At 32.7% G+C, this 58,922-nt stretch overlaps 2 protein-coding genes and 1 long non-coding RNA gene across 4 annotated transcripts; 1 reads left to right on the forward strand and 2 right to left on the reverse strand.

The window, feature by feature from the left end:
• The first annotated feature begins 13,833 nt into the window (after nucleotides 1-13,833).
• LOC122600069 (disease resistance protein RPV1-like) lies at nucleotides 13,834-21,543 on the forward strand. Of its 2 annotated transcripts, XM_043772728.1 has the most exons (7): nucleotides 13,834-14,455; nucleotides 17,671-18,772; nucleotides 18,860-19,213; nucleotides 19,319-20,050; nucleotides 20,128-20,713; nucleotides 20,801-20,861; nucleotides 21,227-21,543. In XM_043772728.1, exons 1-7 carry the CDS (start codon nucleotides 13,950-13,952, stop codon nucleotides 21,258-21,260), a joined length of 3,375 nt encoding a protein of 1,124 aa, XP_043628663.1. In that variant the 5' UTR covers nucleotides 13,834-13,949; the 3' UTR covers nucleotides 21,261-21,543. The 2 variants fall into 2 exon arrangements, with proteins under 2 accessions (XP_043628663.1, XP_043628671.1); XM_043772736.1 differs by lacking the exon at nucleotides 19,319-20,050 and having other exon boundaries at nucleotides 13,836-14,455.
• A 1,230-nt stretch (nucleotides 21,544-22,773) lies between these two features.
• Nucleotides 22,774-26,925, reverse strand: LOC122593246. The gene is made up of 3 exons (XR_006322808.1): nucleotides 26,889-26,925; nucleotides 26,686-26,788; nucleotides 22,774-22,911 (listed from the first exon to the last, which is right to left on the reverse strand). It is a non-coding gene; the product is annotated as an uncharacterized LOC122593246 (long non-coding RNA).
• Nucleotides 26,926-28,410: 1,485 nt separating this feature from the next.
• On the reverse strand, nucleotides 28,411-31,212 carry LOC122585298 (very-long-chain enoyl-CoA reductase-like). Its single transcript, XM_043757426.1, has 2 exons — nucleotides 30,866-31,212; nucleotides 28,411-29,059 (listed from the first exon to the last, which is right to left on the reverse strand). The coding sequence occupies exons 1-2, from the start codon at nucleotides 31,205-31,207 to the stop codon at nucleotides 28,586-28,588; spliced, it is 816 nt and encodes a 271-aa protein (XP_043613361.1). The 5' UTR covers nucleotides 31,208-31,212; the 3' UTR covers nucleotides 28,411-28,585.
• Between the last annotated feature and the right edge of the window lie 27,710 nt (nucleotides 31,213-58,922).

A 58,922-nucleotide genomic window follows, 5' to 3' on the forward strand; every position in this document is an offset into this window, starting at 1 on the left:
CATGGTCAAGTTGAAAAGTCCATATACCTCGCAATGAAAATATCAATTAAAAACCATCAGGACAGGCTCGAGTTTTATGATCAAGTAATTGCAATTAATAACCAGCTAACATTGCGCGAAATTCATATTGTGGCCTAATTGACATGCCATACAAAGAAGATAAAAAATCTGCAGGTGTCTTAAATAATATGAAATTATCCATTTCCAGTCTAAGTATCTATTAATACCAAATCCATATCCATATTAATATGGCAAAACAATCACTTACTCGTATTATATTTTTAAGATTCAGTGTAGTTTTAAAATTAAATCTAGAAGCTATCGAACAGTCCATTTTTGTCTATCTATGAAAACCTGATCCTATGTTCATGTGTATACCACAAAATATAAACTTGCCTTATTTTAAGTTTGAGTTAACATTCTTTTAAGACCAGATCTAGATAGTATCGAGTTGTAAATCTCTAATCTAAATGTGAATGACACTTGACTGACTACATACATAATTCTAGTAGGGGATTTAAAAACCAATTGAAAATTTAGTAGGATATGATTATAAAACTGTCAAAATCACATAAAGCAGGGGAATTCAAAAGCAAATGCCATGCCCGCTACTAGATCAGCCTACATACACATGATTACAAGCCTCAAAGTACAAGAGAAGTTTAACACGTGTTCGGGTATTCTACTACAGGAATACAAAAGCAATTGAAAATTTTAAAAACGTATGTACCCCAATATTGAAAATGTCAAAAACGCATAAATTAAAGAACTAAAAGCTAAAGCAGTCATTTCTGCAACCACCACCTAAATACAATCAATCAACCCTCAAACACAAGCCTCACAGTACAAGAGAAGAAACAGGTGATTAGATGTTATAGTTCAGAGATACAAAAGCAATTGAAAATTTTAAAAATTACATATAACCCCATCATTAAAAACGTCAAAACACATAAAGTTAAGGAAGTCAGAAGCTTAAGCAATCCTCGCTACAACCACCATCAGAATACACACGGTCAAACCCTCAAGTACAAGCCTCAAAGTACAAGAGAAGCTAAAACAAGTGGGTAGGTGTTATCGTAGAGTTGATAATTCAAAAGCAGCTGAAAATTTTGAAGCATATGTAAACCCATCATTAAAAACATCAAAAACACAGAAAGTTGGGGAAGTTAACAGCTAAAGCAATCCTCGCTACTACAACAACCTGAACACACACGATCAAACCCTCAAGTACAAGCCTCAAAGTACAGGAGAACATGAAACATGTGATTAGGAGTTATAGTAGAGTTGATAACACAAAAGCAGTAGAAATTTTTTAAAACATATGTAACCCCATCATTAAAAACATCAAAAACACAAAAAGTTGGGGGAGTCAACAGCTAAAGCAATCCACGCTACTACAACAACCTGAATATGCACGATCAAACCCTCAGAAGATGAAACATGTGAGTAGGTGTTATGGTGAAGTTGATAATACAAAAGCAGTTGAAGTTTTTTAAAACATATGTAACCCCATCATTTAAAACATCAAAAACACAGAAAGTTAGGGAAGTCAACAGCTAAAGCAATCCTCTCTACAACAACCACCTGAATACACACGATCAAGCCTTCAAGTACAAGCCTCAAAGTACAAGAAAAGATGAAACGTGTGATTAGGTGTTATAGTAGAGTTGATAATACAAAAGCAATTGAAAATTGTTGAAACATATGTAACCCCATCATTAAAAAAAGTCAAAATAACAGAAAGTTGGGGAAGTCAACAGCTGAAGCAATCCTCGCTACCACAACCACTTGAATACACTCGATCAAGCCCTCAAGCACAAGCCTCAAAGTACAAGAGAAATTAAAAAAACTGATTATGTGTGATCGTAGTTAGGAAATACAATAGCAATTCAAAATTTTAAGAACATGTAACCGTGTTATTAAAAACGTCAAAAACAAAAAAAATTAAGGGGCTTCAAAAGCTAAAGCAATCCCCGCTAAAACAACAACCTATATACACACAATCAAACACCCAAAGTACAAGAGCATTTGAAATGGGTGATTAGGTGTTATAATAGTTGGAAAATACAAAAGCAGTTGAAGCTTAGCATACGTAACCCCAATACTTAAGATGTAAAACCAATGATAGTAGAGGAGTTATAAAGCGAAAGCAATACTGTTTAGGTGTTCTTGTAATTAGGGGAAACAAAAGCAATCGAAAAGGTTAAAACATATGTCACCCCATTAAGTAAAATGTCGTCAAAGAAATATATGAGTAGTCATAAGAAAAATAATTTGTACATACTACATACCATGAGTTATACTAAAAACATAGTATACCTATACTACTATATATAGCAAATGCAAAAACTATACAAATAAACAGAAAGCCTCGTATCAAGAATGCATTTGTTGCTACAACCTAGATACAATAAGATCAACCTCAAAGTACTAATTTTCCAAACGAGAGATTAATAATCAAAACATTATCTGACCAAATCCTAGAAACAATAAGACAAGCATTTTAATAGCAAGTACCATGGGACCAGGAAACTAAACAAAGACTTTATTAAACCACAAAGTAGCAACAAAAACTTCTAGTAAAATAATATATTCCAAGTTTACGAGAATTATAACTGTGATTAATCGGTTATCAAAAATTAGTTAGACACGGGCAAAAAGAAAAAAACTTCCTAATCAAGATCCAACAAAATAGCTTGCAAATCAATATATTCCTAGATATAAAAGATAACCCATCATAATAGACACAAGATTCAGATATAAAAGATTTCCTAATCAAGATCCAACAAAATAGCATGCAAAATGATATTCCGAAATATAGAAGATAACCTACTTGACCTAGAAAAAAAAAAATTTAAGATCAGAATAATTACCTGTTAATATCAATTGCATCCAAAGTACAGTAACTAAGACAAGTAGGAGAAAGGGGATCAGACACAATCATCCAATTGCAAGGTAATTGCAACGAATTGATTGCCATGGAGAACTTTCTAACCCAGCACAACCCTCCAAACTCTGACATTGATACAAGATTATAAATTTGAATAACTAAAAGACATAAATAAATAACGAAATCATAAATACGGAATAGATTGACTTACGGCTAAAATTGAGAATCAGAATCAACAGGAAGGGAATCCCAACCCTATACAAACTGCAAGAAAGAACAATATGGGCATATGAATATCATATATAATATATAAATAACAATAATAAAAGTGCAGAGAAAGATAAACAGAGTACCCATATGAAGAAGAAGAAAAAAGGCAGAATCTTGATGAAAGAATGCAATGTATTATGTTGATAAAATCCCCTAATTCCTTCTTTTGAGCCCTAAACCAGTAATACCCTGACAAAAAATTCAAATGATTACAAAAGTTATTACACAGTAAGAAGAAAAAAGAAATAAAAAAGATGTAATCTTTGATGGAAGAAAAATAATGAAAAAACCTGTTTTAATTTGCTGCATTTCGGCAGGAAAGAAAGAAACCCTAAAATCTTGAATACATACAAAACCGATTGCCCATCAGAAAGAAAGAAAAGATTAGATTTGTTTGGAGGGAAGTCAGGGGCAGTGATGACAATTGAATGATAAATTATTATTTACTGGACAACTACTATATATATACAAAGTCGGTATATATCGCGTTGATTAAACGCGGGGGAAAAACACTCAATATTTCCATAATTTTATTTACTCGTATTTTTTCAACAAATTAAACCTATTTAGTATTGTTTGTTTTCTTGTTTAAACATTCTCTAATCGATACGAGCATAGTACCTGCGCGTTGCGGCGGAATTTTATAACTAATAGGAAACTAAACAAAGACTTCATTAAACCACAAATTAGTTACAAAAACTTCAAGTAAAATAATATATTCCAAGTTTACCAGAATTATAACTATGTTTAATCGGTTATCAAATATTAGTTAGAAACGGGCAAAAAGAAAAAAACTTCCTAATCAAGATCCAACAAAATAGCTTGCAAATCAATATATTCCTAGATATAAAAGATAACCCATCATAATAGACACAAGATTCAGTTATAAAAAGATGCGAGAATTAAAAAAGAACCTGCAAGAACCAATCCATCGATCTGCAACTGCAAATAGCGTCACGGTGTCCAGAAACTGCAAGAAAGAACAATATGCGGATATAAATATATTATATAACTATATATTATTATATAATAAAAGTGCAGACAAAGAATAACAGACTACCCATATGAAAAAGAAGAAAAAAAGGCAGAATCTTGATGAAAGAATGCAATGTATGATGTTGATAAATCCCCTAATTCTTCCCTTTGAGCCCTAAACCAGCAATACAAAAAAATCGAATGATTACAAAAGTTATTACACAGTAAAAAAAATAAAAAGATGTAATCTTTGATGGAAGAAGAATAATGGAAAAATCTGTTTTAATTTGCTGCATTCGGCAGGAAAGAAAGAAACCCTAGAATCTTTAATGCATACAAAACCGATTGCCCATTAGAAAGAAAGAAAAGATTAGATTTGTTTGGAGGGAAGTCAGGGGCAGTGATGACAATTGAATGATAAATTATTATTTACTGGACAACTACTATATATATACAAAGTCGGTATATATCGCGTTGATTAAACGCGGGGGAAAAACACTCAATATTTCCATAATTTTATTTACTCGTATTTTTTCAACAAATTAAACCTATTTAGTATTGTTTGTTTTCTTGTTTAAGCATTCTCTAATCGATACGAGCATAGTACCCGCGCATTGCGGCGGAATTTTATAACTAATTTTGTTGATGAACATATTGGTTATATAATGTGTCAAAAATATAGATTATGAGATTCTGTCGATTGGTTTAAAACCATATAGAAAGAAATTTGAATCAAAGATCAGTTTATTTTTGTGGAATTAATTTATTTGTAAGAGTAATTTCGGTAGTTAGGAAGAGAATGAGTAATATATAAAGTAAATGTGAAGGGTATTATGGGAATGAAAAAAATGTTTAATCTTAATTTTAATACCCTTTATAAGGGTTTATAGATTTGTCCGTATAAACAAAATATTTGTATAAATTAAGCAATGTTTGTTTATTTTGAAATATGTATAGTGCATTACAAAATCTATTAATTTTTATATTTAAAAGTGTAACTTACTTTAAATATTAGGGGATTTAGCATATATTATCTTAACTAAATAAATCAATTTATTATCAATAGCTTCTTTAGTAAATCAGCATATTAAAAATTTGCAATCGAATTTATCAAAGTATTACTTCAAGACTTTTTGATCTTCAATCTTTTGAATGCAGTTTGAAGAATACCCGATCTAGCCTAAGTTATACATGTTGTTGTCAGCTACAAAGGTGTATTATTCGGTATAAGGTATTAATTATAAATACTTATTCATTAGTGAAAATACTTTTTGCTTGTTTATATATCTATATATAGTAAAAAGATAGAAATGGTCTAACCATGCTCTAATTATCATAAGTGCTAGGGGGTTGATTTGTGTTTTAATTTTGTAATCAAGATCGGAATAAATATTAAAATGGAAAACTTCTCCTACTACCCCTTATATTGATAATGTAAAAAATTTATACTCGTGACAACATGTAAAGAATTTATATCATCTATAGCACCTGTTACTTTATGTTATACCAACAACGAATTTGTCTAATGGTAAGGGAAGCACTTGGTGATTTTAAGATCTCATGTTCGATCCCTGCTGGGGACAAAAAAATAATTCTTTAAGGTACCCGTTACTAATGAAGCCTAAACTCATATGTGAATTTTAAATACGCGGGTTCGAAAGTAATTCCTTTAAGGTACCCGTTACCAATGAAGCCTGAATCCATATGTATAATTTAAATACGCGGGTTCGATCCTTCGAGATGCCCAGATCATGTAGGGATTAGGATGGAGGTATTTTACCGGCATCATATGTCTCATACGGGGTGGGTCGATGGGTATCCAATTATGGTATCAGGGTTAGGATTCCCCCATTACCTTTTTTACATGTATCTAAAAGTGACTGGCAAAAGAAATAATTAAATATTTAAAAGTTAATAACTTTATGTCAAATCAACACTTATTTTTTTTAACACCAATGTTTGTTACATACTTACATGTAATAATGATTTAAAAGTTAAACCACACACAGATCCTCATTATATACACCAAATATTTTCATTAGGGTACCAACATAAAAAAATTAATCATTGTGTCTAGCTTTTATAATAACTTATAACATATATTTAGCTATGATTACTTAATCATTGGTAAATTTCTCAAATAAAAGATAATGTTTAATTTTATTTTTTATAAGAAGTTATGTTTTTATTTTTAAATATTAACTATTCTATTACATTATTATTATTATTTTATTACTATTATTAAATATTTCTATTTGTAACACTCTGCCTTACCATAACATAATATTGTCCGTTTTGCCCGCAGACTCACGGTTTTGTTTCTGGTTGCTCCTAAGCAACCAGAAACAAAGCTGTGAGCCTGCGGGCAAAGCTAGACAATATTGTGTTATGGTAAGACGAGTGGTTAAAAGTGGTATCAAAGCAACCATTGGGATTGTCAAAAGTGTATGACGCACTTGCATAACTCAACGAGAACGTTGAGTTGTGTTGAGGGGTGTGAAATCATACATCGCTGGAATACAAGGGGGATCCTGACTATAAGTGACATCAATGGTCTTACATAACACAACGCGTTTTGGGCGTATTGGCTGTGGATGAGTTGGAGAACTCCACAGTTAAGCGTGCTCGAGCGGCAGCAATGCCATATGAGTAACCCTTCTGGGAAGTTTGCCTGAGCAACCAGAAACAATGCGTGAGCCTATGGACAAAGCAGACAATATTGTTTTGTGGTAAGATTAGGTGTTACACTATTTTCATTATACATACCGAAAATGGCACAAAAACTCTTCATTTCCGCCTTTCACAATTAACACTTCCCATCCCAACCCCCAATTTCGTCATTGTCACACACACATTTCCAACTTCATACGCTTGTTTTCATCGCACCACATATAGGTCATTAGTTGTCACACATACACACATATTTAAACATACAATATATAATCCAAACACCTAAAAACACAACAATATATATAGTTTCTGACTTCTATATATAAAATCTTTCTATACAACACCTTAATATACCACTAATCTATTTTTAAACTTTCGAAAATAAAATTTTTAACATAACTTTAAAAATTTAAAATAAAATATTATTTAAAATAGTATTCATTTATAAATACAATATTACGTTACTTTAAAACTAAAAATCATGACATTAATAAAATAAATTATTATATTAATAAATGAATTAAATAACATGTCATTGTTTTCATCACGTATATACTCACGACATGTCTTTGCAATACCATATATGTTGTTTGCATAAGTATGAAATGTCTTCCCTCCAAGCATATCATCATTTATATCCCATATTATCGTAACATGTCTGTTTTTTGAACTCATAATCTTTTCACAATAATTCTCATACCTCACCCCACACGGCAAATCCGACATTAACCTCTAATGATTCATCTTTGAATACGAAATGCCGGTAGGATATTTTGTTCCATTAACAAGAAAACACACATTTTTCAAGGCTACGTTAATATAACTTTTAAAAAAGTCAACTGACATAGGTTGTCAATCAACAAAAACACATTACTTTGTTGATGTAAAATAATATATAATCAAGAATAAATACAATATCCTGAAGACTTTTACATGGTGTATAATTGGTAAATCATCACCAACAATAGAACATTTTTCAATTCTTAAACCGTTATTTATGATAGCGCTAACCTCTTTCCCCGTAATGAACTAAAACATCAAACGGAAAAAAACCCAAACATCGGACAAATAAAAAACCAAGAAACCTTTAAGCTAAGCAAACTTTTCATCAACAACCATTAGTAAGTGATAGGTCTCAATGGAGATAACAAGATGGCTTAAGATGCCTCAAAGAGTTGTATAGCCCGAGGGGGGGGGGGTGAGTACAACTTTTAAACTTAATACAACTTTAAAATACTTTTAATACGGAATATAAATTATCTTAATGAATTTGTCCACAATCAACTTGAGATAATATTTTAATGAAACAGTAAAGGTAAACAACAGAATATAAAGACAACAAAATAAAGTGCAGTACAAGAACAAAGTCCAAGCTGATTTCAACTCATTCTTTTATTGGGGAATAAAAAGAATTACAAGTAATTGTGGAACAGATTAGCCTACAAATCTAACTATTTGGTTGAATAACAAGTTACAACTTTGTATATTAATTCTACTAGCCTAAGCTGAGTACAACATGGATCCAAGTTGATAACTTTAATCATCGTGAAAGTTAATATAATGGATGCATACATTCTTGATACTCTAAGGTTGGTTTATATAGGCATCAACCATGGCTTAGATGTCGTCCATTATCTTCCACGCCCTTGATCTAATGGCCTCTGCTTAATGAGTACCCGGTGATAGTGACATTGTCCTTTTTTTTCCCCATCTACTCACCAAAAATGATCACGCAACAACAATACAATGAAATCAACAACTAGCACTCTAGAATGTCCTTTCTGATGCTTATCTAGTTGTTTGATGATTATACAAAGTTAAATAACAACACTGGAGGACTTGCAATACCCCAGGCTGAACTTGTACCTTCTAAGCTGACTGCAATAACCAAACTGATTTCCACCCAATAGCTTGGCCTTCTATCCTTGTTCTTTATCTTTGACTCAGACCAAGTGTTTATCCTTTATTTTATGCAGCTTGTATGAGCAACTTGACTCCAACGGTAACAATCATAGTTGTGATTGACACTTAAACACTTCATGTCTCTATTTATTTTAAACAACCTGGATCGAGACTAATTGTGATTAAATCACTACCATGCATGATTTCATATCTATAAACAAGTTCAACTATCTATACACAAGTTTCCTATATTCCTATAAAACAATAACAATACATCTATACACAAGTTGCCTATTTTCTATACACAAGTTGCCTTTTTTCATATACACAACCAGGCCTGGATCAAGTAACATTGTGATCAAGTAACAATATTTCTATACACAAGTAGCCTATTTTCATATAAAACAATAACCTTTCATACAAATTAAACTCCAAGTTTTTATATAAAACACATTGGTGCAATCACACTTTTACAATTAAGCAAATATTAATAATAATCAAACATAGAAACTAAAACTAAAATACCAACCTGGTACATGAAAAGTCATTGAGAAAGTTTGATCTTTGAGAACAAAAAACTACACCAAGAATATATGGAATAGTGTGTGCCTAAACAAAATAATATGTGTATATATATATATATGATTTTAAAAAAGATTTTGTTGAGTCAAGGATTCATTGATCAGACTTAGTCATTGATGTGGGTTCATCATCGAGTCCAGTGACTCTTTGCCAACAATGCATTCTTATCCAAATTGTTAGTCAATGCGAGAAGAATTCAAAGAAGAAGAAGACAAGAGTCATATGGTGGTTGTTCCAACGGTAATATACCTTATATGGCAAAGGAACAGTTGGAAAGAAAAGATGAGTTTCTCTCTCATACCCGATTTGGTAAAGAAGACAAGAGGTGTCCGTCGCAAGTACTTTTAGCCAATAAGAAATTGAACGCTTAATGTAAAACTATGAGCTACCCATGTAGAAGTTTTTGATTGGTCAACGTAAAAATTTTACATTAAGTGTTCAATTTAACGAGATACTTACATACAATGTACAAAAATTTTGATACTTCTGTACAATAAGAAAAATTGCAAAGTTGCTTACTGATGTGCGAAATCTAGTTTTAAAGTTTATAAACAAGAAATATCGATTAACTGATTACTACACACTCTCGAGTAGTGTACCCCTTCGCTTGCGATATAGTTTAAGAGTGAGTCTAGGTCGAACCACAAGGAATGTATAAGAAATAAGCGAGTTTTAAGTAGTTCAAAATGCTTGTAGGTTTTATGACCTTCATCAGTTGATTTTTAAAATGAAAACTAAATAAACTTTAAAAGATTTATCAGAAACAATAATATTAAAAGGTCATATACTTCGACTCCATGATATACCAAATTCAGGTTGCACTTTAATTGAAAGACCTATTCAAATGTGACGACTTCTAATCGAGAATTAAACAAAGACTCACTCCGTACTCATCAAATTCGTTACTTTATCTAATCCCCTTAATCAACTAGATCCATTACTTCAGACCGATACCCCAAGACACCTCTTATAACTTCACTACTTAACTAATTTTGATTATAAGATAACAATTATGCCTATTGATTGTACCCAACCATTAACTCGTTAATTCTTATTACCGATTGATTTTTTTTACCGTACCTGTCATAAAAGCAATTACTTATACCTAAGCAATCAAAATATCTCTTACCCAACCCAAGTTACCGCTGAGATTTAGCAAGATCTACCCGAAATCAAAAGATAAACGATAAAGAATTAATAAGCTAAGATCACGACATAACGTTAAATCAAATCGTCTTGAATACTATAAGTCATGCAACCATCATTCAATAATATCACTTTATCTCGGTAGATGATAAATACTGAGATGAAGTATTTAGCTACTCATAGTCAAAAACAGAACACAAAGAGTAATTGAAAAGAGAAACATAGTGTACCAATGTGTTTAATCTAACTAGAAAGCAAAGAAAACATAATCGATAGTCTTGGATCTCACGAACAAATCCTTAGCTTTTGAGGACGTGAAAGATGCTGCAAAACCCTCTAAAATAACCCTAATTTCGTAAATAAGTGATAAGATCTCGAATGGTAGGGTTTTGGTATTCTATTTATAGGGTTTAGGAAAGTTCCAATTCTACCAACCTAATCTATGTGCCGCATAGAAATTCAATGTGCCGCATGGATTGAGTTTTCAGAATTTTGGGTGCCCGCTATGCACCGCATGGTTCTCCCATGCGCTGCATAAACTGATCCAATAGCTTCTGCCTTGAAATCCTTCTTTTTGTGCGCCACATACAACTCCCATGCGTCACATAAGTCTCCAGAAATCACCAAAGTGGTATTTCTCACTCATTTTTTATGCGAACTCATCCTCGAACCTTCTATATGCATCCAGAAGTCGTCTAAAAGCCATTTCTAATCAATTTGCACTCCTGGAACCTGAAATCACACAAACACTATGAAAGTATTGAATATTCATGCATTTATCTCATAAATAACTCTAAAAACGGCTTAATTACCATGTGGAAATACGTATAATTATGGACACATCACTTACACTCCGATATACTAAACCCTATGCGTATATGTGAACATATCATCTACATACAAACACTAATGTATTAATGTATATATATACATACTTTTTTTCCGTATATATATATATATATGCGTATTTAAGATGAAACTTCATGATCATGACAATTTTAGTCCATATTTACAAAATTTGTTGTCAATCCGGTTCTACACAACATGAAATTGAGTTGTTCGGTATTCTTCTTTTCAAGGCAATTAATTTTAGGTAAAGATATAAAAAGATTTATATAAAATAGTTTTTGATTTTTAGGTATATTTCCTTTTTAACAATGATTATTAGGCATATTAACTATCAAAACTCCTTTTTAATTTTATAAATAATGGTGGAGTGAATATAAAGATGGAGTGAATCTGTGATTATAAAGTAAAAAATAAAATTGAATAAAATTTGGTTTATTATATATATAAAACAAGGGTTTTTTACCGTACGATGTGTGGCTATTTAAAAATATAGCTAAATTAAGTTGGCTAAAAGGTTATAATGTATAAGTTAATAATTTGTAACCGGTAAAAATTCATCTAAACTTTAAGTAGTGACATCATGTATTCATACGTTTGAGTTGTAAAAAGTTTAGACATATTGTCAAATAATTATGTTCTGCTACGAAAATTATATTTAAATAATTCGCCACAAAAGATCCATCTTTTACGATTCTCAAACACATGTAATTATCAACGTAAACGGAATCAATTCTTTGACAAATAACAAAGCTTTTTTTTTTTAAACTACATGATAAAAAAAAAAGTACATCAATATCAAAGATATATTATCATATTTTTGTATTAATGTCTCCAAAAATACTCTAAAACAAAAAAGGACATTAATTTAAAAAAGAACATATGAATAAACAAAAAGTAAAACATAAAAAACAAAGAGTAAAAAATATTGTACATGTTTCGTAGTTATAGAGTTTTTATGTGTTAAAAACGATTTTGCTTTATATAAATAGATATATATATATATATATCTATATCTATATATCTATTAAAAGAGTAGTTATCCTAATATTTTAAAACCTCTTTTATCACATGTGTCATTTGTATAAATTTTTATAATAATTATCTTATTTAAACATATTTAATGAATTCCAAAAATTGGCAAAGATATTTTAATAAATTCTCATCAAATATAAATATTAATAAACTATTGTGGGGTTTATGGAATTTGTGTCAAAATTATTTTCAAAAAATAAATTTAATAACTGTACATCGTGCAGGTAAAACACACACATATATATATATATACTACCTATATAAACAAACTACTCCCTTCCCTATTTAACTCTCTACCTTTAAATTACCTAATATACCATCTACATTTAAACTACCTCCACACACCTTATCTCTGAAATTCCGAAATTACCCTTAATAAAAAACCCCTCACAATTACCTAAAACTCATGTTGTTATAAAATCCCCATTAATTATAAAATTATTGCTGAAAGTATTGCTACGGATAAAAAAAAACATCTTAATTGTCATAAATTATATTACAAAACGTTTAAACAATAATTACCTTTTTATAACTCACGAAATTACGAACCAATTATGTTCTTTGTATATTCGTATTAAATTTTAATCTTTGACTATTTATTTTTTTAATTGCCTTGGTCTCCTCCCCTACAATTGTAAGTGGTTATTTTTCATGGTTAATGTTTGTACTTCATTATTTTTTGCACCTAATACAAGACTTATTTTTTAGAATGATATATATGGTTAGATCTTGCATTGACGCATCTCATGAAAATAAACTGAACGCTATAAACCATTACGGTGCCTAAAGCGTTATAAACCATCGCCGCTGCAACGCGAGGGCACCACACTAGTCTATGAATAAAAAGAACACCAAATCTTTTATAACACAAAGGAGATCTAAAATTTTAAATTTTCAAAAGATATTATATATCTAGATATCCTTACTTTTAAAAATAATACTGTAATAATTAAAAGATTATGGAACCATATTTTAAATTATTCTTTTATAAAATGCTTATAACTTATATAACTTTTGTATATAAAATAAGATAATTATTGTAAAAAATATGGAGAAGTCACATAGGATAAATCTTATGTGACAATTTTCTAAGATAGCTTTAGATTTAAAACGTGTTTTAGAAAACTAGGATTTCCACTCTTTTAATACGAGTATATTATATAGACATGTTTTAACCTGCGATAGATGGTAACAAGTCAACATTTGGTTAACCATTTACGCAATTAATAAGGTTCCAACATTGAATACAAATGTTGGTACCTTATTAACCCCCGCATATAATGTAAACAAAGAAAATACTTTTTCTCATTATGGTTTACTTTTTCTTCTCTTAGTTTTTTATAAATTAATATGTTTTTTTTTGTTTCCCAGCTTGCTTTTTATACGTATATAGTTGACTATTTTATATGGTTTTGCCCATTTCAAGTGGGTTATAATCTAGTTTATTTATAAGGGTATATTTATGAGTCCCTAATATAAATTTACAGTCCGTCTGTTGAATGTGGAGCATACGAATCAAAAAATTGAGTGGACGTGGTTTTACTTCTTTCCACAATAATATCTTCTCCTACAATACTACTTAAAATGGGTAGAGTTTTTCTATAGATCGAACACTTTACTTTGCTTAATAGCCATGACTACTGGTCACCCTAGTTTCAGTTATGATGTTTTCTTAAGTTTTCGAGGTGAAGATACCCGTACAACTTTCACCGATCACCTCTATGCAGCCCTAACGCAGGCAGGAATCCGCACTTTCAGGGACGATGATGCAATGGACCGAGGAAGACTGCTAGGGCCAGAGCTGAACAAAGCGATCCGTGAGTCTGCAATTTCGATCATCGTCTTCTCTAGAAACTATGCCTCTTCCAAGTGGTGTCTGGATGAGGTCTTAACCATCATCGGAGAACAGGAGAGGATTTCCTCTAAGCATGAAGTGGTACCTGTGTTCTACAAGGTGGAGCCATCGGATGTCAGGAATCAAACAGGAAGCTTTGCAGAGGCATTTGGTGGGTATGATGATATGATTGAGGCAGAAACAGATCTCCAGAAGAAGAATGAATTGCTGGAAAAGGTCAAGGCGTGGAGGGATTCACTTAGAAAAGCAGGAAGCTTGACTGGAATGGTATTAACTGCTAACGGGTATGCATGCTTGTTCCCTACTTGTCATCATCTAATATAAACTTACAATAAAAGGTGGAGTATTAGATTATATTTTAGGCATTTGTATGCTTTTATGATTCCTTGTATTTATGTGTAGATATCATCTCTAACTAAGACATAATAAAAACCAATTCAAACCATCCCTCGATGTGAAGGTTAAAATGCAAACAACTTTAGAGGGGAGGGAGTGGTCGCGGGGTGGGTGTTATTAGCTAGTGGGGCCGCATGGGTACACCGTCGCCGGTCATTCCCCGGATGAGAGAGGGGGTGTTTTGCGTTGAAGAACCCCGATGGGGGGAAGAAGGAAAGAGAAAGGGGGAAAGAGAGAGAGGTTGTGATTGGCTGGTCAAACGGGTGGGGCCCCCACTAACGGGTCTCTTGAAAAAAAATATTTTTTATTTTATTTTAATTTTATTTAACCTTTTACTCTAAAAGCAACACCATTTCACCATTTTTAAACAACAAAACACCATTCTTTTCCATTTCTCCTCTTTCTTTCGGATTATATACCAAATCTCTATCATTTTTATGTATAAAAAAAAACATGTCATCCGATTCTTAATGAGTAGTTTGTTATTTTAGTATGTCGTAATGTTTTTATTTTTAAGTATGTTGTAATGTTATTTTTAGCAAGTCGTAATTTTTTTTTAGTATGTTGTAATGTTTTTTTAAATTTTTTTAATAAAATGTGATGTTTTAATAATTTTAATGTGTTATTTTATATAGTTTTTAAAATTATATAGTATTAAAAATAAATGAAATAGTATTAAAAATATATGAAAAAGAAATGATGAGGTGGAGATTGGGGGAAGATGGGGGGAAGTGGCGCCAGTGATTTGAGGAAGATGAGGAAAGGTTGGGGAAAATTGAGGTGTAAAGTTTCGATTGGTTAGTGTTGGGGGAGAATGGGTAACCACTCCCTCCCCCCTTACCGCTATATAAACAAAGGAGGGCAATGCACAAAACACTATTGCATATAGCCTATGGCACCGTCGTGCCACATTTATATACTTACATTTGTACCAATGCATTACATGGATCCATATAAGCCAATGATTACAATCTCGTTCAAATATAAACAATAACAATGCCCCACATGGGCTATGGCCACTACTTAGGCCCGTAATCAAAGACAGCCCTACTTAAGCTCAACGCCAAATCGATTACCACACACAGAATCCACCATCGTATGGTAATCGACCCGACGAATATACAAGGGTATGCAAGTATACACACCTCCTTCGCGACACAACAATCAAATCAAAACAACCGCAAAGCACATCAAGCTTTCAAACTATTCAAATCGTCATAAAATGCATATAAGACAATATTTACCATTTTGGCTACTCAACCTAGCCTTACAACATTTCACTAGCATTCCTAACCCAAATTATCTTATTTTGCCATTGAGTTTCATTTTATTCAAAAATTCATTTGGTGAGTACAATTGATCAATTCCATTATCATCATATTCAACTAGTGAAAATCACCATTCGTTTAATACTTAGGTTTTCATGCCAACATACATTCTTAGTTAAATTCATCATGTAACTCAATAACAAATTAGATCATACGAAGAATTTGGGGAAAATTATATAAAACTCAATTTCTAGTAAAATCTTCAAATTTTGGGTATTTCAAGAACCCTAATTTTCAATATAAATCAAAACTAGCTTAAGGGTTCATTACCTTAAGGGTTCAAGAACAAATTTCAAGACTTAGAGTGGAAATTTTTCTTCCTCCCCTTTCTTCTTGTAATTTTCGGCCACACCAAACATACACTAAACCCTCACTTCCAATGTTTATTTAAATATTATTATTGTTAGTTGATAGTTAAAGAATTCTTGAAAGGGATTGAAAGCTAGATTCGATTGAGATGAAGCAATAGAAGAAGATTTGAGAAGAAGTGAAGAATTGAAAGTGGAAACATGAGTCATAAGGAGGAGATAGCTCGCACTTTTTCTAGTATCGCACCTCTTCTTCAAAATTAAGTGGGTATTTTACCCGTTATCTGCTAAAGTTCAAACTAAATTAACCCCATATCCGAAAATAAAATACTAGGAAATTAGTTTAACGTTAAAACTACATATTACATTTAAATTTTGGGGTGTTACATTTCGATTGGTGGGCTGTGGGTTGTTAGGCCAGATGAGTTGTTGGGTCGACCTACAAATAATGACCACTGCCACCTTGGTGTACTGTAACAACGTCAACACTATCTATCTTTTCTGGAAATCCAATTAAACATCAACCGACGAAACACATTCAACTTGATATTCATTTTGTTCCTGGAAAAGATCCAATTAAACATCAACCGACGAAACACATTCAACTTGATATTCATTTTGTTCCTGGAAAAGGTTCCGTGGGGGTCAATTTCGAATTCTATACGTTCCATCACATTACCAGATAACGGATATATATCTTTACTAAAGATCAATAAACAACTTTGTTTAATGATTTTTTGGTCTAAACTCTGGGGGTGTAATAGATTAATTAGAATACTTATATTTTAGGTTTTGTATGCTTTTATAATTCATTATATTTATTATACTTCTCTATAAAGCAAACTAACCTTCCTCTTTAAGTAGTTAAAATTTTGAAATGACCATATTACCCCTCTTCTTTATTTTCTAATTTAAACATCTTCACCTATTTACTAGTAATATCCTTAATGAAATACTCCGTAAATTACAACATAGATCATCCAACCCTTTAAAAACCATATTAACCCCTCTTACATTAATTGATTTACAATCACCACCACGCCACCACCACCGTCACCACAGCCACACTGTCGTCGTCATTACCACTATCACCGCCGCATTGTGCGGCATCCCTCTAGTTACCTAAAGTACGTAGATATTATCTCTAAATAAGAGATAATCACTGAAATTTTCTCTCTCTCTCTCTATATATATGTATTGTATGAGATCGCAGCGGGGACATTTTAGATGCTCTTGCTCCCCCTGCTCGTTTTGTTGTTGTTGGTCGGAAAATACGTGATCCATGTTTGTTTTATTTTTTTAAAAATATTTGGTGTTGAATTAAAGATAGAAAACAATACAAAATTCTGTTACTACAACAACTACAATCTGTCTCAGCCACGTCACTTCAACAAAATCATTCTAAAAATATTCTCCAATCATTGAGTAATAAGAATAGACGTTGACGGTTCAAATTGATCTTTGCAGACATGAGGCCGAATTCATAGGTAAGGTTGTCAGTGTCATAAGAACGAAACTCAACTGCAAGCTCTTGTACATTGAAGAAAAACTAGTGGGAATAGAGAAGAATGTTGCTGAGATCGAATCATGGTTGCAAGATCCATCACCTAACGCAGTTTTCCTTTTTATTCATGGAATGGGAGGCATCGGAAAAACAACCATATCCAAATGCATTTATAACTCGAATTACCATGAGTATGGTGGTAGTTGCTTTCTCGCAGACATTCACCAGACCTCAAAGCAACCCAATGGACTATTGCGATTGCAAACTCAGCTTCTCTCAACACTATTAAAAAGTAACAAGGAAGAACTTATATGGAATCTTGATGAGGGAGTCATTAAGGTTACAAATGCATTACACAATAAAAAAGTACTTCTCATCCTGGATGACATCTCAACAAGGCAACAACTAGCAACACTACTAGGGCCTCAACAGTTTCATCATGGAAGTAAAGTGATCGTTACAACCAGGCACAAAGGGTTGTTTAAGTTTTTTGAAGTAAATCCAAAGGTCCTTGCTATTCAAGAGTTGGACCCCTATGATGCTTTAAAACTATTTAGTTTGTATGCCTTTCATAGAGATCATCCTATTGAACCCTACATCCTCCAATCAAACCTCGTAGTTCATCACTGTAGAGGTCTTCCTTTGGCTCTTAAAGTATTGGGTTCTTTTCTATACGGAATGACCCTCGATGTGTGGGAAGATGCAATGCGTAAACTGGAAGCAGTTCCTAATCAAGAGATTCAAAAAGTTCTACAGCTGAGCTTTGACACTCTAGATGATACCAAAGATAAAGATTTATTCCTACATATTGCTTGTTTTTTTGTGGGCGAGGATAAAGATTTTATTGTAAAATTGTTAGCTGAATGCGATCTTTACCCTGTAGTTGGGATCAAGAATCTAATCGATAGATGTCTACTCTACATTGAAGATGGGAGAGTGATGATGCATCAATTAATCAAGGAGATGGGCCAAGAAGTTGTTCGCCAAGAATCACCAAAGCATCCGGGGAGACGAAGTAGATTGTGGCACCATCAAGATTCGTTTAATGTGTTGAATGAAAATGAAGTAAGCAATGCATATCCAACTTCTACATCTCTACTAAATTCATTGTATACATTCAGCCAAAGCTTACCTTTTAATAATCTTAACTAGGGTACAAAGAAAGTAGAGGGACTTGCTCTTGATATGCAAAAGATCAAGGAATTTAATTCAACTTCAATTGTAAAGATGAACAGTGGAAGAAAGCGTAGTTATGAAGATTTTAGTGGTTATACAAATAAAGAAAATTTTAAGGTTGGAGCAATAGAAAAGATGAAGAACCTGATGCTACTTCAACTCGACTATGCAACTTTTTCTGGGAGCTACAAGAAATTGCCCAAAAAGTTACGATTGCTGCGTTGGCATGGGTTTCCTTTAAAATCCATACCAGGTGATGTACCTTTGCAGAAGTTGGTAGTTCTTGACTTACGTTATAGCAAATTAAAAGAACTCTGGGATGGGTACAAGGTATATTTAGTGTCATCTTTAGTTTCCCACTTGATCACTAATTATGAATGTTATTTTGTCACATGAGTCCATAATAAAATTACTAATTATATATATCTTGTATAGGTGGTTGGATCCCTAAAAATCCTTAATCTCAGTTATTCCATGGAGCTAATTAAAACCCCAGATTTTGATGGACTCCCTAGATTAGAGAGTTTGCACCTAGAAGGATGCTTAAGTTTGACTCAGATTTGTGAATCCATAGGCTACCTTGAAAGACTGGTCTTATTAGACATAAGTGGTTGCAGAAGCTTGAAAGTCATTCCATGCTTACCAAGATCTTTGGTATCACTTAAAATGTATGGTTGCTCAAACCTTGGAGTTCTTGAGCAAGTTAAATGCTTGGATCCTGGTTCACTATCTTCTCTTTTGGTAGATATTGATGTCTCAGGATGCAATCTCTTTGATACTTCTTTCCCAGAGGACTGGAGTAACCTCATCTCATTGAAGTTTTTAAATATAAGCCAAAATAATATAACTTCATTACCAGAGTGTGTCAAAAGTTTACCAAGTCTTATACAACTCGGTGCTTATGCGTGTTCGCATCTTGAGTCAATTCGAGATCTCCCAAAATCTGTAACACGCCTAAATACCTTTGGAAATACGTCCCTGGAAATAGTGCAACCAACACCAAATCCCTTAACCTTCATGTCCACTAATCGATGTGAAAAACTGTTTGCAGTGGAGGGTTGTTTTAAGCTTCAATCAATCAAAAAAGTTGACAGAAAAATTATAAGATATCTGGGCTTAGATTTAATTTCAGAAATTGGAATGGGGTTCGAAAATGCATATACAAAGGTCCACTTTTGTACTATGTTGTTTCTTTTTCTCATTAATATTAAGAAAACCAAACTAACAAATGGTTTGTACTACAGGTATCATTTGAGTTTGGTATATTCACTACCTATGTTTCAGGGAAAACACTTCCATGTTTTAGATATAAAGAAACTGGATCAACAGTATCATTTAGAGTTCCTTCACATCCTAATGGTTCAAGAACAAGCGGTCTGAATGTGTGCTTCATGTCCACTTCAAACTCCGATAGACCAATAATTTCTGACGTTGAAGTCAATAACAAGACAAAGGTCTTGGTATGGAAATACAATCCTACAGTACAAGTACGTAAGAGAAAGTGTATGTCTAATTACGTTTGGTTAAGCCTTTGGCGGATTGGCAATCTACTGGATGATGGGGACGAAATTGTTGTAACCATCAGGCTGCTTGGAAGTGATATAGTAGGGGGATGTAGTGTAGAACTTGTGTATGACGATGATAATGAAGTTGGGGAGGATAACCAAGAGGAAATTAATGAAGAAAGAAAGGACACTCATGGCATGTCCAATCACATTTCATGGACTGACAGACTGCAAGTAGAGATATCAGATTATGTTCATAGTGGGAAAACATATTGTTTTAAGATTGGTGGTCCAATGGACGTTCCTTATATAGATGGTATCTCTGGTAAGCTCCTAAATTTTTCAAAAGGGTTGCTAAGAGACACTACTTATCCTCTGCATATGACAAATGTTAATTTGTTGTTATGATTAGATTTACATGTCGATTGGTGGGGTCTACGGGCAGACTGGAGGTGCAGAAGAGTTTTAGCAGAGTACGTTTTTGTTAAGATCTCCCTTGCATAAATTGTAGTTTATAAGTTGATGTTCGATTACCTGACACTGTAGCTTTCCAAGTGCTATTTGACCAAACAAAGCATAGGCCACTAGTATCCGTTTGAATACTTATCAACCTAGATACCATTTGATTCACATTCAATTACTGATCAATATGATATAACTGTACCAATACTTACATTGTTTATGCAATTAAGGTATTATTTTGAATAAACAAAATGTTGGGTTTATTAAGGCTGATGTTCGCTAAAACCTTTCGCAAGTCTAGTCTAATACAGTACTTTTTGTTGAACGGCAAATTTGAAGTTTACTTTAATACTAATGTGCAAAGTTGGTGACGCAGTTCTAGTTTGCTGCTACAAGTTCCCTACTCATGAAGATACTCAAAACTAATGCACTAGCAGTACCAAAGACCAAAGATGTGCTGAGTAATGCTGCGACCATCACCCTGTAACTGTAACAAACAAAAGTTGCAAACTGCATCTGGCAGATCAGAAGATAGTGTTTGATTGTTCTTTTGTTGTCATTCAAATCATATTGTGATTTCATGGTATAGCGTGTTTTATAAAGTTCCATGGTTTATGTTGTAGAATTGGGAGATTCAGGGTTTTGTATAGGAATAAGGTTTATTGATGAAATCGGATGGGAAAATTAGATAAAGAAGACATGATTTCATTAACATTCAAATATAGCTTTTACATAGTATCTCTAAATATCTTAATCTTAATCTTATCTTAACTAACGTAAAAAGCATTTAGCTCTCATTTTTTTTTCTCAAAAAAGAACTTGATCTACCTAAATTACCCATTTTTTTATTTACTAATTTAACTATCTCTACATAATGTACCTATAATACCCTTAATAAAGTTATTACAACATACACCCCTTAACCCTAAATTAACTACAATACATCCTTTTATATCAATTAATTTTATATTAATAACGCCACTACCGACACCGCCGGCGCCGCCACCACCACCCGTCGCCGTATTGCGCGGGCATATGACTAGTACATATAAAAGAGAAACCTTAATTTTAGAATGGAGAAGTTTGGACCCTTAGATAAAGTTTAAGTTTTAATTAGAATTATTAGATCAAAATGTTGATGTCATATATGTACCTTTTTTAACTTTTATATAAATATGGTCATTAATTATGGAAAGTAAATTTCTACATTTTATAATTATAGAAAGTAATTATTTTAATGATATGATTATGGAAATAATTCTTAAATTTTTATATTATACTTTTTTCAAATTAGGAGTGATATCGGATTTTTATCCTATAACCTAATAAATATCTTATAGGTATTTAGTTTTACATTGTTAGTGTCTTGTGATATATTTAGATAAAAGATATCTACACCAGCACATCGTGACAGTAATAATATAGTGATGCATAAAAAAGCAGCCACCAATCGAACTGATATACATTCGACATACGACATCACGATTACCTGAACTGATGAACCTACAACTCCCTGGCCCAGATATGCTACAACCATTCAGATAAAAGGAAGTCACGGGAACTGATGGTCATGTATCCTCAACCAACAAGCCCCTACAAAATGACAGCAGAAAAAATGTCCATATAAAACACAACTTGTAGACTTAAAATATGAAAAATATTATTTTTAATCTATGCCATACACAGTATACCTAGAAGGAACTTCGGATTGAAGTTTTTCAACTGTCATTTTAGAACCTCGTGGAATTTGAACCACATTTTCATTGACCTTGAATGTAGTAGATACTACTACACTGCTGGGTATTAAAACTTGTTGGGTCAATGCATATTAAAACAATGAACACATCATATGATCTAAATTTCTTATTCCGAATGTTTCAAGCAAAGTCTTAATTTTAAATGAAAATAAATTTTTTTGGAGTTCAATGAGAGCAACTTATCTGCTAAACTATGTAGATCTAATATGACCACAATAACCGGCTAGGAAAGTTCCTGGACACATCCTTGACATCCAATACGCCGGTCACATATCTTCAATAAAGACAGCACATGAACCTTCTACTAATTACAGAATGATAACGTTATCTAATGAAAATAAAGTTATCTAATGAAAATGATGCTTGATTATGAAAAAGAGAAAGAAAGACAAGTACTCCAAAAATTCCTGCAATAACTCCTAACATTCAAAAACATACATTAACAGTTGCAGGCAAAAGTTCATTAAGCCCATTATACTCTAAAGCTGATTTTCTTTAAAACTTCTTTTCAAATATAAATATGTAGATAAACAATCAGATTTCACAAAAAGATACTTGAGTGATCCACAATACCTCCATGTCCAATCATCAAGTTTTGTTTCAAATTTGTTGCTTTCAACTGTTACCATTCAAGGGACTCTACACAGTTTATATCCCTCATATGAAACAGCAAACACAGAGGCTTCACATTCGAACACCGCCATCCCATCCATAGTTACCCATGGTACAAGTTGAAAAGTCCATATACTTCGCATTAAAAAAATCAATCAAAAAAATGTAGACCAGCTGGAGCTTTATGATCAAGTAATTGCAAGTTATAACTGGTTAGCATTGCGCAAAATGCATATTGTGGCCTAATTGACATGCCATACTAAGAAGATAAAAACTCTACAGGTGTCTTATATAATATGAAGTTATCCATTTCTGGTCTATCTATTGAAAATTTGAAACCAATTCCATACCCATGTTAATATAGCAAAACAAGCACTTGGTTTATTATATTTTTAGGATTTGGTGTAGTATTCAAATTAAATCTAAAAGATATTGAACAGTCCCTTTTAGTCTCTATTAAAACCTGATCCCATGTTGATGTGTATACCACAAAAGATAAACTTGCCTTATTTTAGGTTCCACTTAATCTTCTTTAGAAACCAGATTTAGATGATATCGAGTTGTAAATCTCTAGTCTAAATGTTGCATGACATTTGACTGACTACATACGTACTATTAGTAGGGGATTCTAAAAGATATCAAAAATGTTAGTAGCATATCGAACCCTAACAATAAAACTGTTAGAATAAAATAAAGGAGGGGAATCCAAAAACAAATGCAATACCTGCGACAAGAACAGCCTACATATACATGATCGACCCTAAAGTACAATATGGGATTAAAAAAGCAATTGAAAACTTTAAAGACATATGTAACCCCACTATTGAAAATGTTAAAAACAAGTAAGTGGAGAAGTAAAAGCTAAAGCAATCATTGCTACAACAACCACCTAGATATCAAGTATAAGCCTCAAAGTACAAGAGAAGTTGAAAAGGGTGATTAGGTGTTAAAGTTGAGAGATACAAAAGCAATTGAAATTTTTTAAAATATATGTAACCCATCATTAAAAACGCTAAAAACACGGAAAGGTGGAGAAGTCAAAAGCTAAAGTAATTCTCGCTACAACAATCACCTGAATACACAAGATCAAACCCTCAAGTACAAGCCTCAAAGTACAAGAGAAGCTGAAACATATGAATGGTGTTATCGTAGAGTTAATAATACAAAAGCAGTTAAAAACTTTTGAAAAACATAAAACCCCATCATTAAAAACATCAAAAACACAGAAAGTTGGGGAAGTCAAACGCTAAAGCAATCCTCGCTACAAAAACCACCTCAATACACACAATCAAACTCTCAAGTACAAGCCTCAAAGTATGAAAGAAGATGAAACATGTGATTAGGAGTTATAGTGGAGTTCATAGTACAAAAGCAGTTGAAAATTTTTGAAACATATGTAACCCCATCACTAAAATATCAAAAACACAGAAAGTTCGGGGAGTCAAAAGCTAAAGCAATCCTCGCTACAACAACCACCTGAATACACACGGTCAAACCCTCAAGTACAAGCCTCAAAGTACAAGAGAAGATGAAACATGTTATTAGGAGTTATAGTAGAGTTGATAATACAAAAGCAGTTGTAGTTTTTCAAAACACATGTAACCCCATCATTAAAACATCAAAAACACAAAAAATTGGGAAAGTAAAAAGCTAAAGCAATCCTCATTTCCACCCGAATACACACGATCAAGCCCTCAAGTACAAGCTTTAAGTACAAGAGAAGTTAAAACAAGTGCTTTTGTGTTATTGTAGTTAGGAAATACAATAGCAATTGAAAATTTTATGGACATGTAAAAATGTCAAAACTAGACCTGGCAAAATGGGCGGGGCGGGCGGGTTTGGGTAACGGGTCAAAACGGGCGCGGGTTGAATCGGGTGCGGGTCTAAACGGGTCGTTTTAGGAATGCGGGTCAAATGGGTGCGGGTCAATGCGGGTTGGGTGCGGGTCGGGTGCGGGTTGACTCGCATTTTTTAATTATTATTATTATTTTATAATATGTATTTATAAAATATAAATTAAATTATTTAAAGAGATAAATTGTTACTTTATAAATTAGGAAAACATATTTTTAAAAAAGTCAGACCCCTCTAATTAGCAATACAAATTTATTGATAGATAGGTAGGTGATCTTATCTACAAAAATTAACCCCCCTCCAATATTGACATGTCTTATTTTTTTTTTCTTTTTTTCTGAAAATAAATCACATATTACATTTTAGAGAGTGTTTAAATTTGTATTTCTTCAAGATAGGCATCTCTCTGTCTATATCATTCTCTCTCTATATATATAATTATATATTTACATACCTGTAAATTATGTTTAGATCTTTAACTTACATTTGCTTCGAACAGAGACCAAAGAAGAATCATCACTTTAAGTTTTCGACCAAGGAGTGATTTTAATCATTTTATAACAATGGGCGAGTGATTCCTTACCCGCTCAACCCGCCTGAGGATTTCAAGACTAAACTAAAATACCCAATTAGACCCGTTCTATGATTCAAGGGGTGCCCATGTCTACCCAAATGCCTGAAAAAGTTGCCCAAACTTACCCAAATTTTAATGTTTGGGTAAGTTTTGCCAGGTGTAGTCAAAACAAGTGATTTTGTGTTATTGTAGTTAGAAAACAACCTAAAATACACACAATCAAACACCCGAAGTACAAGCCTCAAAGTACAAGAGCATTTGAAATAGGTGATTAGGTGTTATAACAATTGGAAAGTACACAAGCAGTTGAAACTTAACATACATAACCAATTACTTAAGATGTCAAAACCACATAAAATAGAGAAGTTCAAAAACTAAAAGTAATCCCCCTTACAGAAACACTAAATACACATAATCAAGCCCAAAAGTACAAGCCTCAAAGTACAAGAGCATTAAAAGCGAGTGTTTTGGGGAATACAAATACAATTGAAAAGGTCAAGTGAAATTTAGTCAAAGAAAATATGGGTAGTCATAAAAAAAGTACTTAGTACATACCACGAGTTATACTAAAAACATAGTATATTATTAGAATATGTTAGAAAAGCCAAAACAACACAAATAAACAGAAAGTCCCCATATCAAGAACGTAATCCTTGCTGCTACAACCTAGATACAATATGATCCACCTCAAAGTACTATTTTTCCGTATGAGTGATTAATAATCAAAATCTAAAGAACCAGGAATACCTAGCAGCAAAAATCAACTATCAAGTAAAACATTATCGGGTCCAAAGCCTCTAAATAGTAAGCTTCTTGCACAAAACAACAAATCAGCAACAAAAACTTCTTGCACAATGATCTATTCCCGAATTTACGAGAATTATATCTATGATTAATCGATTATCAAATATTAATTAGATACTGGCAAAAAAGATTTCCTAATCAAGATCCAACAAAAAGCTTGCAAATCAATATTCCTAGATATATAATATAACCTACTTGACCTAAAAAAAAGGCAATTTTAATCAGAAAACTTACCTGTCCAAAAGTGTGAGAAAGGGAGGATCAGACACAATCATCCAATTGCAAGGGAATCGTGAAGAATTGATTGCCATGGAGAACCTTCTCAGCCAACATAACCCTACAAACTCTCACATTGATACAAGATTATAAATTTGAATAACTAAAAGACATACTTAAATAAATAACGAAATCATAAATGAAGAAATAGATTGACTTACGGCTAAAATTGATAATCAAAATCAACAGAAAGGGAATCCCAACCCTATACAAACTGCAAGAAAGAACAATTATGCGAAAATATATAAATACAATAAAAAGATAGATATAATATGATAAATAAATAAATAGCAATAATAAAACTGCAATGTATGTTGATAAAATCCCCTAATTCTTTCCATTGAACCCTAAACCAGTAATACAAAAAAATCGAATGATTACAAAAGTTATTACACAGTAAAAATAAAATAAATAAAAAAGATGTAATCTTGATGGAAGAAGAATAATGGAAAAACCTGTTTTAATTTGCTGCATTCGGCAGGAAAGAAAGAAACCCTAAAATCTTTAATGCATACAAAATCCATTGCGAAAGAAAAGAAAGGAACCAATTTGTAGATGATTGTCGATTAGGGCGGGAGGGTTGTTTGGAGGGAAGGGAACTGATAAGGGTGGTTGTGAGAATGAGTGAATTACGAATATATTTTTTTACTATATAGTGGGTGAGAAAATAGATACTCTCATACTCCAATAAAATAATAATGAGATTAATTAAGCTCGTCACTTGATGTTTCCTTAATTTTATTTCACCAAATTAAACATTTCTGACATTGTTTTTTTAAGACTGAAATATTATGAGATTGGTTCAAATTAGCTTAAGTGGTTGAGCACATGTCTTACAAGTAAGTTTTGGGTTCAAGACTTGGGAAATACATAGGAAAATCTTTCTATGAATGTTTGGTTTGGGTATATCCAGATTAAGTCTAAGGAGGCAGGGTTTACCCCTATTGATCGTCGTGCCTTTGGGCGGATTAGTAGAGATTTTCCCTCCATCGGGTATTTGAAATAGACATTTCTACTTCGAGGGAGCTCTCTAGCGCGGACCCAGTTAAGACAACGTATGTTAGACCTCCCGCTGTCGAATCGCGACACGAAGTTTCAAACGAAACTCATCTTTAAAAAAAATGAGATTGAGATAATTTTTAATATAGAAAAGTGGGTATGGAGCTGTTATGCATTCAATTTAGGTGAAAAACCCCTCATATATCAATTATTTTAATATTTGGAATAAATGTTTGTCTCCCGTGATTTTTATGGTTTAACAAAAGGTATGTGAGAGTCTTTTTACTCAACTTAGATGCCTAACAGCCTCATATTCCATTATTTTTAATATGGGTTAGTTATGTTGCGGTTCATTAGTTGTAATGATGCATATACACTTATGATTTTGTGTGCTAATTCAAATAAATGATAAACCAAAAGAACTCTTAAATTCTCTCAAGTTACTAAGTTATTCTATTTAAAAAAAAAAAAGTTGTCTTTTAGGTAATTTTGATAATCATAATTTTGGTCTACATACATCATTTTGTATAAAAAGTTATTTTTTACTCCGGTCCTTAAATTTATATATCCACTTATTGAATATAGAGCTAAATTATTTAGTTACGTTGTTCCAAAGTTGTCTGTCGTAGGGTGTCATAACTTAAATTCATAAATTATTTTATTCTTTGGTATATAAGTCATATATTGTCACACATAGTACGGATATGATTTCTGTTGTATGTAATACATATAAACACAACATATTGGTTTGGCGCTCAAATCTTCTACAACACAATAAGACTAGATGTACTAGCTAGCTATTCGTAAAACTGTACATGTAGATACAACACATATATAATCTTATCTTAATCATTATAATTTATAAAATGTATGGAATAAAAGCCTTCACATCCTTGGGGAAGTTATCTCCGAACTTTGATATGTACCATTCTCGTGTGGCACAACTCCTTCCCGTCAAATAGAAAATAGTACCTAAAGTGAAAGCAAAAGCATACGTTGTTTGCGCAATGCAAGAGATTCCAACGTACCCGAAAATCTCAAAGAGATAGTGTGGGCATATAACCAATTCAAACAACCCTCCTTGAGGGATTTTGTAATCTTTCTCCCCTTCCTTCCGTAGATTAGCAAGAATACGATGATGGTAAAAGTTGCCCGTTATTCCAACCAAGAACACTCCAATTCCAATGTATTTAAGATCTACGACTGGCTCATGAATGTCTCGAGATAGATATTGAGCATAAATCATTGTTGCAGTGGAGAAGGCATAGCTCAATGAAACGATTATTGCAGATTCTAATGTCATGGAACCACTAAATTTGTGAACAAATAACACCTACATGGGATAAAATAAGCGTTGTTCACTTGCATTGTTTTTTCGTTGGAATCACTAAACGATTATTGACCATTTGAATTCACTATCATTTTAAGTTCACCACCTATACTTACAATACAATAACTAATTAGTTGGTGTAGCCCCTCAACTCTCTCTTTCGATAAAAAGGAATCATAAAAAACAAAAATGTATTGGAAAATAAAAATATTAAGAAAAAGAACAAAAATTTTTTAAAAAACTAGATTTTGTCATTTGTAAAAACAAAGAATATATATGAAAAAAATGCAAAACTTCTACTACAACAAAAATGTTAATTGCTCAAATTTATTTCCTCGCAATTCTAAAAAATGTAAAAAAAATATGTATATTTGTTCACATTTAATATTGTATAAAAAAATTCACACTTAGAAGTGTGAAAAAATTAAAAATGTCATACTTTTTTCACAAATATAAATATATAAATAAAATGTTTACACTTAATATTGTGGAAAAATGTTAAACATTTTCACACTTAAAAGTGTGAGTGATAATTTGTCACACTCAAATTCCTCGCACTTCCTCTTGTGTGAGGATATTTGGTGTCACAAATTAACTCTACACTTTTAAGTGTGAACAATTATATACTTTTACACACTTGAAAATGTGAACTTTTTGTTTATATTTATATAATTGTGAAAAGATTTTGATTATTTAACTTTATTTACACTTTTAAATGTGAGTTTTTTTTCACACATTTATAAGTGAACAAATTAACAAATTTTTAAACATTTTTAAAAAGTATAAAGAAATTTATGTTAATAAATAACATATTTGTTGTACTGTGTAATTGATATTTAAAATTAATACATATATATAATATTATAAAAAAAACCACATTCTCAACGATTCTCTGTAATTTATTGAGAATGGAAAGAAGTTAAATCATTCTCATTTTTCATTCTAATACCCATTTTTCAACCCAACCAAACAAGGGAAGAAGTTTATTTCAATCTCTTTCTCTTGTTTCCCATTCATCGTACCTAACGCCCATATTTTTGCACCTTCCATTAGACCCTAATTTATCTCTTTCTAGTACGCAATTTATCATTTTTGTTTTTTTATCTTACATGCCCTAAGTATTTTACTTGCATTTTTAAACTAACCCCCAAACTTTTATCAGAATGTAACAATGGCCCAAACTTCTATCAGTTATTAGTTTTGACCACACCTAGTAAGCCAACACTTAAACGTGTTTGATTCAAATAATGTTTTTACATGAATAAAATCTGTAAAATAATTGTACGTACATAGTTTCAAGGGAATTTTTTGTCTTATGCAAATTATAAGAAGGAGAATAAATAAAAATCATCCAAGTACGGGTAACCCGCACTGCATATGTCCGCTCAACTTATGTAGTGTAAATTTTTTTGAAATACGTTCGTTTTTAAAAGATGTTTATAGCAACAAAATTTTTATTTATGATAACCGGCTAAGTGCTAAAACTCTTTCAAAATGCTAAAAATATTGAAAAAACCTTAAAAATTGTAACGATCTACTTGTTAACGTTACATTACACAGATCCGAAACTAAAGTTAAAAAGCTTGTGCTACGGGTGACTCTCAATCTTGGTTCCGGCATTGTCAAAACCCCAATGAGATTCTTTCAATTTTAACACCGCAAATATGTATGAATGCTTTATATTATAAGCTAGGGAGATGAATTTGATCAATGTTTAATGATTGTAGTAAATATCAAGAAATGTAGTATGAACTGTGACAGCCGAAGAAAGATGTATATAGTAGTGTCATAGATATATATAAATTGTACCTCAAGTACCCTTTTAAGAAAATGAAGAGTGAGAGCCAAAGAAAGCAACACAAATCTAAGATCTTGATCAGCAAATAGAAAGAAAGAAGTCAACCCAATTAGAAAGGCAGGTGTGTAGAAGAAAAGCATCCCATTTCTACTAGACAATAATTTCATCCCATCATTCTTTTTTTGTGCAACTCCTACGTTCATGAACTTGGAATATTGCATGTGTTTGCCTTTTATTTCCTTGAACCCGGCATTTGTTAGCGACGAGAAACCTATGACCGACATCGTGGTGATGAACAACGATGGTGGTGGTGGAAATAAAAAGTTTAGCAAGACCGAAGGAATAATGGCCATTTTGATTATATATATTTTTTTTGTGTTGTTCAAACCGTATATATATAAATGAGTGGAATATATGGTGGTCACAAAAGGGATTCGATCTATATGAGTACGTGGGTACAAGTGTAGCCATGTTTCGAAAACAAATGAGTGGTAGTTGTACCTACACTACAACACAATTAATGGCCAAACGTACGAACCGGAAAATTACTTTAGTAAAAGAAGAAAGAAATTAAACCATTTATTTCAAAAAGGGCCAACTCGAGTAGTGAACATGGCAATTAAGGGTATAGTATTGACATATCCCATCTAACTTTATGTCCAATGTACGTGTTCAAATGCAGTACAAAAACGTCTAACCATGTGATATCACTGTGCTCGATAGCTTGTACGGTGTGGTCCCTTTAGTCTATAACGTACGTACAGCTAAATTATTACATCATCTGATCATCGATCGTGGTGGCTAAAAAAAGCATTCTTAAGACTATTATTTTCTCTAGGTGGTCGATATAGGAATTTCGAAATAATGAGGAATTTTTGGGAAAGAAGCACCGTAAACATGTTTTACTTATAATATTCGAATAATAAATGTAAGAAAAGTTATATTTTGTGGGATAAGTTGCTAAACCCTCCCTTTTACTAGCTATGTAATTTTACATATATTTATTGTGAACATTCTATTTTAAAAAGTTTGTTAATAAAAATATAAATAAATAAAAGCTAAAAATAACAACTACAGTAATTAAAAAAAACTTCAAACAAATAAATAGGAGATGCATGCATACATGAAATAAGCCGTTCTAAACAAAAATACATACATGAAATCAATATATTCGATCAACAGATGGAATATATGTAACATAAGATAAATTGGTGACACTTAAAAGATATATAATTCATGTCTTATGACTCACCATAAATACATAAAAGAAACTTTTAATGTTTTTTTCTTATTTTTGAATAATCGACATACTAATAAAGTTCTTATGGATTATTATGAATTATATATATAGAAAGAACATGGATCATCTTGCTTGTAGCCACATAGGATCGTTAACATGACTCCTAGTTGATTATCCCATCGTCGTCACCGACGCGCCGCCCTGCCCCTTCTTGCTAGTTGCACGTGGTGGCGGTACTGCTGAGTAGAACGTTTCCATAACAAGAATTTAGAGTTAACAAGTCAAATAGTCAATGGCCAACAGAAAAGCAAAAGCATTTAATTTATAATATATGAAAGAATGTTGAAATCTAAACATGAGCAAATACATACATATACTGTTTAATTCGAGTAGTAATATTGTTATTTTAACAAATGGGAAGGACACTAAAAAGTTTAAATTCATATATATCATGATGATCAACAAAATTGATAATTAAAATCTGCACTTTTATATATTTATATATAGATGCAGGACTTTAGCATGGATGTAGTTAGCTACATCAATTTTTGATAAAGTTACCTTAAAAATCAAGAGGACACTTTTATAATATATCAATCATTTATATCTACGCGCATTTATGAACTTTGCAGTCAACTTCATATTTAATTTTCCTTTAATATACATAATGATGCAAGTTTTCATAATTGTTAGAAATACAATACATTTGATGCAAATATATAGTATATGAATCGATACAAATGCATCTTCAGACAATAGATACAATGCATCAATTGGCTTTTGTGATTCTATCTTCATTTGTGATTTTAATGTTTAAATTATATGTTAAATTTTACTTGTTCATACCGTTTGTTAAATAAGAATGTCTGTAGAATACAACCTAGCTTACACATCACACACATGTAATAAACCACGTACCTAAGGTATGACTATCTACATGTATCGATCTCACGTACGGTAGATCTCTAGTTTCGGAATTTTTTCCCTAGTGTCTTTCCGATTTTCCCCCCATTTTACTATTTTAGTTCCTTTTGTTTGGGCAGAAATGGGTGATCAATATGTGGATTCTATGTACTCTTTGGACTACGTACTTAATTAGCATCTTGCTAGTAGTCGTTAATTCTTGCTAGTAGCTAGTCATTTATCAATATATATCTAGCTCTACGTACCTTTCAAAAAAACATTAATACATTTTGAATATAATTTTACGTTGTTTTTTGAAAATGCATATAACCATATATCAAAGATGTACGATGTATAGAATTGAGTGTTTTCGGTTGCAGATTAATTAAGAAGCATGCATATATAAGCGGTAATTATTTATTTCTGCCAAATTATGAATTACATATATTTATATAACGTGCAACTAATTCTAGATAAAAACTTACGTTTTCTCTTTTGACAAACGCCGCTATCCCAACATCTCCAGCTGCCACCCCATGTACCGGTAGCCCTTGGTGGTGGTGGTGCCATTACTGCTCTTCCGCTTGCTTCAACAACCGTCGCCATATAAAAATTGATTGAAAGAGCAATAAAAACTATCAAGAGAAAAGAAGCAACACCCTCAAATCTCATTTTCATAAATTGTCAATGATATGCCAACAATGAGAATGTTTGGTCTTATATATACTATTTTCATTATATTCATTTTTACAAAAGTCAGGTGTAAATACTTTAGTTCACATGCATATAAATTAAGATACATAATTTCCACCTAAATTTTAAAGATATATACGTACGTTTTTGTTGGGCCGAAGAAATACGTTTTGCATATTCAAATTGTATTTTAGTCTCTAACGAGATATGTCATCCGGGCGTTGCCTCGGGAGACATCACATTTGTTAACGATTTAGAAAAATATAATTTAAGAGATAATGTGCCATAAACTTTTTGAAGAAAACATGTATTATTCAAATTATTAAAAACTGACATTTGTCAGTTAAATAATGAACTGTAAAAGTTTTGTGTGAAAGTGAAAATCGTTCGCGTAAAAGTTTAGTGCTAAAAGTGTAAGAGACTTAAATGTTGTGGTGAAAATAAAAGAAAAATAAAAATTTCAAAAAATTAGTGCTAAAAGTATAAAGGGTTAAAATGTTGTGGTGAAAATAAAATGAATAGAAAATTTATTATACATTTCTTTTTAATATATGTGTTAAAAAGTTTGTTGTTAAAGTGTAAGAGATTATAATGTTGTAGTTAAAATAAAAAATTATCAAAAAGAGAAAAATTTAGTGTTAAAAGTGTAAGGAGTTAAGATATTGTGGTGAAAATAAAAAGATTAAAAAGTTATTAAGAATTATAAAAGTTGTTTTTTTTAAATGTAAAGAGTGAAACTATTGTGGTGAAAATAAAAAATAAAATAAAAAAGTATACTATTCTGTACACGCTTTCCCGTACCTTAAAATAAAAGATTATTAAAAACTATGAAAGTTTAGTGCTAAAAGTGTAAAGAGTTAAAATATTATGGTGAAAATAAAAAGAATACAAAGTTTACTAAAAAATATTATAGTTTAGTGCTAAAAGTGTAAAAATTGAAAGTTTTGTGTTGAAAATAAAAAAAAAAAGTTTATTAAAAAGTATTATAGTTTAGTGCTAAAAGTGTAAAGATTAAAACTTCTGTGGTGAAAGTAAAAAGGATAAAAAGTATATCATTACTAAAAAATACTTAGTTTAGTGCTAAAAGTGTAGAGATTGAAAGTTTTGTGGTGAAAATAAATAAAACAAAAAGTTTACTAAAAAGTATTATAGTTTAGTGTTAAAAATGTAAAAATTGAAACTTATGTGGTGAAAATAAAAAAATAAAAAATATACTATTTTTACACGCTTTTCGAGACTTTGTTTTTAATATATATATTATAATGTATATTAATCAATAACAAAATTCATTTCCACAACACATATCTTATTGATACTAGGATTCAGTCCAAATTTTGATTATGGATAAGAAAGTTTACGTGTTTGTTAATATACTAGCAGGATCAACAGTTACTAATAATATGTTACTAAACCCGTGTCTAACGTTGGACACGGGGTTTATGATATTATCAATATTAGATCTTCATACATTTAAATCATATAAAAGCTTAAAATTTTGAGATATATGTTTCCAAGTGTTATATTTTGTAAGTTGTAGTACAATAATCACAGGTTCGTCACGGTCACTATTAGCTGAGACATATTGATAGAATTGTTTGTCGTAGTCATTCCACAAGGCACATGCTACAATAATTCCTTTATTATATAATTATTTGAAACCAGTGTACTAATAATGTGATATGATTATAAAAAATAATTAAGAATTAAAATATAAACATACTTGTGATCCGGCCTGTACTTGACAATATTCAAGTATATGTCTTTGATCATGATACGTGCTCATAACACGAATATATTTGTTTTCAATCACCCGTCTTATAATAAATAGATAACAATTATGATTATTTTCATATTCTTTAATTATTTCTAGAACATTGAACATATATATAGTATTTCATTTTTTAAAATAATTTTTTTAGACAGTATTTCATATATTAAAATTTTTTTAATTAATTAAATGATTGAAAAATTTAGAAAAATCCTCTCAAGTTGATGGCTAAAAATAAATATAAATTAAGTATTCAGGGCAAAAAATTATATATTATTGATGAAAAACAAAAAAGTGTAAATTAATGAGACTTTTTATACAAATTTAATATAAATACAAATATAATAATATATTTGAATAATGATAATTAAAATTTTTAATTTATAGTTAAATTAGATGATGACAACGATAATCAATTTTAGAACGAATTGTATTTTTGGTCCCTGTGTTATCACACCTTTTACAAGTTTGATACAAACATGTGTAAAGTCATGAAACGCATCTCTATCATATCACACTTGTTGCAATTTTGGTCCAACAGTAACGTTCCGTCTATTTTTACCGCTAAAGACATCACGTGAGGGGTAGTAATGTCTTTTCATATAAACGAGGACTATTTTTGTAACTAACCAAAATACATATCTCATCATCCTCAAGATCGGTAAAAACTTTGACTATGGAAAAAATTGTAACACCCCGCCTTACCACAACACAATATTGTCCGCTTTGCCCGCAGCCTCACGGCTTTGTTTCTGGTTGCTCGGACAAACTTCCCAGAAGGGTCACTCATTTGGCATTGCTACCGTCCGAGCACACTTAACTATGGAGTTCTCCTCTCATCCACAACCAATACGCCCAAAACGCGTTGTGTTATGTAAGACCAATGATGTCACTTATATCCAGGATCCCCCTTGTATGTTAAGATGTATGCTTTCAAACCTCTTCAACATAACTCAACATCCTTGTTGAGTTATGAAAGTGCGTCATACACTCCTGACAATCCCAAGGGTTGCTCTGATACCATTTGTAACACCCCTCCTTACCACAATACAATATTGTTCGCTTTGCCCGCAGGCTCACGGCTTTGTTTCTGGTTGCTCGGACAATCTTCCCAGAAGGGTCACCCATTTGGCATTGCTGCCACCCGAGCACGCTTAACTTTGGAGTTCTCCTCTCATCCACAGCCAATGCGCCCAAAACATTATGTAAGACCAATGATGTCATTGATATCCAGGATCCCCCTTGTATGTTAAGATGTATGCTTTCACATTTTCAACTGAATAAACCGTTTATGCCTTTACGCATTGGTGGTTAGTTACTCCACCTAGAATAAACAAACATAACTATGCCACAAGGAGCAACTCAAGTGACCACGTACGCACTAGCTTTACAACTAGCACGGGTTAAGCTTAACACAACTTTAAATTTGCACGAGACTTCTTTATTACATTAGTTTAGGCTACACTTTCACCTAAACTAATCACTTTTATATTTACTTTATATTAACGTAGGCTACACTTTCACCTAAGTTTATCACATAACCCTTTGATTGTCAGGAGTATATGGTGCACTTGCATAACTCAACGAGGATGTTGAGTTGTGTTGAGTGGGTGTGAAAGCATAGATTTTAACATAAAGGGGGATACTGGATATAAGTGACATAATTGGCCTTACATAACAGAACGCGTTTTGGTCGTATTAGCTGTGGATGAGAGAAGAACTCCACAGTTAAGCGTGCTTAGGTTGTAGTAATGCCTTATGAGTGACCCTTCTGGAAAGTTTACCCGAGCAACCAGAAACAAAGCCGTGAGCCTGCGGGCAAAGCGGACAATATTGTGTTGTGGTAAGGCGGGGTGTTACAAAAATTAAGATCTGTAAATGAACGTTTTTTTGCAGGAAAGGTTTATTTAAGAATCACGGCGGTGAACAGTACCACACGGCGGCCGGAAAATAGTAATCACCTCGCTGGGAAACTTAAAAGCCGATTTCTCACTTGTTTCTTCGAATTAGACCACGAAACCGCCACCGAAATACTCACAAACAGAGTCCGCACAAATCCTCGGCAACAAAAATCGAGATTCAAGCTCGCCGGAAAATATGTCAGATCGCCGGAAAATTAACCGTCAACAAAACTCAACGAATCGAAAATTTGAAAAGATGAGAATGATCAGCACACAGTCGCGAGTAAATCCTTGTGATTTTCAGGTCAATTTGATGAAAAACGAAGACAGAATTGAAGAAAGAAGTTCAAGAAAAATTTTGTTGATTTTTTTTTCTGTTTTTTTTTTTTAATTTTAATTGAGGAATCTGCTCTTGAAATGTGTGTAATCACACTCGTGATAATACAGTAGCAATATTATTATATCTTTGATTTTTTCCTAGATCTCCCCATATATATCATATCTTTGATTTTTGTTTATATATTTACGTATTTATTTGTTATTTAGGGTGGTTGTTTGTAATGTTTGTAAGATGCAATAGTCATTTTGATTTTGGACTGCAAGTGGTATGGTTTGTATGTAGCAGGTCGACAACAATAATGGTGGTATTATGCTTTAATCGGTTTTTTAGGTTTATATTTGATGATGAAACTAATGAAAGTGATGTAGATGAATCTGTTCACATAATGAATGATGATACTAAATTTATTTATTTATTTTTATTTTGCAAAAATGGTCCTATGGTCATTAAATGGACGAAACTACCCTCCACGTGATTGGCGCATGGTGTCACTAACGGTGAAAATTAGACGGAAAGTTAATTTTGGACCAAGATTGCAGCGGGTGTGATATGACAGGGATGCATTTCGCGACTTTTCACATGTTTGTATCAAACTTGCAAAAGGTATGATAACACAAGGACCAAAAATGCATTTCGTTTTCAATTTTATGAAATTGAGCAATTTGATTGATTAATAAGTCATTAATTCAACTGGTTTCATAGCATATATTAAGATAAGATTATGACCCGAAAAGGTTATTATATATGTGTTCACATAAGAACAACATAAAAGCCCAAAACTTTATATGATTTTAGAGTTGAGTCTCCCGACCTCGATTCAGCAATCACAGAATATATCGTATGTTTATCACTTTGGGTTTGAGGAAGATTATTGGCTGTAGCGTGGACATCCTACACTAAAACAATATTGTAACTCTCTTTTTTATCACTTAACTGGTTTTAGTATGAAACCTTACCATTGATTAGTGCGACAAGATCTGTAAATTAAAATGTCAGATGACAACTACTTGTGCAAAATATATATATATATATATGGCTCCTTCACTAAATATATCAATTGTTTCCTGGAAAGTTTGTTGATTGCAAAGTCTTTCCCAACAACGATTGTGTGGTTGTGATGAATGATGATTTACTCTGATGTTAATTATCACCATTTTTTTTCCGAGTCTTTGACTTTTAAGCTTTGACGACAGATGGTTGACTTAAATTTGAATATGAACTCTTCTAACATCTGTCGAGAAATGTTTCTATGCACCTTGCATACGTATATTTTAATCATATCATATCAAAGTTTATGTCGTCAATTACTAATTTTTGTTAGCTTTTGTGTCAAATAGAAAGTACTGTATACTAATATTGAAATAAAATAAAAATGTATGTTTTCAAAAAAATATTTACCAAAATTGTGTTTTATTAACATGATCTAGCCACCTTGGTTCTTTTGTAGACATACCATGTGAGAAAATAAGCTTTCAAGTACGCTTGTTATCTTTTAAAAAGGCTTATTTCACAATATTTTCTTGACTAATAAATCACTCTCCCTAATTTTTCTATAAACTTTTTACTATTTGTTAGCTATCAACTGTTTTATTGTTAAGCTGCTCTATTAAAGGTAATGAAACACTCACAAACATATTAGCAAAAACTAAAACCGTTGGAGTTTGTATGATAATGCATAAAGTTAAAGTTGACTTAAATATAATCCCACTGAGCATCGTATATACTATGATACCTACATTGATTAGAAATGTTTCATCAGGCACTACTTTAAGTATAATCACATGTCTAGTGTTTAATCAAAGATGGTATTTTTTTAATCTCCTATCAATTTCCGTGATCCGGTTCAATTTTATATCAGCTAGGAGCACTAAAAAGAAAATTCACAAGTGGTAAAAAAGAACTACAGTATGACACATGCCTACGAAAGAAACAAGGCAGCTAAATGCAACTCAACGAAGTTATATTATCGTAGGATAAAGGATAATGTATTTTTCTTAAAACACCATATGATAAAAAACACAATTTTGGTAAATATTCTTTTAAATAAAACATCATTTTGGTAAGTATTTTTGAAAGTACATCATTTTAGTAATTAAAATTTTCAAATACCTACGTAAACCATTTTAGTAATTAAGTCTCTTATCTTCCTTACGTCCATAGGACCCCCACGGCCCCATCCTGCCGTCCTATCGTACTGTACCTAGTACATATTATACCTCTTTGATCTAAGTACATAGAATAAACTTTTTCTTTTTTTTCTCCCATTACCCTTAATTTTAACATTCGTATCATTTAAGTTTGTAGGTGTCTTTAAATTTGTATATTAAAAGTCTTAGTTACTTTGAATTCATATTGACTGTAGGACTGTCAAATTAGCTGTAAAAAATCAAAAATAATCTATCGGTTATTCATGATTTATAAATAGCAATAATTAAGTAATGAAAAGCCTAAGATATAGACTTAAGAATCAGATTATATACAAATTACAACCTTTTATTTAAATACAGAGAAACTATATTTATTGTTTTGATTAGAAGATATTAGGAACACATATCATTGGCATATTAATGGTTAAAAACAATAAAACAATAAATGATTTTTTATACATTTAACAAAATATGATGTTTTAATTTCTTGTAGCGAGCGAGTCAGATGACATCATTTTATTAACTCGACTTCACGGTATCTGGCTTCCCCAACCACCCCTTCTATAGTAACGTGGTGGAGGCGGTGCAAATCGTCTCTTCACTGTTGATACCATAAAAAGAAATCAGTCAGATCAAGTTAAGTACAAACAAAAAATAATTAATATAAGGTCAAAAAGTGATTAGATCGACAAATGTGGTCCGTTTAATTGTGTAAAAAAATTATGTGTTTATATCTACTCTAGCCGTGATGCGCGAGGGCCAATATTCAAATGAAAGCAAGGGGCTGATTGCCCTCGAAGAAAAAAGTGAGTATGAGGCTGTTATGCACCCAATTTAGATGAAAAAACCCTTTATATACCAATATTTTAATATTTTGAATAAATTTTTGGTACCCTATGATTTTATGGTTTAAAAAAAGGTATATGAGAGGTTTTTCATCCAACTTAGGTGTCTAACAAGTAACAACTTCATATTCCCTTCCCTCTTATATCGTATCATAAAAATTTTCACGCCCATGAATTTAAATAGATATTATTTGACAATTTATTTTGACAAAGATCTTTATCTAATAATAACTTATAAAACATTTTGCCCTTATTTAAAAAAAAATAAAAAATGATTTGAACTACCAAAAATACATTTATTCTTTATTAACTAATTTAAACATCTCTACCTAATATACCTATAATAACCTTAAATCTCAACTATTCATTTTTTTTTCTCTTCTCAAATCTCAACCACTCATTTTTTTCTCTCTCGTCTATAAATCATCACTACAACAAATTTGGTAAATGCTCGCGGTTTTTTCTTCGCATTTTATCAAAATGCAAACTTTAATTTTGAATTCTATACAATTATAAATGTAAAAACATAAAAGAGAAAATAATTTTACATTTGTAATTATGAAGAAAAATGTTAACATTTATAATTATAAAAAATAAAAAATTAATTTGTTCACATTATAAATTGTTTAGAACTAAAAAGTTTATTACATTTTTAGATGTGAGAAAATGCTTATATTTTATCACTACTTTGAATGTGAAGAAAATATTTGTTTAAACAATTATAAATGTTAAAAATTAGATCCTTCTCTTATTACATAAAACCTCACGCTTTTTACTGTATTGAAATTAATTAATAAAAGTGTACATTTTATTCTTTTAAATCATTCAAAATCTTTTATTTCAACAACCGTATATCGATAAATTATAAAAATTGTATGGTTGTTTTTAAAATTTCATGCTCTTTCATTAGAGATGTCATTCGATATACTTTTGACGAATTTTTAAATCCGAAGGCGGAGCCCGTACGGCTAAGACATTTGGCTATCATACTCTATGACTTGACCTATCACCCCACCATCTCACCGTCGCAACGTGCGGGCACTATCTTTGGTTTATAAAAATATATAACATGATCATTTGAAAAAACGTGTACTCTTAAATAAGTATATAAGAAACATATATATGCGAAAATAGAGCGTTCTTAAACAGAACTAACCGTTTCTGTTGCCGCTGTTGCATTCACCGTCTCCCCAACATTTCCAGCTACCACCCCAGCTACCTTTTTCTGTTGGTCCTCTTGGGCTTGGCGGTGCTGCTTCTTCTACCTGTACCTGGAGAATCGTCACTATAGAAGAAAGGAGGACAAGTGCATAGAAAATAGCTAAAAAGTACACAGTAACATTCTTTAAACTGATCATCATTTTCATTTATAATCGCCTACAGTTAAGTCGTTACACAACTTTGAGGCTTTTATAGACTTTGATTTCTGAGATGCATGATGCAAGAAGCATTTTTTCTTATATCATACTCATAATATAAGAATATACAATTAAATTAAAATGGAATCATTCAAAGCCCGCTAATCAAGATAATGCATGTATATACAATTGTAACTAGCTAGCATAAGACTATCTCCAATGCTAAGGACGCCTTTAGTTGTTCTTAAGCTGCCACATCATATTCTTAGAAATCTTTATACAATCTTACAAATTTTATAATTTTGTCTTCAACCATACAAACATCCTTACATATCTTTACATATCATTTTACCTTTATTAAAAACAAAAATATATTAGGTAAAGACAAGTAATGACATGCCTTTAGGTAAGGGCATCCTTAAAAAAATCATTACTTTTGGACAAGCTTCAACGACAAAAGATATCCAAGGACACCTAAGGGCACCTCCATTGGAAATAGCCTAATATAAATTAAAAAAAGGAAGTGATATTTCTATAACAGAAATTAGTCATCTACAACAGATATACAAATTTTTATGCATTAAATACAACTACATGATACAAGTATTGTTATAGATGACTAAAATGTGTTGTAGGAATATCAATTCCTATAAATAAAGTTCAATTCAGATGTGTACGTTGTTTTAAAACTACGAATTAATTTATATTGTATATTAAATTAATTATGAGATGACCCGCACAAATCAGAAGATACCCAGAAAAAGAAAAAATGTATACTCCGTATCTAATTAGTTGTTTGTTTTCTTTGACATAAATTAAAGTTCCTTTTTTAAGATTCTACATTCACATTTCACAGCATAGGTAAATGATCAAGAAAATATCAATTAATTTGTAACTCTATTTCTATAATTCTAATTATAGAAAAAGTTAATATGGAACTATTATGCATTCAACTTAGGTGAAAAATCTCTCACATACTAACATTTTAATATTTTACATAAATGTTTGCTCCATGATTTTTATGGTTTAAAAAAAAGTATGTGAAAAGTTTTTCACCCAACTTAAGTGCCTAACAGTTTCATATTCCCTTCTCTTCTAATTAAGGGGTAAAAGACTTCTCTTAATTATCTCAAAAGTGAAGTGATAGTTAGTGTTTTCTTTTATCAAGAAAACGATGTTTTCTTTTTTTCATTCAAGATAACAAAACGTGCATGTATGTATAGTACGCTAATGCTTTCATTAATGACTACTTGGCGATCCACATACAACGGCTATTAGGAGTAAGGAGTTCTCAAGAACTCTATAACAAGCACTTTTCTTGTCATGTAGGATACAACCATGGAACCTTCAAAACCTTGGAGTAAGGAGTTCTTGAGAACCCTCACTTTCTTTTCTTTTTTTTTTTCCTTTTTACTTTAACTTGCCATTTTTGTGATTTATTTACATTAAACTCCCTATAATTTAACTTGTTTGCTAATTAGTAAATAAACTTAAAAGTATAACAAACTAAATAAACTAAAGTAAACAAAGTAAATAAAATACTAATAACCATTACATAATAAAGTAAAAATCTTAAAAATTAAACAAAGTACGTAACATAATAAACTAAAAACACTACTTATTAAGGTTGGAACGAATCTCGTCTTTCCAAGCCTCAATCGCAAGTCGGTCGGCTTCGGGAAGGTTCGAAGTGTCGATCGCCAAAGTTGCCAAATCTTCATTACGTTGCCTATGTTTTTTCACTTGAAGCTTTTCTTTTTGATTAACAAGTCGTTCCTTATTAAACTTGGCCCGTTCTTTCCCGACTCCTATCAAACCCTCCAACTTATCGGTCAAATCACCAAAATCTGTGGTATACCTTCCACCACCACCGGGCGAAGACGCTTTTCTTTTCTTTTTAGCCGCGTCCCGACCCGTAGGTCGTATGTACCGCACCTCCCCCTCGGCCTTGGTTCAAATCAATATGAATCCTCGCTTCCGATCCCGAACTATGAGCACTCGGGGAATCGGAAACGAAAGTCTTGGACACCCTACTCGACGCACCTTGAGTGCTTAGAGGATCTCAATCGCGAATGATATGGAACTTCGAAGTGTCCTTTAAGTACACCCATTCTTTCAAGTAATTGAAAGACGCCCCCATATCCGCTTTGTATTCAGCCAAGGCATTCGATCGATGTCGGCTTCGGTAACTCCACTAACATGCCGATTAGTCCAATGAGTGTAAATCGCATGAAACTTGGAAACTTGCATATGCAATTTCCTAAACTTGGAGTTGATGGAATCTTGCATACGGTACTCGCCTTTGTTCATGATGGTATGGAAGACTTCTCTAATATAGGACCAACACTTCTTCTCCCGTTGATAATTAGCTACAAAACAAATAAACGAAAACAGTTTTAAAAAATTTTTATATAAAAACAAATTTAAAAAAAAAACGACAGGTTTTAAAAAAAAAACGAGAAAACAATTTTTTTTTTTATAAAAAAACGAACAATACGAAAACAGTTTTTTTTTTAAAAAAAAAAGAAAAACCAAGTTTTTTATACAAAAAAAACAATGACGAACAGTTAAAAAAAAGAAATTGAATGTTTTTTTTAAAAAAAAAAGTTGTACAGTAGGTTTTAGGGAAAAAAAACAAACAGTTTTTTTTAAAAAAGAAAAGAAAACCAGGTTTTGTTTACAAAAAAATAAATAAATTACGAACAGTTTAAAAAAAAAAGAAACAGAATGTTTTTTGAAAATAAAAAAAAATGTACAGTAGGTTTAGAAAAAAAAATAGAAGATTTTTTATAAAAATTAAAATCGGCCGAAATCTACATACCAACGGTGGGATCCTCGGTCACCTCTAGCCACGCTCTAGCCAACGCCATTTGTTCTTCCCTTGACCAATTAAGTTGATTCGGCTTTTCTCGTGGCTCTTCGGGATTCTTCTTTGCGTAAGATCGTTTCTTTCTTGTTGGAGCGGGGTCCGGGATTGGAACTTGGGTTTCTTGAACCGTTTCAAAATCCGGTGGAGGTTGTGTCGAAAGAGGAGTTTTTGGTGAAGTTGGCACCATTCTTTGAGAATCTATATACATAGACCCAAAATATATATATATATAACCGAATTATATATATATATATATTTATTTATTTATATATAAACCAAAAAAACATATATATATTTATTTATTTATATATAAACCGAAAAATATATATATATATATACATATATATAAAACCGAAATATGTAAAAAATATGTATGTACCAAACATTGTTCCCGGTGAAGATGGAACGGCTACCCATCCAACCCATGACGTGAATCCGGAACCAATAGGAGGAGTACCCATATTCATATTGGCTACAATATTAATAAAACAGGGATTATAATGAAGATTCGGGTCGTTCATGTCGGGTGACGGCGTCGTATTTGTCGGCGTTGGTGGACGAAAGTTAGGGTTATTGTAGTATGGATACATTCTTTGTTTATAAAAGTTAGGGTTTTTGAAGAAAAAGTATAAAGAAAATTGAAAGAGAGAAAGAAGATATGTTAAAGTGAAAAGAATTGGGTTAAATAGAAAAAGGAAGGGGTTAAATAGAAAAAAAAAATAATTAAAGAAGTTGAATTTTGGTCAAAAGGACCGTTTGTAACGGTAGGAAAATTCTAGAGACTCAAAATTGATCCGTCCCTTTCGTTCCATAATCCCTTTTTTCCTCTCGAGAATGCCGCCTGGGGCGATGTTCACGGCGTTTCTTTGGGGTTCTCCGGCGTTCCCGTGAGCTTTTTGAGGGACGCACGCCTTATTCCGTTTAGTGTACCTGTATAAACTAAATTTAGTAGATTAATTTTTTTTTGTAAAAAATTGACTCGTAATGTACGTATTTATTGTCACGTCATTTTACTCAGACACGTGAATTTTCATCTGGTTATAGAAGTCGACAATCAATATGTATGCGCACATATGCTAAATCTGAAAAAAAAAAAAAAAAAAGTATGACAACTTAATAATACTTTTATAATAACATATATATGAATATTATATAAAGATTATACACTCTTGTTGAAAATGATAGTTGCGAAATGAAAATCCATTCTTAATGAATGACTTTACATCATCAGCTCTTATCTTTTAAAATATATATCTCTACTACACTTTTAAATCAATTACCTTTATATTAGTTACTTTCACCATTCGTCGTCGCAACCACTATATCACCCGCCGCATTGCGCAGGTATCATCACCTTTCGCCGACACCACTATACCGCCGTTGTGGCCACCATTGTTGCGTCGTGCGAGTACGGTGTTAATTTCGTTAGTATATGTTGAGCAAAGTTGCTTGGTAATGAGCGCTCTAACAAGTAGTAGTTAAAAAAAAGGTTTTACAGCTAGATATTGACCCAACTGTTACGGGTCATTAAGCTTAACCGGGTCATAGCTTAAGCAGTTGACTTTTAATTAGTACACGTTTTTAGGCATGTTTGACTTTTAGTTTTATCAGTGAGTCCCATATGCTTGTCCCTTTCACTTCTATTTAATCTCCACGTACGTAATGGCCAAACCTTCAAACTTTTTGTAAAAAAGAAACCTAAGAGTATACATTTCAATTTTGTTATCCATGTCACCAATGTACAGTATTATTATATACTCGTATATGCTTTAGTAAGTTATATAGTATGATTATAGAATTCATAATAATTGAAGGCGAAGGTACAACTTTTAGGATTGTGTAACAACAAATTAGTGAAATAATTATGATTAATACCATGTTACTCAACTTTATTGTATCATGTGTTAGTTTAGTCCGGTCATATTTAAATTTTTAAAGACTCTGTGCAATAACTTGTATCATTATTTACTTTTTTAAACACAAATACATTAATTATAATGAATCTTTACAAATAAAGTTTTATGAAGTTTAGGTCTTCATAAAACAAACTTTCACAAGTATGTTAATAGAATTGCTTTGATAATATGACCCATCGGGTAATCACGAGAACTCGTCATATAACCTTTAATTTTTCTATAGTCGATTGAGTATTAGTACCAACTACTATTAAAATGAGAGTATGATTTGAAACTAACCAACTACATCCGACCGTTATATACTTATTTTTACCGTTATTATAAACATAAAAGCTTTTACTTTTTGGTTAAACATAACTGTCTATTTCGAAATTTAGATCGGTATATAACCGGTATGGTTTTAGACGATGTACATAACATCTATATATATATATATACCCTGTTGTTTATAGTATTTATCTACATTGTTAATGAATCTATCAATATAAATAATTGTTAAGCCATGGCTTATTGACATAACATTAAACTCATCTATATCTTTTGTATATCTATATCTATATCTATACTTATATTATAAAGCAGATATCCTCTGTTTACATTTTAAGTTTCAAAATTTATTTTTTCAAAATGCCCATATATCAATTCTATATTTACTTAACACCCTTTCTCTTTTCTCAAATTTTAATCAATCATTTTTTTTCTCTCTCCTCCATAAATCATTTCTTCATCCAATTCATTCAAAATCTTTTATCTCAAAAATCGTACATCGATAAATTATAAAAATTATATGGGTGTTCTTAAAATTTCATGCTCTTCATTAGAGATGTCATTCGATATACTTTCGACGAATTTTTAAATCCGAGGGCGGAACCCGTACAGTTAAGGCCTTTGGCTATCACACTTTATGACATATCATCCCACCATCTCACCGCCGCAACGCACGGGTACTTACTCTCGTATAATAAAGAAATAGTCCCCATGTTGAAAGTTAAATGGGAAAGGACTAAAATATCCTTAATGAGTATATAACATTAGCAGTCATTTTTCTTTTAAAATATCCACATTAACCCTTTGCATCAATTATTTTTATATCAATTATCTAACATCACTCGACGCCGTCACTACCACCAACAGCTGTCCCCCACCACCACACCATCGTCGCCACAAAAACCACCGCATTACACGGGTAACGTACTAGTTAATATTTATTTATTTTAATTTTTTTGTGAAAGGTAAATTCATTAATATCTAACAAGTCCACATTTAAGTAAATTGGTGACAATAAAAGAAAAAAGAAAATGATTAATCCTTTTAAAAATTGGCCTAAAAATCCTCTTAAGAGTTTTTAAAACATGACAAGTGTTATCCATTAATTCTCTTTCCTAATCTCACCCTCTGATTTTACCACATGTCTCAATCTAATAGTTAAGAGGATTTTTAGGCTATTGTTTTAGGAGGATTAATCATCTCTCAAAATAAAAATGTTTCTCTGAATAATAAAATTTAATGTTAAAAACTTCTCTTAGACTACCACTATCCACCCATCAAAGGCGTCAGAAAGTGAAGTTAGACGAGTCCACCTTTCATATCATCTCTTGGTTGAAGATATAAACCTCTTTAAAACTTAAAAAAAAAAATTACTTACATTCACACATTGAGTTGGTATAATTTATAGATATAAACAAATTTGTGAGTTGTGATTTAACGTGTAATTTTATGTTTACTCCGTTATAAAGGAAATATCTCTTTTTATATTAGGTAATTTTATTTTTGAATTATCAAAATTACCCTTGACTTTTTATGTTTTATCCTTAATAAATTATAATTTACATTCTAAACTTTTATTTTAATAATTAACACTTTAAGCCCTTATCTTCTAAAATTTACATTATCACAGTTACATCAACCTACAACACTTGACACCGCTACCGCCACCACCAATAGTACCATAACCGACACCACTAAACCGTTTTTCCTACCACCGCCGTCGCATTGCACGGGTAACATGCTCGTTTGAATAAAAATTGTATTGAGTCTACTGGGCCAATCCAGTACTAGTTTATTTAAAGTTTGTGTTCAAAAATGGTCTCAGCCCACTAAGGCCTTGTTTGTTTTTGTTAAGAAGTTTACCTCTGAATCTGAATATCAGATTCTCAATGATAAAAGGTGGCTCAAATGTCTGAAATTTGAAAAAAGGTAGATGTTTGTTTTTCTAAACGTTTAAATAGTTACAATTTGCGATTTTACACTTCTAAACATAAACATGTTTAGTATAACGTGGAATGTTCATTATTTTTACAAATACACTTTAAAATTAGCATAATTAAATTTGGAACAATATAAATTTAATAGTTATTATTATTTAACAATAAAATAGATAAGAATATATACTGAAAAGTTATGGTTATTATTATTTAACAATAAAATAGATAAGGAAAGTTATCCACACAATTTTTTTACATAACCAAAGTCATAAGTTATGACTCATAACATCACTAGACACAAGATTGTTAGGCACACTATTATTTTCTTTTATACATCTGCTTTCTTCTTTATCCCTTTTCATTTTTGTTCTTTGTTCTTCCGTGTCTACTTTCTTCCAAAGTCATGCATATCCAACGATGAAGACACGAGAGTTTGGTAACTGAGGCTTTCATTGATTGTCATTCAATCATAACCATCGGCTAAACATCCACCACCAGTGGCGCGCGGTGACCGGAGACACCCACCAGCAGGCAGCGGTGGAGACTAGAGACTACCACCTACGTGCCGGTAATAGGTGATGGTCGGAAACATGATGTTTTTTCCCCTCTTTTTGTCAGATTTTAACTAATAAATGGATAAAGAGAAATCAAGGAGGAAAGAAAGAGGCCGGAAACATCAACTACAAATTACACGGATTGACGGCTTGACGCCTTGACGGATATGAATCATATGATGAATTTAGACTTTTAGTGTGTTCGTACCAAACACGTACAGGTTTTCATTGGTGTCTTCCTAAAATCTCATTTAGGTTAATTTTCAATTTAAGTTATATGTATTATTGGATGATGAAGATTATTAGTAAGCAAGTTAAAATACTTAATGATACTATTATTCAATCAAAGTTTTGACTATTGATCATAGAAAAGTTTATGTACTTTATACTGCATCCACAGTTTACAACGAACAATAACATATTATTAAATTATGATCCAAACAAATTAGTGTGTATGTGGTCACACAAGAACAGATAAAAACCCAAAACCTATTCCATATGCCATCAATAATAATTGATTTTAAAATAAAATCTCTTGACCTTGATTCGATATTCACCATGCATGGAACGCTTTATATTTTCTGTTTCTCACTTTGGGTTTGAGGAAGATTATTGTGTAGCGTGGAAATTCCACATTAAAACAATATTGTACTCTTTGTGATCACTAACTGGTTTTAGTATGAAACCTTACCGTTGATTTTTGAGACAAGATTTGAAAAATGTGACAACTACTTGTACAAAATGTGGCCTCCTCCACTAAATAATTAATTGTTTTCTGAAAAGTTTGTTACTCCACGTTATAATGTGCGTTCTCTAACAACGATTGTTGGTTGTGATATACAGTATGAACTTATCTCATTTAACAATCACACTGGTGTTGAACTAAATCTCTCACCATATGCATGTTACAAGTGTTTGACTTTTAAGCTTTGACAAAGAAGGTCGACTTAAATTTGAATATGAACTCTTAATATTTTTCGGGAAATGTTTGTATACACCTAGCTAATTAGATATAAGAAAAAAATTATTTAATCACATCATAGAAAAACTTTATGTTGTCAATTACTAATTTTGTGTAATGTAATTTTTGTTGATTACTTTTATGCAATTATTCTTTAGTTTTGTTTTTCGAGATGTACATTAGTTCGCTTTATGGTTAAGTTATTACACATTTGTGTTGTTTATGTGCATCAAATAAGAACGTAATTAATGAACTTCTAAGAATATCAATATGGGCAAAATACTTACATTAATACGAGTATAAGTTTGTCTTGATGTATGTAATTAATTAATTAACTCCAAAGATAACCAACATAGGTAAACATGCATAATTTTCAAATTTTACTCCAATATCAACCAGAAGTGTTTTACATAAACTACGAATAAAAACTGTATTTAGCATTTTTCTATATTAATTACAACATTCTGACCAATAAATTACAAAATATATAAATTCAGAGAAACTATATATCGATCTGTTGGTAGTTTTGATAAGAAGATATTTTATATAACAATGTTCATAATGCTTAAAACAAAATAAAACAGTCAATGAATTTAACAAATTTATGAAGGAGTTTCAATACTAAATGCCTTTGATTGATAATGAAACCCCTTTAAATAGGGGAATGATACAACAGAATTCTAGGAAAATAAGGAAACCTAAAATCATGCCAACTGTTACACAACAAATCAGGAAACAATAATCACAATATATCAACCAATATAATCGGCTGAATATATGCATGCTAAGACACCCCCTCAGTTTGAGCGGGCGGTGGACAGACGCTCAAGCTGGAGCGAAAGGACTCGAACAGCAGTCGTGGAAGCCCTTTGGTAAAAATATCCGCCTATTGCAAAGAAGAAGGCACATGTAGAATCCGGATATGACTTACACGAACTTTATCCCGAACAAAGTGTATGTCTATCTCGATGTGCTTCGTCCTTTGATGCTGAACTGGATTATTGGATAGATACACTGTAGAAACGTTGTCACAATAAACAATCGAGGCATGCTGAAGAGGAGTATGTAACTCGAGCATAAGGTTTCGCAGCCAGGTTGCTTCAGCCACTGCATTGGCAACACCCCTGTATTCAGCTTCTGCACTGGAACGTGAAACCGTAGGTTGCCTTTTGGAAGACCAAGATATCAAGTTATCGCCCAGGAAAACACAGTATCCTAATGTGGAATGCCGAGAATCCGGGCAACCACCCCAGTCAGCATCAGAGTAAGCTATCAAAGAACGCGAAGCAGACTTTATGATACGTATACCATAATCAATGGTGCCCTGGATATATCGGATGATTCTTTTCATAAAAGCAAAATGAGGATTCCGAGGTTCATGCATAAAGAGACACACCTGCTGAACGACATAAGAAATGTGGGGTCGGGTAAAGGTGAGGTACTGAAGGGCCCCTGCAAGACTCCTATATAAGGTGGGATCAGAAAACAAAGGACCATCTGTACCGCTGAGTTTAGACGAAAGATCCACGGGGGTGGTACATGGTTTGCATTCAGACATAGAAGCCCGGGCAATGATATCTTTAGCATATTGTGCCTGTGAGAGAAAGATACCATGAGACTGTTGGGAGACTTTAATTCCCAAGAAGTGATGTAGGTGACCCAAATCAGTCATAGCAAACTCTTTTGATAAGGTTGCAATGATGTTATGCAGAAGTGTGTTATCGGAGGCTGTAATTACTATGTCATCCACATACAATACCAAATAGGCAATGTTGGACGAATCACGGTTGTAAACAAACAAAGAGTTGTCGCATGCACTGCTACGAAAGCCATGAGAAGTAATATAATTAGCAAAGCGAGTGTACCACACCCGAGGAGCTTGCTTGAGGCAATAAAGGGACTTCTTCAGACGACATACAAAATGAGGAGCTTTTTTGTCATAGAATCCCGGAGGTTGATGCATGAACACAGTTGCTTTGAGTTCCCCATGTAGGAACGCATTCTTCACATCCAATTGATTAATAGGCCATGACTGGGAGACTGCAAGAGATAAAACTGTACGAATGGTTGCTGGTTTATAAACCGGGCTAAATGTGTCTTCGCAGTCGATGCCGACAGTCTAGGAATTCCCATTTACGACTAACCTGGCCTTGTAGCGTTCCAATGTACCATCAGCTTTGAACTTGTGGCGAAAGAGCCACATGCAGCGTTGACCGGTCGATCTTGAGGACGTGGAACCAATTCCCACGTGTCATTAACCTGTAAGGCAGTAAATTCGGCTTGCATAGCATTCAACCAATTTGGATCTGATAGGGCCTTGGCATATGTGGTAAGTATAGGGGAAATGGCAGTAGTGGTAGTCAAGGCCGATGGAGTAGTGGATCGAGCCTTAGATCGAGTGGTCATAGGGTGTGAATTGGCTGAAGGAGCAGGGTTAGGCGGCTGTGGGGCCACAGGTTGTTGGGCCGGCTGCTGTTGGGCTGTGGAAGTCCTGGGACGGCGACTGTAGGTGAACGGGAAAGGGGCCGTGACAGACGGCTTTTGAACAGGTGGAGTGAAAGTAAAACCCGGGGGGACGGAGTCATCTAAAAATTTATAAGTGGTGGGGTGTTGAGGAATCGTGTAGGGGAACACATGTTCGTCAAAATTCACATGGCGAGAGATGTGCACCTTGCCAGTGGTCGGGTCAAAACAACGGTACCCTCGAAAGTCGGGTGGGTACCCAAGAAAGATGCAACGAATGGCTCGTGGATGCAACTTATGGGGTTGGGTAGCAGAGGTGTTAGGATAACAAGCACACCCGAAAACCCGTAGGTGTTCATACTCGGGATGGCGAAGGTAAAGGGCAAATGTAGGAGTGTAAAAGTTTAGGTGTTTTGTGGGTAAGATATTATGCAAGTACACGGCTGTGTGTAAGGCTTCCACCCAAAAGGAGGGGGAAGATTGGCATGAATTAGCAGAGCACGAATGATGTCATTGAGGCGACGAATCATTCGTTCTGCCCGGCCGTTTTGGGATGAGGTTTGGGGGCACGCAAACCGAAATAGGAGGACATGTTGATCTGCAAAGGTTTTAAAGGCCATGTTGTCAAATTCGCCCCCAAGGTCACATTGAAAAGTTTTAATTTTTCGATGAAATTGTGTTTCAATTAACCGGTGAAATTTAGCAAAAGTGGGAAAAGTGTCAGACTTGTATTTAAGAGGGTATACCCACAGAAGTGTGAAAAGTTATCTATGAGAACCATATAGTATTTGTACCCTGTTTTACTCGTGATTGGAGATGTCCACAAGTCGCAGTGAATTATATCAAAAGGTGCAAAGGTGAAGGTATTAGAAGCATGAAAAGGTAATCGTTTACTATTGGAAATTTGACAAGAATTGCAAAGATCTGAGTTGAAATTCTTATTACATTGGAAATTGAAAGTACGACTTAAAAGTTCTAAAACTTGAGCTCCTGGGTGACCCAAACGATCGTGCCAAGGAAGACTTGTGGAAGCAATAAATGTGGCTTGTGGAGGTGCTTGCGGCTGAGTAAACGGATAGAGGTTTCCAGTGCTGTTGTGACGGGACAGCAGCTTCTTAGTTTTGAGATCCTTCAAGGAAAAGCCAAATGGGTCAAATTCAACAGAAACTTGATTATCACGAGTAAAACGTCTGACTGAAATAAGATTTTTGATAATATGTGGGCTGTAAAGGACATTGGGCAGGACATATGTGCGGTTGGGGAGGGAGTGAAAACCTGTACCAGATCCATGTATTGGTAGGAAATTGCCATTGCCCACCAATAATTTACTACAAACAGGAGACTTATGTGGGATAAGAATTTTACCTTGATCATGTGTGACGTGAGACTTAGCCCCGGAGTCGAAGACATCTGAAGCCCAAGAGGAAGAAGGGTGGTTCATCTGCATATTGTTGAAAGTTGCACTGAGATCAGAAGGACTCAAGGCATTGTACACCCCCTGAGGTGTAGGGCTAAAACCACCGAATTGCTGTTGAGGAACGGCGGAAAAATGAGCTTGAGATGGTGCTGTTTGCTGCTGACCGGTGCTGAAATTGGGCCGCCACTGCTGCTGGGTCGGATAGGGGCAAGGTGGAGATGTCCACCAGGCCCAGTTTGGATACCCAGACTGCAAAGAGAAGCCGGATTGCTGCTGCTGTTGACCGGACCAGTTCTGTCTGTTGCTGCCGTCGCGTCCCTTGCCACCACGCCGGTTCCACGACCCACGTCCCCGGCCTCTACCATGAGTGGAAGAGGAGTTGGGGTCTGAAGACGGAGTCTGCTGGTTGTTTGGAGGAGTGGTTTGAGAGGATGTGGCAGCTAAAACAGTGGCATGAGAGTCTTTTTGGGCGTCTAAACGCAGAACTTCATCTTGTAGCATACTAACAGCTTGATCCCAATCAACATGATTCTGGTTTATAAGGGATACAGTAGTATTGAACTCGGCTGGGAGATCCTTAACCAGTTGGAATACTATTTGCAAGGTCAGTCAATTGCTGACAGTAGGCATCAACGGAGGAGCAAGCCGACAAAGACAGATTACAGAACTTCGTTTCCAATGATGCAACACGTGCCTTCTTGTTGCTGAGATATATCTTCTCAAGTTTGGACCACGCAGCATGAGCCATAACAGTGCTGCCATCCATGACTCGTTTAAGAAGAGCATCGGAGAGCGTGCTGAATATCCATTGAAGGAAAAACGCATCAATTTCTTTCCAGGCCTCATATCCAGCAGATGAGGATGCCGGGGGGGGGGGGGGGCAATACCATCAATATGATCCATCACCTTGTAGGCGACAACATGTAAGCGAAACAGCCTGATCCATTGAGAATACGTGACATTGGTTCCGTCTAGGGTTCGGATTTTACTCTGTATATTTGTGACAGAGTATGCAGGATGTAAGGATTGGGTCTTTGGAGGCTGTTCGACAACATCTTTAGTCATCGTGATGACTGATCGGACGTATCCGAAGGAGAAAAAAATAAAAATAAAGGGAAGCGGGGAAGGTAAAAGGAAGGATATCAGAATAGCTCTGATACCATGAAGGAGTTTATGGTGTACAATACTGAATGCCTTTGATTGATAATGAAACCCCTTTAAATAGGGGAATGATACAACAGAATTCTAGGAAAATAAGAAAACCTAAAATCATGCCAACTGTTACACAACAAATCAGGAAACAATAATCACAATATATCAACCAATATAATCGGCTGAATATATGCATGCTAAGAATTTATAGTAGGAATTGAAATGATGCTTTTCTTTGTTTTTGTTGTTGCGTGTCGGATTGCATAATTAGTTAAATAATTTGACTTCATGGTATCTGGCTTCCCCGACCACCACTTCTACGTGGCGGGGGTGATCGTTTCTTACCTGTTGATCATACCAAAGAAGAAATCGATCAGATCAAAATACAAACAAATTTTTTAAAAGATGATTAATAATTAATACGAGTAGTAGTTCTTAAGAAGAAATAACCGTTTCCGTTGTTGCATCCGCTGTCATCCCAACATCTCCAGTTACCACCCCAGCCAGTTGCCGGTCCCGGTTCTCCCATCTGTACTTGGAGAACTGTCAACATAGAAGAAAGGAGGGCAAGTCCAAAGAAAATGGCTAAGAAGCACACAATAACATTCTTTAAACTCATCTTCATGCGCTAATTGGCTAAAGATATATATATATATATATATATATATAGCTAGGTTATATATATGTTAGATTGATTTATTAGCTAGCTAGCTAGGATTTGCATATTGCGTTGAGCTACTTTATATACACAACTCTGAGGCTTTTATATATACACTTGGAATCTTGAGATGCATGCATGAAGTATTTTGTTTTATCATACTCATAAGAATACTTTATTGATTAAATAATTAAGGTGGACTCATTCTAAGCCAGGTATTTAAGATGTATATATATAACTACAACTATGTGTAATGTAATATGAATTTATATCAAGAATAAAAATATACTTGTATTTAGCTGTTTGTTTTCTATATATGTATTATATATAGTTGGTTGCAATTTTGAATAATTTGTTTCTAAAATCAATCACATGCATGCTTCATTATTTACTAGGAAAGAACTCAAGTGGTCATGAGTACTTGAGCTACGAGATTAATTAAGCAATTGGTCAACTAATGACCGCATTAACCATGAATTATTAAGATTGAATTGGTCTTTTTTTATCATTTTTATTTATATCATTTAGTAAAGTTGAACCAAGTTTTTACAGCTAGAGAGCTTGACCCAAGTATTACGGGTCATTAAGCAAAGTTGGGGTCATAGTTTAACTGTTTAAGCAGTAGTTGACTTTTAGTACAAGTCTTTAATTTACGCTTGTTTGACTTTTAGTTTTTTTTAAAGGCGGAATGACTTCTAATTATCATAGATTTTTTTCAGGAAAAAAAAACATTTTTTTTCATTTTCAAAAAATTACTTAAAAATATCTACTACAACAAAAATGTCATTTGTCTACACATATTTCTTTATACATTTTATAAAGTGTGAAAAAATTTGTTAATTCATTCACATTTTTAATTTTGTGGAAAAAAGTTCATATTTATAAGTGTGAATAATTTTCAAAAAGTATAATTTCTACACACTTATAAATGTATTAAGAAATTGTTCACACTTAAAAGTGTGAATAAATGTCAAACATTTTCACACTTAAAAGCGTGAAAGTTAATTTGTAACACTTAATTATATTCTCTCTCTCGCGTGAAGAAATTTAGTGTTACAATTTGACTTTTCACATTTTTAAATGTGAACAATTAATATCTTTTCACACACTAGAAAGTGTGAATTGTTTTCCCCTAAATATATAAGTGTGAAAAAACAAAATTTTTTTTATGTTTTTTCATAGTTTTAAATGTGAGAACCACTGGGTAATAGCCCAGTAGCCACCATCCGCTACTTTCTAGGAGATGTCCTGGGTTCAAGTCTTGCCAAAGGCAAACTTGAAATAATTAAAGATTATTAAGTGGTTGAGATTCACCTGGACACTAGTCTGGATGAAGGATTAGTGGGTACCAAATGGTACATGGGATCAGGGGGTTTCCATCCAATTACCTTTTTTCATAGTTTTAAATATGGGTTCTTTTATATACATTTTAATGTGAAAATAATAACAAATTTTTTCACGCCTTTTAAAAGGGTGGACAATTAACATATTTGTTGTAGTGATTTTCATTTTTGTTTTTCATTAAAAATTCTGGTATTTCCAAAAATGCACACTTCTTAGTGTGGACTTGCATATTTCATTTGTCACATCATATTTGTTCACATTAACTAAAAAAGTAGCGTGGACAAATATAGTGTGACAAAATAAATATGAAAGTCCACATAAAAGAGTGTAAACTTTTAAAATATTACAATGTTTAGTGTGAATAAATTTCTATACACTTTTAGTTTAACATAATTTTACACGCATAAAGAATTGTTCATGCTAATTAAAAGGGTAAATAATTGTAATATTATTTGTAGTGCTTATTTTAAAGTTTATGTTAAATAAAAATAAAGTAATCTCAGTCCACTAGTAAACAATTCCTTATCATAATCATTCAAGATGAGCATTGTATCTGCGCAATGTGGCGGCGACGGGTAGTGATGGTAGTGGCGACATAAATTGGTTTATGTAAAGGTATTTGATTTATAAGGGGTTATTAGAGATATTTTATAATATTATTGACTAATGGTGTAGTTTAATATTAACGGTTATTCATTAAAGTATTTTGGTCAATTCGCATGTCCTATTTTTTTGTAAATTTTCAACATGGGCTTATAATTTTTATATAATAGTATAGATAATAGTTCACCGTCACTGCAACTATACCACAATCCACCGAGACTGTACCATCGCCACCGTATACCGCCACAACAATTGTAATCACAGAAAGATCATTGTTCTGTCTTGTCTTGTCTATTCTTTTCTTTCTCTTTTGATTCTAATTTATCTCCTCTTAGTAAGTCCGTAACTTTCTATTTTTCATAGTTTATAAACTACAAAAATGTAACTAAAATTTATTTATTTTTTGTCAGATTTTAGGTAAGTCAACTAGAAAAAATGGAAAAGAGAAAGCGAGGAAGGAGGAACCAACAACTACAAATTACGCGGATATGAGGTCTACAAGAATATATGAAGAGCTCACATCCATAATGAAAGATATTCAATATATGGGTATATATATTTTTTATCTTTTAGTTTGATTAATAAAAATGCTAATGATCATTTGATCAAAGTAAAAATTGGAAAAAAAAAAATTTTTAAAAACCTATACCGTTTTTTACGGGTTTTAGATCTCAATATTTTGATGATGTACTTTCGAAATGACAGAAAAAGACCTCCATTTTTTCATGGGTG

Source organism: Erigeron canadensis, chromosome 1 (genome assembly GCF_010389155.1).
Source record: "Erigeron canadensis isolate Cc75 chromosome 1, C_canadensis_v1, whole genome shotgun sequence".
NCBI classification, from domain to species: domain Eukaryota; kingdom Viridiplantae; phylum Streptophyta; class Magnoliopsida; order Asterales; family Asteraceae; genus Erigeron; species Erigeron canadensis.

Coding starts and splice junctions, on each gene's coding strand:
- LOC122600069 (XM_043772728.1), top strand. CDS start 13,950: ATGACTACTGGTCACCCTAGTTTCAGTTATGATGTTTTCTTAAGTTTT. Junction 14,456..17,670: donor ATGGTATTAACTGCTAACGG/GTATGCATGCTT, acceptor TGATCTTTGCAG/ACATGAGGCCGAATTCATAG. Junction 19,214..19,318: donor AACTCTGGGATGGGTACAAG/GTATATTTAGTG, acceptor TATCTTGTATAG/GTGGTTGGATCCCTAAAAAT.
- LOC122585298 (XM_043757426.1), bottom strand. CDS start 31,207: ATGGCCATTATTCCTTCGGTCTTGCTAAACTTTTTATTTCCACCACCA. Junction 29,060..30,865: donor TTCTTAAAAGGGTACTTGAG/GTACAATTTATA, acceptor TATCCCATGTAG/GTGTTATTTGTTCACAAATT.